Raw genomic sequence first — 69,188 nt, 5'->3', positions numbered from 1 at the left:
CCAGGAGCACTTCTTAAAATGCTAAGTGCTTCTTAAAAACTTAAACTGTGCCATTACTAGGTATATACAATACTTCCTACTTTCCCTGCCCAGCCCAGCATGGCAGAGCCGCTTGCACATCTGAGCCACACACCACCCCACTTCCAGGCACACAGCCAGTCTGCATTGCCACCAAGCAAGCCGCAGCATGCTGCTTACAAACCCCATCCAAATGCTCAGTTTCCCAAAAGAATCAGAGTTCGTGCCAGCAGCATGGCCCATGGCTGGGAAGCTGCCTTTTTTGAAACTGCTTGGCTGTTACTGCTGAATCAGTAAGACCTTTCTTAAAGGAGCCATGCCTCTGCTTGCTTTAGCAAATAGAGCCCACCCAAGAAAATGCTGCTACCTAACCGTGCTTAACTCTGTTCTTTGTGTCTAGGACTACTTTTTAAGCTTTCTTAGGTTTTTATGTGGATGTAGTTACCCACCTTGGTATGCCAATCTGTAGTAAGAAGGTTCCTTGTTAGTTTCCAGCTGCCCAGCTAGCTTAGACCCTAAATAATTGCACAGAAACTTTATTAAGTAAACCATTGCTTGGCCCATTTGCTCTAGCTTCTTATTGGCTAGCTCTTATATTAATTTAACCCATTTCTATTAATCAGTATATTGCCACATGGCTATGGATTACTGGGTAAAGTTCCCAATGTCTGTCTCCAGCGGCTCCATGGCTTCTCTCTGACTCCGCCCTTCTTCCTCTCAGCATTCAGTCCACTCTGCCTTGCCCTGCTATAGGTTCAAAGCAGTTTCTTTATTCATTAATAGTAATCACAACATACAGAGGGAAATCCCATATCACCTCCCCTTTTCTGTTTAAATAAAAAGAAAGGTTTTAACATTAGCATAGTAAAATTACATAAAACAGCTATCAAGCAAGAATTACAGTTATAATATTTATATCTACTTTATCTTTTATCATAACTAAGGAAACCTATAATAATAACTATCTAGTCTTCAACTCCATCAAAGACTCCAGAAGGATATAAAATATTACCTAATTAAGCAGGAAGTGCATTATAAGCAACTTTCAAAACTCGAGAACTGACAGAGACATCTTACTGCCTGGACAGTCACCCAAAGTTCTTCTGTACCATTGGGGCATCCATCTTCAGCTTATTGGCCCATAGTATCCAGCAGAATTTTTCATGAAGAAGGAAATTTCATTCACTTTCTTCTGTATCCTGCCAAATGTCTAGCAGACTCTTTGATGAAGCAGGAGCCCTGAAGATAGTCTTACTTTTAAACAAGTTCAGCAGTCATTTCTCTGTGGGTCCTGCATATCCAATTCATCAGGCAGTCCAGGCAAGAACAGTTTCTTGACCAAATGGCTAACCAACTCCATAAGGAGCCTCTTCAATGACCATCTTCCTCTTGAAGCTATTGGTGATGCCAGGAGCTGATGTGTCTCATTCTCATGAAAAGTTGCAAGTTCTTAAAACATTTTAAATGCTGTATTCTGTAGTCTTTGAAAGGTTTGAAGAATGCCTATCGATCTGAAATATATCTCTGTACATCTAGAAAATCTAACTAACATGATTACAAGCTTGACTATTAAAGATGACTATCTATTAACCTGTATTTCTTAATTATACATTACATTTTTAAATGAGCTACACAATCACAATACCTTAATCAAAAGCAGAAATATACATATAACAAGACTGATCTTAAATTTGTATCAACAAACCAAGATTCATGCCAATGCAAATCTCTATAGCATATCCCCCTTTAAATGTAATCAAACATTTATAGACAATATTTGGTAATATGGGCATATTTTTGTCCTTTCTTCCTACTGTTTGTTGGGCAAAATAATTTTTGAGGGGTGTTCAAGGAGAACTTTCAGGGGGTCTTGGGCCATCAAATCATATTACTCTGGAATAATTCCACAGGTTCTTATTCTCTGTGGAAACAAAAGAAGAACCTCTTTTCCAAAGCAACATATCTTTAGACCCAAATTCTGAAGTCAAGATACCTTTATAATATACATGCTAGTTTAGCTTAGCAGCCCATACAATGAAATGTCTCTCTGTACTAAGCTCTTTCACAGTCAAAAAATTAAAAGAAAACAAATAATATACATAATCCAGACTCTCTGTGAATTTCCTATCTTTGTGTGGCTTATTTTTCTTTACTTCTTTTAATCTATGATTGTCTGTACTGTCTCTTTAAAGGCTTTATCCTTTTTTAACCATTTAGTTCTTTTTATTATTCTCTATACTCTTTTTCTTCTCTCTCCCAAGCCTATGTACATTTATCCAACACTGTGACCCATTTAGAGGTCTTTTATGTCCTAATCTATCCTAGTGTTTTTCTGTAATTCTTTACTATCCAGGAGCACTTCTTAAAATGCTAAGTGCTTCTTAAAAACTTAAACTGTGCCATTACTAGGTATATACAATACTTCCTACTTTCCCTGCCCAGCCCAGCATGGCAGAGCCGCTTGCACATCTGAGCCACACACCNTAGCTGGGCATTCTAAAGTATATTATTCACTGTATTGGACTAGTTTTGGGTCTTTGACTTTATTGTTATTTAGTGCAAAAGGAAGATTCTCTGATGAGGGTTGAGAGATCTCTATTCTGTGGGTATAATAACAAGTCATTAGGAGCAAGTTTAACACTGTGCCCATTTAGTAGAACAATAGTAGCAGTTTCTCTCTTAGGACTATGACCTGTCTAATCACAGGATCTTGGACCTGAAATTAGTGACAGGTATGAATTTCAACTTATGGAGTGGGCCTTAGTTTCATTCAGAAAGTGCTTGGTTATTCCCATGATTTTCTTGCCACCATAGGACCAGTGAGCATGTCTTGCCTGGCCAATTGTTATCATAACTCACGGTGTTCATAGTTGGGGTAGGATTGGTGATTATACTTCTCTAGTAGTGCACAGAGTACCTTCTATCGCATCTGAAATTATCCAGAAGGAGTGGGGCTTCTAGAAAATACCAGCTTGAGTTCTTTGTATTCTGTTACTCTAGTATGTGGTTCTATCAGCAATAGTGTCTGCCACCAAATTCTGGAAGGTAAACAAAAGCATTGTCAATAGCCTGTAATATCTGGGTGTCCAGAAGAATCTCAGAGGCCAACAACTCCAAATATACAAATGGAAAACATGTCAAGAAAGAAATCAGGAAAACAAATCCACTCACAATAGTCTCAAAAATATCTTGGAACAAATCTAACCAAGAAAGTGTAAATATCATACAATGAACATTTAATACACTGAAAAGAGAAACTGAAGAAGCTAGCAGGACATGGAAAGGCTTCTTATGTTCATGAATTGGTGGGATTATTATTGATAAGATAGCCATTTTACCAAAGAAACCATCTATAGATTCATTGCCCTCCATCAAAATTCCTGTCTTTACATAAATTGAAAAACAACCAATCTTCATATGAATTCCCAAAGACCCAGGATAGCCAAAACAATATTGAACAATAAAAGCCCTGTGGGAAGTATCACCCTTCCAGATTTCAAGTTAATAGTCCAGAGCTATAGTAATATGAGCAACGTGGTACTGGCATTAAAACAGATGCACTAACCAATGGAACAGAAGTGAATATGCTGAAATAAGAACATGCATTTAAAGCTATTATATTTTTGACAAAGAAGCCGACGGTATACATGGGCGAAAAGTCAGCACCTTCCTACAGATAATGCTATGCAAACTTAATACCTGCATGTAGCAAATGAAACTAGATTGCTATGTCCCACCCTACACAAAACTCAGCTACAGATGGATCAACATAAGAACGGATTAGTCCACCATTCTAAGATGAGTTTTTCTCACAGTCTCAGAGCACACAGAGTATAACCAAATTCTTCTGATTCTTCCCCCAAAATTACCCACAATGCTTGTCTCACAGTATTGTAAGCCTTCTCTAGCATTCTCTTACAAATTTTCCCATTAGGCAATTCTAAAAGTCCTTCCAACCTTTGAAGAGTAATTATTTCATTCTTCGTAACAGTTTTCCCTCGACATTATCTTCAAGCTGCTATAAGGAAACACAGGAAGCAGTTAACTGATAAAGATGATATTTATACAACCTATACATTTAGGTTCATTTCTTAGTTCCCAGTTAGTAACCAAAGAAACAAAGGTGGGAAACTTAATGGAGTAGCAACACAAAAGGACAGATTACATGTGAATCTAACATCATTGTCATCATCTGAAAAGAAAAAATCATTTTCATTTGGAAAACAAATAGCCCAGTGATTCTTCACTATCCTCATTGTTCTAGTGTCTTCCATGACAATTAATTAAAGGACATTTTGCCTTTAAAAAATATTTTTTATTCTGTGTGTGAGTACCAGCATGTATGTATGTGCACTGTGTGTATGCAGGTGCCTGTGGAGGCCAGAAGAGGGAATCAGATTCCCTGGTACAGGAGTTCAGCTCATGAGCTGTCATATGGTGCTGAGAATCAAACCCAGGTCCTCTACAAGAGCAATAAGTGCATTAGCCACTGAGCCATCTCTCCAGCTTGGGCATTTTGCTTCTTGTCATACTCTGTACACTCATGCTGTGTGTCATTTTTAAAATATGGCCCCTATCTATACCTTCCTGATATTTATGTCCTTCCAGTGTAACTTTGAAACTCTTCCCCTCAAGGTGAGGCATATGTTTGTCCTTGGAGTCCTGACTTGCCTCCGCTGATAAAGGAATTCGTGCTGGTTCCAAGTGGTGCCCCCAGAGCCTCTCATTTATTCTCATTCTCTTGGATCCTGCCACATGGCCATGAGAACTGCCTGAGTGAACTCTGCCACATGGTACCTCAATACCTGTATCTTCTCAGCCCACAGCAAGCCCTTAGCATGAGTGACTCCAGTTACACTTAGAAAGACATGACCCAAATTGTAGACAGCAAATAATTTGTTGTTTGAGGCATTGCAGTTTGAGAATGTTTATTTTAAACCAATTGCTGACACATTTACTTCCGGTTCTAATCCATTAATCATTTGTGTATTGAATCTGAAAATCCCAGAAAGCAAAACCAGGTACTCTTGTATCCAAAATGGGCAATAGAAAAAAAAATATGCATAGCTCAACCTGGTGGCATGTAGTCACCATACATGGAAGTTTTTGACCCAAAACATATGACTTGAGAGATCACTATTTAACGGGCCCCAGACCTTATTAGGCACCAGACCTTAGCACAACTGACTCATTGGAATTACCATCCAGGCTGTAAAACTAAACACATGCACACCACCACCTGCCAAAACTAAAAGAAAGGCCTAATCCATCAAAGTCCATAATTCTGGGAAAGTCTCACAATGTACTAACCTTTCTTTTTGGTTTCTATAGTTCTGCTTTTGGCCATTTTTTTCTTGCTAACTGTAGTATGTCAACCCAGGACATGGTTTTTGTGTTTAAAAGCTCACCCTGAAAAAGGTTCAAGGGCTATTCTGGAATCTTGAGCAACCAGTTTAGTCACCAGCTGACTAATAAACACTTGCTGTTGACTTAATCCCATGTTTGAACAGTCTTCTCTAGTGAATATGCCACAACATTTCTGGAGGCCCCAGCGAGATCCCAGAGACCAGACAGACCTCAAGATCCTGGGTATTAGAGGGTGCTCAATCTGGATATTCCAGGTCCCCAGGACTACCTAATTGCTGCTTAGTGCTTCAGAGTGGTCTAACACCTCCACCCAAGAAGGAAACATATTAGAAAGTTGCCAGGTCTGTCACCTCAGTAGGTAAGTCTGGTTAAGGTGCCTTCTACTTGGACACATAGGAGGGATCAGGCACAGCTACTGATCCAGTGTCCAGAATCCATGTGAGATGTCAATGGATCCTTCTGTCCAGGTGTATGACTGTGTGGTGGCCACCCCTGGTTGTCTTTACTGTGTCTCTGTATGTCTTTCTATAGGTTTCTGTCAGTTCTGTTTTCCTGTATTGACCAGTGGTTTTCTTTGGTGTGAGAAACCTCTGGCTTAAGACCTGTGCCCCATCCCATTGGGGACCAGAATCCTTTTGACTCTGCCAGATCACACAGAGAAACAAAAAAAAAAAAACAAACAAACAAAAAAAAAAAAAGAAAGGAATAAAAAGAAGGAGAAACAAATAAACTAACAAACAACAACAACAAAAACCCTTCACCTGTCCCACTCCAGGAGCAGCAGTGCTTGCTTGTTTTGTTGATTGACTCCTGCTCACATCAGGGCTGGTCCCTGTGTAAAGGTGGGGAGGGGCTGGGCCTTTCATCCAGAGCCCCTACCTCCTCTCCCCTGCTCCTCTATCTAAGCAAAAGCACACAGAGGGAGTGGGAAATTGCTCCCTGGGTGAGCATTTCCTCTGCTCTCTGCCTGCTCTAAGCAGCCCCAGGGAAGGGGAAAAGTTTCCCTAGGCTGAGCCCAAAGGAAAAGAGAACATTCTATTCCTTTCTCTTTCATAATTAACGTCTCATTTTCAGCCAGTGATGTGTAAAACCTACGATTCTCTGAAGAAAAACAAACAAACAAAAACAAATAAACAAAAAAAAACCACCTCTGGGTTATGCAGGGGGATTGCTGTTAGAGGACCAGCTTGGACAGAACAAATTTTCCTTTCTGTTCAGGGAGACTTTAAACAATTTCACTAGGTATTTTTTAGAAAGATTAAACACAGCGGCTAAAAACATTTCTTTTGCCATCCATTTGGCCCAAGATATTAGAAAAAAAAAGGTATAAAAGTTTAAAAAACTTAAAGGTAAAGCAGGTTCCAGTTGCTTGAGGTAGCTTGAAGGGTGTTTAGCAACACAGAACTGATAGGAACAAGACCTTTTGTATAAACTAAAAGCCACCATCCCCTTCTGTAATGATGAGACACGGTTAGATTTACAGATACCCAGCAAAATCTTGGTGTTTTGTCCTCTGTGAGGAGAAACTATCACCCGCACCCCCAGGACTGGCCCATGCCAAGCTCCTATAATTGTTCAACTAACTAGTTCAGCTATTTCTGTCAAATAAACAATACCCATGACCCTGGAAGCAAAAGGGGAAATTGTAGTCCATATTGCCTTGCTTGAAGAGACAGGCATCTGGTGCCCTGCCAGTCACCCTGAAATACACCTCTTCTGTCTGGGAAAGAATCTGTTACCCCTGCTTCTCATGATTCTTCCAAAGAAGCAGGTGTACACTGTCTTGGACACGAAAGATGTGTTTTTCAGCCTCCCATTGGCAGAGGTGAGTTGACCCATTTTTGCTTTTAAATGGACAGAGCCAGTGGGATGTTCTAGCGGGCAACATACTTGGACCAGGTTGCCCCCCAGGATTTAAAGACACTAAATGCAGACTTCCTTCCCTTCTGTCAGAGGCTTCAAGGAAAAACAGATTATAAAGGGGCCACAGAGGGACTTATGCAGGAGGTACAGATCTTGGGCTACAAAATGTCGGCTAAGAAAGCCCAACTTTGTAGAAGGCTACCTATCTCGGCTGCCAGCTGAAGGGAGGCAACAGCAGACTGTCTCAGAGTAGGATTGCTGCCATCCTTCAGATCCCAACTGCAAAGACTAAGAGACAGATGCAAGAGTTCCTAGGTGCAGCTGGATATTGCTGCCTCTGGATATCAGAGTTTGTAAAAACAACAGTGTCTCTATGCACCAGCAAAAAGGAGGACTTGGATCCCCTAGTCTGGACTGAGACTAAACAAAAGGCATTTGAGGCTTTAAAAACATTCCTGACTTCTACTCCAGTCCTAGAATTTCCAGACAAAGGGAGTTTTAACCAAAACTTTGGGGCCATGAAAATGCCCTACGGTGACTGGACTCTGTGCTGGCTGGTTTTGTGCATCAACTTGGCACAAGCTAGAATCATCAGAACCAAAGGAGCCTCAGTTGAGGAAATGCCTCCATGAGATCCAGCTGTAAGGTTTTTTTCAATTAGTGTTCAAAGGAGTAGGGTCTATCCCATGGTGGGTGGTGCCATCCCTGGGCTGGTGGTCCTGGGTCTTATAAAAACGCAGGCTGAGCAAGTCATGGAGAACGAGCCAGTAACCAGATGGCCTTTGCCTCAGCTTCTGCCTCCAGGATTTGGCCCTGTTTGAGTTCCTGTCCTGACTTCCTTTAATAATGAACAGCAATATGGAAGGGTAAGCCAAATAAACCCTTTTCTCCCCAACTGGCTTTATGGTGATGGTATTTCATTGCAGCAACAGAAACCCTAACTAAGACAGACCCTGTAAGGCACAGGACGGCCCACCTGTCTAAGAGCTATGATGGTAACTAATGGTTTAATGAACCCTCTGGCTTAATGACACAGGTGCTCATCCATGACTGTAAGGAGATGAAAGATGAAACCAGGTACATGGGAGCTGCATTCAGTACTTTAACCGAAATGATTTAGGCCCAAACCAGGAACCTCTTCCCAGAGAGCAGAAGTGATCCATCTGACCCAGGTTCTCATGTGCGTGTGGTAGTTTGAATGTAGCTGTTCCACGTTACTATTAGGAGGTGTGGCTTTGCTAGAGTGGATGTGGCCTTGTTAGAGGAAGTGTGTCACTGTGTGGGTGGGCTTTGAAGTCTCATATATGCTCAAACTGCATTGAGTTTTCAGACAACTTTCTGCTGCCTACAGGTCAAGATGTAAGAACTCTCTGCTCCTTCTCTAGCACCACGTCTGCCTGCACGTCACCATGCCCCACCATGATGACAATGGACTAAACCTCTGATCTATAAGCAAGCCACCCCAAATAAATGTTTTCCTTTATAAGAGTTTCCGTGGTCATGGTGTCTCTTCACAGCAATGGAAACCCTAAGACAGTTGCAGGGAAAGGAAAGTCCAACACCATATACACAGACCACCAACTAGCATACTTTTAGTACTGGGCATGTCCACGATTATAGAGCAAGAGGGCTTTTTACCTCTGGAAAAAAGGACATTAAAAAGCCTTGGCCCTCCTGGAGGCTATTAAACTTCCCATACATATTGCTGGCCTCCACTGCTGGGCTGCTGACCTGGCCTTTGACAAATGGCTCTAAGGCCAGTGGGCCCTGTTGACATTCTGATGACATGTGTCCTGGTACTACCTGAGAGTCCATGGTAAAGATGTCATGAACAGCTCAAATCCACAGGTTAATGGAGGACCCCAGAGAGAAAGATCATTCTCCCAGAAGCAACTGGCAGGAATGTTGGTAACTGACCTTCACCAGGCTACTCTGCTGGGGTCCACAAAACTTTCTGAGTTGCTCAGACCAAGGCATGTTAGACCTACACATGGAACAGCCTAACATGGGATGTCTCAGCCAGATGCCAGGTTTGTGCTCAAGTGAATCCAAAACAGAGAACCCTTACCCAGGAAAGGGTCCAAACGAGAGACCAACACCCCAGTGAACTCTGAGAAAAACTGACCTCACCAAGATCCGGCCCACTTCGGGAGGGTCCAGGTGGGTAAAAGTGTTCCCCACCTGAACTAAGACTGCTCAAACAGTGGTTACAAAGCTTCTCCAGGAACTGACTCCTTGATGAACCCTCCCCCTAGCAATGGGGTCCAACAATGCCTGGTTTTCATAGTCAAAACCTCTCAATTAATAGCCAAAGCTTTAAACATAAATTAAAAAACTTCATTGTGCCTATAGGCTTCAGAGTTCTGGCCACATTAAAAGGATAAACAGTGTATATATACATATATAAAACCTTTAACAAAACTCTGTTAGAGTCTATCAAAGGATAGATAGGCCTTGCTTGCTTTGCTCCGGCCCACTGTACCCCCTATAGGGAGGGATTTATCCCTTATGAGATTATATTTAGAAGACATCCTCCACTACTCCCCGGGCTGAGATGAATAGTTGGCAGAACTCTCTCCCCATTTACTTCCCGGGACCCCACAGGCTCTCCAGTCTTCCATAAAGGCGATTCCACTGGACTATTCTAGAGACCCTGCTGACCTCTGAGTCCACCAGCAGCTTCCCCCTTGTTCCAATTCAGTGACCCTGTCTGTGTAAGGCAGGGAGCCAAAGGGGCACTGAAACCAACTTGGAAAGAACTCTACATGGTCATTCTCTTCACTCCTAAGGCAGCAAAAATTGCTGGCATTACACCATGAATCCACCTCACCCAGGTCAAGAAAGAGAAAGCCACAGATGCTGTTGCCAAATGGACTATTTCCAGACTGTTAACCCATGGACATGAAGGCTTCATTGGGCCCCAGCCCCTTCCACTCCCTGCCCCTCTACCTCTTCCTCCTGAGACTTGGTGTAGTAATAGGAGTGGCGGGCTGCGTCCCGCCACCCGGCTAGCTTTATACCCGAAATAATTACACGTAAACTGTATTCTTTTAAACACTGCTTGGCCCATTAGTTTTAACCTCTTATTGGCTAGCTCTTACATATTGATCTAACCCATTTCTAATATTCTGTGTAGCACCACGAGCTGGCTTACCAGGAAAGATCTTAACCTGTGTCTGTCTGGAGTGGGAGAATCATGGCGACTGCCTGACTCGGCTTTCTTTCTCCCAGCATTCTGTTCTGTCTACTCCGCCTACCTAATTTTCTGTCCTATCAGGCCAAGCAGTTTTCTTTATTAGTTAACCAATGAAAGCAACAGATAAGATACAAGACCCACCTCCATACTTGGTTTTGGTATGAATACAGGGTTATGGTCCAACCCCCATGGCCCTCAGGCCCAGATTTGGGAACTGAGGGAGACAAATACAGGAAAGGTATTAGCTAGTGTGACTACAGACCAGCAACCCATCTTGATCTTTACTTAATGATACCTACTTTAAGTGTCTGGTTATATGGAGAAAAGAAAAGATAGGAGAATTTATCTTTTGAGATAGGAACACAGAGTTTACAATTCTATACCTTCCCTGTGACTGGGTCCCCTGGTTGCCAGAAAACAACTGTGTTTCCATTTCAAGAATTGGCTTTATGGCTGGGTGGTGGTGGCGCATGCCTTTAATCCCAGCACTCAGGAGGCAGAGGCAGGCGGATCTCTGTGAGTTCGAGACCAGCCTGGTCTACAAGAGCTAATTCCAGGACAGGGTCCAAAGATACAGAGAAACCTTGTCTCAAAAGACTAAAAAAAAAAAAAAAAGAAAGAAAGAAAGAAAGAAAGAAAGAAAGAAAGAAAAGAATTGGCATTATAAAACTAAGGCTTCCTAAAATATTCTTTTATAAGATTCTGGCCTTTGAGAAACTAGAAGAACCTGGGGAATCAGACTCTGTGCCACAGGAAGGGACCCTGGAGATAGAGAACAGCCAGGACTGCTGAGTATGCATAGACACTCAACCCCCATACCACACAGGATTAGGAACGAACCGGACTGTCAGGCTACTGACTGACAAAACTCAGTGTGACTGGGGGCAGCCCAAATTAACCTTAGGAGATTTCTAAGGGACTAAAACTTGTCTGATATCCAAAACCTTTAACCTAGACACTTCCTCTTATTCCGATGCCTGCCAGTCTGCCTTATGGGTTAATTCATATGGATGACAGCATCACTGGGCTACTTGGTGGGCATATACTAATGGTTTAGCTAAAAGTGCCTCTTCTTATGTTTTCCAAACTAAGTACATAGGTTGATCAGGACCTAGATGTATTAAAAGTTTCAGCTTCTAAGTTAAAACAACAGTTGATTCTCTTGCAGAAAATGGTCCTACAAAATTGGAGAGGCTTAGATTTCTCATGAGATAAAGAATGCTATGGCCAGGTGGTGGTGGCTCACGCCTTTAATCCCAGCACTCACCAGGCAGAGAGAGGTGGATTCAGTGAGTTCCAGGCCAGCCAGAACTGTTACATAAAGAAACCCTGTCCCAAAAAACAAACTAACTAACTAACAAAAGAATACTATGTATGGCTTTGGGGGAAAGATCTGTTGTTTCTATGCTAAATGATCGGAAGTCATTAGAGAAAAGCTTGCCATGGTTGGGGAAATATTTGGTACCAGTCTCTTGGTCCTCTTGGATAACTACTCTTTTATCAGCAGTGGCTGGGCCTTTAATTCCTATTCAGACTGGATTAACAGTGAGGCCCTGCACCTTAAACCAAAACAGGAAGAGTCCATGATTTGACTCGTTCCCTAAGACCAGTGGGAAATGTAACAGGGCCACAGATGGTCTTAGGTCCAGACCTTAGCACAATTGACTCGACTGAAATACCGTTCAGGCTGGCACATACACAGCACCACCCTCCAAAACTAAAACAAAGGCCTAATCCATCAACGTCCATAGTTCTGGGAAGGTCTCAAAATGTACTAAACTTGCTTTTTCGCTTTGATGGTTCCACTTCCGGCTAACTGTTCTTGTTAACTGAAGTATATCAATCCACAACATGGTTTTTGTGCTTCCCTGGGATCCTAAACACCCAGTGTGGTATTGGCTTAATCCCATATCCCATATCGGAGCAGCCTTCTCCGGTTCATACTCCACCACAACGGGAGGTGACGAGAAGGGTAACGAACAATTGTCTTGTTTGTGTTTGTGTTGACGAATGTGTCTTCAAAGACCAGAATGAGGGACAGTGTAGGGATTCTATGTGAAAGATGTGTTTGATGAATATTCTAATGTTTCATGTGTGTGGATACGTGTGTGACCGCATGTACACACCTGTGCACATGTGTGAGCAGGCCAGAAGAGGACACTGGATGTCCTGCTCTGTCACTTTTTACCTTATTTCCTTGAGACAGGGACTCTCACTGAACCTGTTCGAGCTAGGCTGGCCAGCCACCAAACTCCCAGGAGTGACCATCTCCCAATGCTGAAGTTACAAACACACACACAGTCATACCTGGCTTTTTTTTTTTAATGGGTGCTGGGGATCCAAACTAGGGCCCTTATTCTTATGCAGCAAGCACTTCTACTCACTGAACCATCTCTCCAGCCTGGAATTCATTTTTAACCCCTTAAACCTCATGGAGTAGAGTCGGGATGTATGAGGAGTCAGGTGTTCCCTGGTGTTAGAAGTTGGCAAGTACAGGTTCAGGAACTCTCTACTGGTTTGCTTCCTAATGTTATGATAAACATCACGGACAAAAGCCTCTTGGGATGAGAAGAGTTTATTTGGCTTACACATCCTGATCACAGTCAGTTAAGGGAAGCCAAGGTAGGAGCCCAGAGGCAGGAGCTAAAGCAGAGGCCATGGAGGAATGCTGCTTCCTGGCTTGCTCTCGTGGCTTTCTCGGTCTGTTTTTTTTTTTCATATAACCCAGGACCACTTTTCTGGGGGTGGCATTGCCCACAGTGGGCTAGGCCCTCTAACATAATCATTAATCAAGAAATTTCCCCAGCAATGGGAACATGGCTTAAATATTAAGGGCACTGGACAGTCATGAGAACACACCTCCCCACATGGTCTGTGGTCCAGTCACGAGAACACACCTCCCCATATGGTCTGTGGTCCAGTCATGAGAACACACCTCCCCACATGGTCTGTGGTCCAGTCATGAGAACACATCTCCCCACATGGTCTGTGGTCCAGTCATGAGAACATACCTCCTCACCTGACCTGTGTTTCAGCTATGAGAACAACACCTGCTCGCCTAGCCTTGACCAGTCCTACTAGTGAAAAAAAGAGTCCTTTCCCCACAGTCACACCTTTTGCCTCCTTACCAGCTGCCCTGACTGCACCTTTCTATACGGGCTCCACCCCCGTCCCTTGGGTACTCAGTTGAAACCCCCACTAACAACTCCCCTTTCCCAAACAGGCCACCATGCATCAGTGCACACCTCTGGGTACAGAAATATTTAATGGCAACTTGACGTGGAGCTTTGATTTCAGGACAGTGTCCCCAAAGCTCTGGTTGGCGGGGCCCCAGGGAGGCAGTTGGACCTCAAAGTTCCAAGGGTCTGGGATCTAACGGTGATGGTTCTAAAGAAACTTCCTGTCCTCCCATGAGTCCTGTTCCTCATGAGGATTAGCATGGAGGCGCCTAACGCTCTGCAGTGGGCAGCTGGTTCTGTCGTCGCTGGTCATATTTTCATTGGTGCATATTAGACAAAGAGTGGTAATCTTCCTCGGCCAACATTTTTGTTCTACCCAGAAGAGGACTTTGAAACAAGGCCAGTTTTTAGGTTCTGGGAATCCTCTAAAGAGCTATTCTGGGGTGAAGGTTGAGGAACTGGAGCCCGAGGAGGAAGAATATGGGACTTTTTGTCCTTCATTTTGGACAACTGTGCTGTCTTGTCACTGGTTAAGAAATTGTGGGTGTTGAACAGCCCTTGAAGTTAGTGAGCTGTATCCCCTAGAGAAGGGGTCCCTCCCCCTTATTTTCCAAGGATATTAATTGATTTATTGCTGTGTGACCAAGTATAACCCACTTAATGGATTGAAAAAGTACCCACAAATATCTCAGCTTCCATGTATGCAGGAATCTGGGTGGGACTTGCCTAGGTCCACTGCTAATGTCTTAGAGGTTACAGCCAAGCTGTTGGCAAGGCTGCTTTCCTTTTTGGAGTATAAGGGCCTCTTCTCAGTGCATGGGATCATTGTCAGAATCCAGTTCCTCTAGTTGCAGGACTGGTAACCCAAGTTTCATCCTATAGGCAGCATGTATCTCAGCTCTTGCCTTTCAGTGATGACAGAGTATCTTTTCCTAATCTGTGAAGGGTCCCATGCAAATAATGTGACCCTGGAGGTCAAGTACCATCACCTTTGCTAACGATGCAACCAATTCGGGGGGGGGGAGTCCTAAAAACATTGCATCTAATATAACCCAGTCAAGATGGCATATCCTGTTCCCTTTGCTTTATTATGCTGGTTTAAATGGAGCCACAGGTGCTGCCCACATTGAAGGGAGAATTTCATAAAAGCCTATGAACTCCTGGGAGGTGATCTAAGGGAGTATCGCTATGCTGAGTATTTATTTATCTCATCCATCCCGAAGGAGCTTGAGGAGACATGGAAGAAGCAGCCACTGAGCTGAATGAAGATGTGTTGGAGGAAGTAGAGCATCTTCTTGAACCTCTGGAGCCAGAGGATGATGGTAAGGAAGTCGATAACATCACCATGTCCCTGGTCCCTCTTGGCCACTCAACACCGCACCTCCACCATCTTTGTATCAGGTACATTCTACCAAGTCACCAACCTCCTGAACATCATGGACAGTGAATCAACAAAGACAGACACCACAGAGCCAGGCCTGGACATGCGCAAGACCCTGGCTTCAGTCATAATCACAGAGAAGGCTACCACTGATCCCTGTATGGTGATGAATGCTCTCATCCGCTGCCTGTAGGTGCCAGAGGTAAGGACACCCTCCCCATCACATCTCTCCATAGATCAGATGGCTTTAGATGCCTGGGAGCCCGCCTACCCTTCAGCACATCTTTTTGACAACCATGGACACAGTGTTAGGGGCCAGGAAGCAGAGATGGTTGGCAGGAAGCAGAGATAGAGTCATTCCTCAGGGCCAGTTGGGGTTAGGGATTTCATGTTTGGGAGTCATCTCTGTGCTTGGTATGGCTGGGAACACTTGTCTCTGGATTAGCTGGTGTTGTGGCCTGTTGAGGTTTCATGACAGAGGACCATAATCTGTGAGGCTGAAACACCAGAAATGGATTTCCTCTCAGTTCTGCATCCTAGAAGGTGTAGCCAAGGTGCCCTCAGATCAGGCTTCTGCTGTGGCTCTTCCTGGCTTGCTGACTGCTGTCTGACACTATCTTCATGGTTTTTCTTCTATGGAGAGTAGGGGTGCGGGGAGTGAGGAGCACCAGTTTCTCCAAACAGACACCAGTCCATTTGGGTTAGGGCCCCACCCTTCTGATCTCATTAAGTCCCAATTGCCTCCCAAAGACCCTTCTCCAACGGCCATTTAACTTGGGGGTATGATATCAACATTCAGATTTTGAGGGAATTCAAGTCAGTCTATAGCAGATTTGATTTTCTACTTCAAAAGGCATGTACCCAGGCAGCTGGCGACTGTCTCTAGGTGCTGGCTACTGCTGGGAGGGGCAGGCTCTGTAGTATTAGTCATCCCCAGACCTTAGAGCATCAGGCAGCACAAGAAAGAAAACCCAATGATTTGCCAGCTTTTTCAAGCTCTTTATGTAGAAAGTGCAAATTGGACATGGTGCATAAACATTGTACCTTGACTTTCAAAGGTTCATGGACCAGGGACAATTAGGAAAATGTCTCCACAGGCTACTGAAGGGGCAATGATAATTATAAAGCCAAGGACTTGGTCTAGAGCCATGAAACACTTACTGAGCAGTGACCAGGGTCTGACTGTTTCTCTATGTCCAGAGTTCAACGTCTATACTTATAAAGCTGCATGTAAAATCGTCTTAAGAGCGGTTTGTTGTACCTGAGTGAATAGGAGCCATCAAGCTGGCAAGACAGCTCAGGCAGCAAAGTGCTTGCCTTGCAGACACAAAGGCCTAAGTTTAATTCTCAGAACCCCCATAAAAAAGCTGGGCATGGTGGTGTGCCTTTAGAATCCCAGCAATCAGCAGGCAGAGACAGGAAGAGCTCTGGGTCTGGGTGGAGGAGCCAGTCTAGCCTACCTGGCAAACTCTAGTTCAGTGAGAGACACTGTTTAAAAAAGTGAGGTGAACAGCATTTGGGGAATAACATCCAAGGCTGTCTGTCTTCTGGCCTCCATATGTGTGCACACACATAAGCCCTCATGCATGCATGCTCTGCCCCTACATATGCACAATAAGAGTCATTCTCAAATTTAGCTAGCCAAATATGGTCTTGGGCACACAAGCCATCTGTCCAACCCCATCCTAAATAAGGTCTCCTTATCTGGTGCTAAATGCTGCCCACAGAGAAACTGTAGGAGAGCGAGAAATAGATTTTTCTGTCTTGAGTCCTTGGGCAGGACAAAGGGCAGGGGTAGCCTGCCTCTTGGTTGCTCAAGCCTGACAGCATCTGGTGTGTGAAGAACATTGTGTGTTGACCATATGACACCAGCCTGGCTGAATATTGACTGAGACAAGAGAAATAATTTGCAGGTCCTGGGGACAGCTAGTGTTAGATGAGTTGGCAGAACTGGGAAGGACTGGAGATGGAGGAGTGGGAGTTTGAGACATGATGGCTGGAGAGTGGGAGTCCCCTTTCCCTAGGTAGCCGGAAGAAGGGAGGACAGATGGGGAGGGGAGGGGACTGGTGGTGCTGGGTGGAAGGCACCGCCCCTACCGCCGCCCGCCATGTTTGTTCCCAGATTTCTACCCAGCGCAAGGTGAACGTCTACAACATCCTGCAGGAGATCATCCAGCAGGAAGGGGAGATGGAGGAGCGCTGCATACAAAGGCTGGTGGCCATCGCCTCCAAGCAGATGAGGGATATCACAGAGGTAGTGGGGACTGCATTCTACGGGGCCTTCCTTCCGCAGGCCCAGGAGCTGGACTGCGGCTAAGCATGGCCTAGGCTGTCTCATGGGACTGAGGCAGACTGAGCCTAAGGGAGCCAGGAGGGTGGTAGTGGTGTCTTTCTTGTCCCCTTGCAGGTGGAGGACTTCGAGACAGCGGAGGTGGCCAGTGAGACTCTGGTGGCTTTGTCCCGAAACCACTTCAGCTTGGTCATGTATGAACTGCAGCATCATCTCAAGCCACTCAACCTCACTGATGAGTTCGTCATTGTCACCTTGGCCAAGCTGGCCAACGGCAATGGTAAGGATCTGAGATCTCTACCCCAGTTCCTGGCCTGTTTGGGTTGGCCTAGGGCCCCTTCTTGCTCTCCGCTCCTCAGTTTATCTCTGTTTCTGGATCCGCCCCTTCTGTTTCTCTTTCTCCATGACTCCACTCTATGCCTAGTTCTCACCTCAAGATTCCATTTCTGTGTCTCTCATTGTCTTTTTCCTTGTTCTCTTGCTCTCTTCTCCTCCCTTCCCCTTTATGTCTACACACACACTCTTTCCACCTCTCTTTCTTGATATTTTTCTCCATCTTTCCACCTATTCAAACACGCTGAGCTCTTGGCCCAGGTTCTGGGTCCCGGAGATGAGGAAACCACGTGTGGTTCCTGTGTGACCAAGGAAGCCAGAAAACAAACGTTTATGAGATGACAGCTATGAAGAGGACAGCCAAGTTGACCGGTTGAGACCAGCAGAGGGGAGGGCTCTTAGTAAGATAGCCATTGTCTAGCTGAGACTTAAAATGGGAGAAAAGCCCGCGGAGAGAATGATGGAAGAGAACTTGTGCGAACACCATGTGCAAAGGACACGGGGCAGGAAGAACTTGAAGAACGAAGAGGGGTAGAGTGAGGGACACAGCCTGGACCAGGATCCCCAGGACGCTTTCTACGTTGCAGTTGCCAGGTGGAATTCAGGTTCCAGGGAGACAGCTATGACCACTGTGTAGACAGAAAAGGGATGGGAGATACCCAGTGGGAGAGGGCGGTCCTTGGGCTGGGTAGTGGACAACTGTGAGTAGGCCCTGCTTGAGGGGACTTGCTGGTGCTCTGAATGGAGGCATGACAGGATCGGGCAGTGGGGTGTGGAGAATCACTCCCGAGACTGGAAATACAGGGAGTGAGTTTGAGTGTTCAGAGGAAGGATCTGTTTTTTGTTTTGGTTTGTTTTGGTTTTTGGTGTTTCGAGACAGGGTTTCTCTGTAGCTTTGGAGCCTGTCCTAGAACTAGCTCTTGTAGACCAGGCTGGCCTCGAACTCACAGAGATCTTCCTGCCTCTGCCTCCCGAGTGTTGGGATTAAAGGCGTGCGCGACCACGGCTCAGCTCAAGGATCTATTGAGAGCAGTCAACAGAGAGGCCAGGAGAAAATAGGATTTCTGTATGAAGAGGTCAGAGGTCAGGTCTGGCTGTGACCTTTCTATGGCCTTGACTTGCAGATGGGTTTCAAAGTCATCGTCACTCAGAGAAGAAGAAGGACCCAGCCTGGGGAAGCCCCATTGTAGCGGTGTCTTAGGAGGCATCCCAAGAGCACCCCAGGGTGGAATCAGGGACCTGGGAGAAAGCAGTACGGATGCTCCTCAATTTACAATAGCACTGCATTCAGATGGACCCATGGGAAAATGAAAACACACTTTGTTAAGATGCACTGAACCCATTTGATGCACCAACATCCTGGCTTAACCACACAGCGGACTGAGCTTAGTCTTTCTCTATAGGGGTGGGCTGCTCAGGGCTGTGAAAGAGAGGTGTCTGCATCGTGTTAGTATAGCGAAAGGCCCAACCTCAGAGATGGAAACAGGGCCTCTACTGAGGACAGATAGCTTTGCCTCAGTGAAGCCAAACCACTGAAACCAGAGCCACCTGTAGTCCAGAGGAGACCAAGGTGCCACACGTCCAAAGCTTTAGAGGGAACAGTTGAAGAAGGGAGAAACACGGCCTGGCCTGCTGGGGATGGAAGCCTGGCTGGGAGCTGAGGAGTAAAAGAAATTGCAACAGGGTGGCCTAGGGGCACAGGAGGACCTAGGTCTACAGCTACTGACACTGAAAGACCTGGAAAGCGGGACCCAGCCAGGGAGACCAGTAGAGAATTAGTTAACACGATTTTAGTATAGAATCTGAGGAAGCGTGGAAGACTGCTCTATCTTGAGGGAAGGGCCCAGGTTTGGAGGGATGGGTCTAGACTCTGGGGTCCACCATGGGATTCTCTCCATGTCTGTGAGTCCTGTCTGCTCTATTCCTCTGTGGGTCCCCACAACATCTGCTATCATCCACCCAAGAATAGAGAAACTTGCTCTTCATAGTAGACATAGGCCCGTGAGACAGGCATGCTCCCTGGCTAGGGCCCTCCCTTTCTTTCTCTATCTACCTCCCTCTGTGCCATGACTCCCTGTCTCCTCCTCTGTCCCTCCACTCTTCCCTGCTTCTCCTCTCATGCCTTTCCCCTTCTCTTGTTCTAAATTCATTCTCGTTAATCACGACTGCCCTCAGCCTATTTCCTGCCCTCTCAGCCATGGCAGGATTCCTGGTAGACTGTAGAATCTACCGGAAGTAGGTGGCAGGCCACCCTCTGCCTTCTCCCCTCTCACCCTTTCCCTGTGGCTTCTCAATGTCCTACAGTGTTTGAGTTCATGCCGTACATGGGCATCACCTTGGCTACCATATTCACCATGCTGAGACTTGCCAATGAGGCCAAGATGCGCCAGGTCATCTGTAGCGGTGCGTGTCCCCTTTGGACCCGTGGGTCAGAGGGAGAAAGGCGGTGAGGAATGGGAAGAGGCTTTGTTGAATGAGAGGTGTGTTGGTCCCGAACCCAGCAGTTGCTCAGCCTCCTACTTTAGTCAGGGTTTCTGTTGCTATGACGAACACTGTGGCTAAAGGCCCTTTGGGGACAAAAGGGTTTATTTCGGCTTACAGCTTGCTGTCCATTGTGAAGGGAAGTCAGGGCAGGAGGGCAGAGGCAGAAACTGAAGTAGAGGCTGTAGAGGAAGACCACTTATTGGCTTATTTTCCATGAATTGCTCAGACTGCTTTCTTATACAACTAAGGACCACCTGCCCCAGGATAACAGCTCCGACAGTGGGCTGGGCTCTCCCATATCAGTTGTTAATCAAGAAAAAGACACCCCCCCACCACCACCACGCTTGCTTATAGGCCAATCTGATAGAGGCATTTTATCAATTGAGGTACCCTCTTCCCAGATGACTACAGCTTGTGTTAAGTTAATAAAAAACAAAAACAAAAGCTAACCAGGAGAGTCTGTGGGATATCTTGCAGGCAAGTGGCTGAGGCATGTAGGTACACTTTAGAAGACCATGGGTTATATCTGTGACTCTGCGCTTCAGCCCTTCAGAGAAGGGTGAGGTGACAGATGGTTGTAACAGGGAAACATGGCAGGGAGTACGTTCCCTGCTGGGCTTGACTCAGCGAGGTCTTTGGAGGCAGGCTAGATACCTCTGATCATCTGTCCTTGTGATTTGGTTATTTGACACTAGTTTGGGCCCCAACCCCCTGATGCCTGAGAAAAAGAAGGTTCTGTGTGTTTGCCGCTGCTCTTATTGAAATCCCCAGGTTGTGGCCCCATGCAGACTCTTCAGCCTCAAGAGGAAGGGCCTAGATATGCCTCTGTGTTCACATGGACATACGGAGTCAGGAGGCTGTGTAGGGTAAACAGAGCAGAGAGGAGGGGGCTAAGTAAACCAAAGAGGTTCAAAAGGAAGAAGTGGCTCCAACTCCAACCCCTCTGGTCCCACCTGCCTGTCCTACTGCTGGCAGCCATGGAGACATTCTGTGAGACAGTGCAGTTTTACCTGAGGCATCTGGAGGACAGTCTGTACCCCGTGATGACCGAGGACCAGTTTGCTGTGAAGCTCTTCCCGATGTACCGATACTTCGTGACAGTGTGGCTGCGTCACCAGGATGTCGAGGTGAGACTTGCTATGCTCAGAGGTCCCTGCATTTCCGGGTTGCATTCCCCAAAAGGTGCTGCAGGGCTTCTGGGTTCACCCTGGAACTCTGGGGATGCTGGATGGAGTGGACCCCAAAAGATTGCTCTAAGGGCTGGACCGTGGCAACAACCCATAGAGAGCTTTCAGGTGGGGTCTTGAGACTTGAGGGCACTCGCTCCTTTCCAGGTAATCTTAGGTGTCTTGTCTATGAACATTGTGTTCATACCAACTCTAAGAGGTAGGACTATTTACAAACAAGTGAAGTGAGGCACCAAAAGGTTTAGCACCTGCTCAAGAACAATTGGCTTATGAATGGGACTCACATCTTGATAGTCTGGCCCCACTGGGGCTTTAGGGTGAGGCCTGGGCTCTATATGATGCCAGAGAGTATTGAGTGGCTAAGATCCTGGCCTTGTTGCGCCTCACTGACCTCACTTCTATGCAGGTGAAACTGGCAGTCATCAAGTCTCTGAAGCCCATGCTGAGCCTTCTCCTGCCCAACGATGACCTGCGGGAACAGGTGTACGACTACATCCCCCTGCTGCTGGCCGAGTTTCAGGGCAGCCTGGAGGCCCTCTTCATCACACAAGTGAGGGCCAGACTCAAGACCTTTGATCCTCAAGAGTCCACAGCGTACCAGCAGGCCTAATGCCCATGCTCTACATGACACTGGGGAACCTGAGACTATTGAAAATAATCTGTCATTTCAGGTGGAAGAATCTCAAAGGGTCCAGGAAGCCATGGGGGTGGGCATGGCTTCCCTTTAGATTTCTAGGGTTACTGTAACTAAGAACCTTGGCAGTTATACCCAAAGAGACTTTCTTTCTTTCTTTCTTTCTTTCTTTCTTTCTTTCTTTCTTTCTTTCTTTCTTTCTTTCTTTCTCTCTCTCTCTCTTTCTTCCTTCCTTCCTTCCTTCCTTCCTTCCTTTTTTCCTTTCTTTCTTTTTTCTTTTGTTTTTCTTTCAGTTTTTCAAGACAGGGTTTCTCTGTAGCTTTGAGGCCTGTCTTGGAACTAGCTCTTGTAGACCAGGCTGGCCTCAAGCTCACAGAGATCCGCCTGCCTCTGCCTTCTGAGTGCTAGGATTAAAGGCGTGCACCACCACCTCCCAGCGAGACTTTATTTCTAAGTTAAAGGGCTTAAACCTAGAGTTCCAGGTGGGAAGGGTTTTGGAGTCTCCACAGCCTCTGACACATGTGAAGTGGAGATCTTGCAGGTTCTGAGTGGAGGCCTGGTCTGGGCTGATGAATGGGCAGGTCATAGGCCTTTCCTGTAAAAACAAGGAGCAGAAATGAGCAGGAGTGATCTAGGGAACCACTGTATATACCGCTGCAGATGAAGAATAGACTTATATTCGCACATGCACCACAGTAAACAAGAGAGGCTGAAAGAGCCTCGAATGCCTTCTTAGTGGCCCAGCGTGCCCTCTCAATGGTTATTGGGCACAGGAGTCATCCAAGGCTGGTGGAGATGTAGGGTTGGATCCAGTCCATCCGGTAGGAACTAAGTTTCTAAGTCCAGTCATCTGAAGTGGGACTGGGGTGGGACCGGGGAACCTGGACCATAACTCAGTGGCCTGCTGAGTAGCAAACAACCAGAATGGAGCAGTCACTTGAGGCCTTCTGCCCATCCCTTTCGCAGATCTTGAGGCAGATTCTAGAAGCATCAGTTACCACCAACACCCCCATCCCTCCGATGCTGCTACACCCCATTTTCACAGAGTTGCATGTCCAGGTGAGGCCAGTGAGAGCATCCTCCAAGACAGTCAGCAGGAAACTGCCTTGGGATATGGTCCCCCTACACACACACACACACACACACACACACACACACACACACACTGCATTCTGCCCGCATGCAGGTATATCGGGCTGGACTGCCCATGTGGCCCATGCCCTGCAAGTTCCTAACTCTCCCTGCACACCACTCCCTAGGTGTGCACCAAAGCCCCAGTTCAGCAGCAGTTCAGCAGTCAGAACCTGATGGAGATCGTGCACTGCTTCGTAGCCCTGGGTGAGGTCTGCCGGGACCTGGTGCGGCCCAGCCCCTTGCTGAGTGCAGGAATCGAGGCAGAACCTGTCAGCCCTGACCGAGTGCTCCTTCTGCCCCGCAGCCCGCTCCTACCCCAAGGAGTTGATGAAGTTCTTCTTCAGCCAGGTGGAGATGAGCAAGGAAGCCGTCCGCGTGGGGACACTGGCTTTGATCAGGGCGGTGGTGAGCGCAGATGGTGAGCTGGCTGGAGGGGCTGGGCAGGCGTCATGGGCAGAGTGTGGGGGGGGAGGTAGTGGCACTCCTATCTGAGACATTGGCTCACCGCCCTGTTTTGGTAGTCACTGTTGGGTGGGCCAAGTCTCTTGATTGCTTCTTATTTTTTAACCTTGGATTGAACCAGCACTGTGGCCTTTCCATACCTCTGCCTGATTTTCGTATCCTACTATTGACCTCCAGTTCTATTGGAGGGTCAACCTTACAGGCATAACTCCAAGTCCACAGACTTAACTTTTACCCTCAGCATCCTTTTCTGACCTTTGCAGGCACCAGGTATATACCTTGTGCAGACATTCATTCAGGCAAAATGCTCACACACATAAAATAAAAATAAAATAACCAAACAAACCATCATTACACAAATTGGGGGGCTTGGATTTAGCCCGTGAGCTGTTCTTTGCTTGTTGCTAACCAGGAGCCACAAGAAACCAGTTCCTCACACTTCATGGGTGGGTTCAAAATTGCTAAACGATTCTGGATGCTTTGTTGGATAGGGGCCAAATCTTGGGTTTAACAATCTTTTTGGTAATTGTCTCAAGGCAATAATTACCCAAAAATAACTCATTAAAGCATTGCACCAAAGCAATGTACTAAAGTAGCCCAAACAGAGGCTGGGGTGATGACTCCACATATAAGATGTTTGTCATCCAAGGATCAACTACCTGTGTTCAGATCCCCAACACCCCCGTAAAAGGCTGGTTCTAAGAGGTTATGTCTATAATCCACACTGGGGGTGGGGGCCACAAACAAGAGGATCTTTGGAACTCATTAGTCAGCCAGCTTAGCTGAACTGAACTCAAAGTTCAGTGAGAGATGCTTTCTCAGAAACAAGGTGCGGGGGGCGGGGGTGATAGAGGAAGACATAGGGCATGAACCTCTGCCTTCCACCTGGCCGCACATGGGTATGAATGTGGTTTTGGGAGAAAAGGCTGTGCTCAGGGAGAACCTACCAGCGAGGGTCCTAAGGAAGTGACTCTGAGTCTGTAGTCTGTGAGAGGGAATTGAACATGATGCATCAGGGACAGGCCGCCTGGTGTCTTCCTGAGCCATAGCCCCCCAGGCCAGTCTTTCTCTTTCAGACCCCAAAATGAACATTAAGACCATCTACCTGGCCATCCGCGTTGTCAAGAACACCCTTTCGGACACTCGGTCCAAGGTAATAACCCTGTCAGAGTAGCAAGGGCCAAGGGGCAGACACCTCAGATGGAAGAGTCTGGAGTAGAGACGAGGCAAAGATGAGACAGGGAGAGCTGCAGGTCTGTCACCAAGATGCTCCTTCTCTATGACCAGGGATCTCCCAAGCAGTATGCCTGGACTCTGTTTTGCAGGGAGGAAAGGTCCCAAGGCACACAGGGTTTGTCTAGTAGTCTTTACTGCTTGTGAGAAAAGTATGTGCTGAACATGCTTCCCAGTATCCTCTCAGCTAGCTAATGTGGTCCACGGCTAGCTCAGAGTGCTGCTCTCACTGGGAAAGCAGTACCAGGGAGGGAATGGTCACAAAGGCACTAAGGAACACGGGGCAGGGCATGTTGGGACTAGATTGAAACAGAGCTATCTTTGAACTCTGGATGTCTCTCAGACACAAGAAAAACTACTTGTTTTGTACCCCACCCAGAGCAAATAATAGGTTTCCCAACCAAGGCTGCTAAGACTAAGTAACCAATGTGAGTATGGGATAAAGATGTCTACTGTAGGAGCAGCAGGCTGCATTCCTGCCACCCGGCTCCTGGCTGCCTGGCTAGCTTGTGCCCCGAAATAACAACACACAAATTGTATTCATTTAAATACTGTCTGGCCCATTAGTTTCAGTCTCTTCTTGGCTAACTCTCACATCTTGACTAACCCATTTCTAATAATCTGTGTAGCACCACGAGGTGGTGGCTTACTGGGAATGATTCAGCATGTCTGACCTGGCAGCTGGTTCCATGTCTGACCTGGAGAGGAGAGGCGTGGCATCTGCCTAACTTCCCTTCTTCCCAGCATTCTGTTCTGTTTACTCCGCCTACCTAATTTTCTGTTCTATCAAAGGGCCAAGGCAGTTTCTTTATTAACCAATGAAATCAACACAAAACAGAAGACCCTCCCACATCAGTTTATGAAGGGCCCAGCTGAGGCAGGCACTCCCATGAGTGAACTGCAGAAGGATGTTCCAACATGAGGAAAGGGGTGATGGCCAGAATGGCTAGAAGCCATCCATCCCCTGAAATCCCTCCCAGTCACATGCACCCACAGTTCCCAGATGCCTTGTGCCACAAGAATATCTGATGTGGCTCTCCATGCTGAAGCCTGGCCTTCCCCAGCTGTGCCCGCCCTGTCCCTCCTAGGTCCGGATGGCAATTCTACGAATCATTGGCCAGCTGGTCCTGTCAGGCTTCCAGGAAAAGATCAAAGGCTGGGGACTGAAATACGTTTCTGTACAGCTCACCTTATCTACCTACAAGCTGGTGAGTGGCCCCAACCCTCAGCCCCTCGGGACAGCAGCAAATGCTGAGCAAAGAACACCTCGCTGAGGACCTGTTTTGACCTGTGTAGGCTCATAGTTATCCTGCAGGTATGGACCACGGTTGTGCTGTCTCCCAGGAGCGAGGCCCAGGCACAGACCCCAACATCGTAGGACTCAGTGTCTGGACTGGGGAGCCAAGCAGACTACCCCTGAGACCACGCCCCCGACCATGCCCCCACCTGCAGGAATGTCTTGGTTCTGTCTTCTAGACCAACCGCCGGGAATGCTTTTATCAGAAGGACTTGGAAGAGAAGATGGTCCACAAAGTCACCATGGATACCGTGAAGATCATAACTTCGTCTATCAGTGGCATGACCAACGTGAGTTCATGCCCCAGCCAGTGGGCTACCATAGCCATGATGATAGTCCTGGCCACATTTTGAAGGCTGGTAGAAGAACCTAGCTATACTCTATCTCTGAACCCTCAGTGGCTAGCGCAGTGACTGGCACACAGTTGGTCTCAAATAGCACTTGCCTTTTTGCCTGAAGTATGCCCATTGTTTCAAAATGCCTTTGGGAGACATTCTCCAGTTCAGTGAGTTCAGCTAGGAAGACTCGATATGACCTCCTAGGTTACAGGAAAAATAACTGTACCAGATTTTAACTGCAATAGATGAGACACAGCAACACTGCAGGTTGAAAATATGACAGCATCAAGAAAGGAATGCATGATTGTCCATAAAGTAAAGCCATAGGTGGGATGCTTCCTGTCTAGTGATGGCTGGGGGTGTGAGCTAGAGGCTGCAAGCTGGAAGGTATAAGATGGAGGTTGCAAGCTACAGGCTGCAACCTGGGAGGGAGGCTGCAACCTGGAGGGAGGCTGCAACCTGGAGGGAGGCTGCAACCTGGAGGATGCAAGCTGGAGGGTGCAAGCTGGGGGGGGGGGTGCAAGCTGGAAGGGGTGCAAGCCGGAGGGTGCAGGCTGGGGGGTGCAAACTTGGGGGTGCAAGATGAGGGGTACAAGCTGGAGGGAGGGTGCAAGCTGGAGTTGTAGGCAGCAGAGAAAGCTGTCACTTGTGGCAAAACTTCTTTTTCTGAAATGTTCTCTTCAGGCCTTTTGACTGCCTGCATTCAAGGGCAATCAATCTTCTTGATGGATTGTGGACTTTCACAGCTGTGTGACATGTGTACAATCATGATAGACTAGTATTTAGCTTAATAAGTGAGTACATTGCCTAGCCAAGTTGACAAATAAACCTGAATGTCACAACTGGCAAGCACTGCTGGATTACCTGACTAGTTAGCAATTCAGAGCATCTGGGTCCTAGAGGAAGGCCCTGGCCAAAGGATGTACTGCATATAGAATGGGTATGAGGCCACCAGAACTTGGCAGGTGCCATCTGGATGCCTCTTAGAAAGTCCAAGTTTGGGCAGGAAAGTCAGTTGAGGGCTGAGCTTGTGAGTGTTTGGGATAGAGGCCAGGTAAGCTCCAAACCTACCACAGACACCAGGAGGGAGTCTGCAGAGTTTTAACCTGGGTGGAGCCTTGTCAATACCGAGGAGCCATAGGCTATCTCTAATCCTGGCCCCCTCTTCACATCCCTGTCCCAGGAGTTCTGGGTGAGGCTGCTGTGTTACATCATGGAGACCGATTACACAGAGGCCCTGACCCCCATCTGTATCAGTCTCACGAACCTGGCAGAGAACCAGATTCATGGCAAAGACACGGAGGCTGGAATGGCTGGAAAGAGCAAGCATGGTGGGTGGCATCCCTGGGTCAACCAGTCAAAACGGGCAAGTGGATTGACCCCTTGTCTCACAGTGTCTTTATCAGCCAAAGCCCCCTTCTCCAGGAAACATCCAGAAGTCTGCCAAGTCTGGGGAGGGGTTCAAACCTTGTAGACTCCCTCCTGATAGCTCATCCATCATATTCCCAGATCCCCAGCTCTCTCCCTGGGCAGGGGCAAGGAGGGGGCTCCTGAACTTAGCTCTAGCTGTGGCCTTTATGGGACTTTGCCCTACTCGGCTCCTCTGAGTCACCTAGAGTGACTGTAGCATCCCAACCAATTCTTCTGTCAGCTGACCCTACTGTGATCCACTCGGGGCAGGCACTGTCAACACAAGCTCTCAAGGGACCATGCCCATCTACATCATTTCTCTGCTCTCCCCCTTCCCTACTACTTCTGGTCCCAAAGGGACTGCTCTCCTAGCCCTGGGGCTTCACGGGGTCAGGAATGACTGGGGGTAGGGGACTTAGGGGGATCTTTCCTATCAAGGATGACAAAGGGCACGACCTGTTGTCTGAGTTCAAGGTGAGACACTTAAGCGACCCACCCATGTGACTGTGGTCTTTCAACCTTGACTCTCCTAGGTCTCCACACCTGCAGTAGCCCAGCCCTGGCCCCTACCTTTTCCTTCTATCTGTGTGCTGTTGCTCTGTTTTTCAGGGTTCACTGGTTCCTAAGGCTAATAGACTGGATAGGAGGGAGTCAGGGTAGGGATTCAAGTTACTGCTAGTTGGAGGAAGGCCAAGGTGTACAGCAGGAGCTATGACATTGCCCTGACATGTCCATTCAAACATAAGCATTAACAACCTGAAAAGGTATCATCTAGACCCGATCCATGAGCCAAAAGTTCCCTCCTTCTGGAAGGAGCCAATGGTGTCCTTCATAAAAAACCCCCTGGGCAGAGTCAGTCTTCATCTGGGGAGAGTGTAATGGTAAGAATTCTGGGAAATCACCTTCAAAGGTGTCTCCCTAGGGGGGATAGAAAACATGTCTTGACATTGGTCAGGCATCCTCACCGGGGGTTCCTCTTGTTTCTTCAGTGGACCTGCCTGCACCCCAGAAGCTCCTGGCTCGTCTCCTGGTGAGTGGCTGACATGCTTGGGCCTGGTAGATCCATGTGCAGTGACGCCTCTTCCTTGAGCTTATTCTCAGTGCTCCAGTGGGAGGGGGGAACCAGGATGCACTGAGGAAGCTGGATATTAGGCAGAACAGTGTCCCAAGGTCTGCGCTGTCCTTGAGAGGACACTCCAGGATACTCAGATATCTGGGAACCTGGCCGGGATCTGCTCTCAGATTCCTATGCCAAGAACACCACCCATAGCCTGTCTGCCCCCAGATAGACTCAGTCCTGTGGGCGCTAATCAGTGCTCTTTTCAGGGTCAGGGAGGAACCTGGGTCAGGGAGGAACCTGGGTCAGGGAGGAACCTGGGTCAGGGAGGAACCTGGGTCAGGGAGGAACCTGGGTCAGGGAGGAACCTGGGTCAGGGAGGAACCTGGGTCAGGGAGGAACCTGGGTCAGGGAGGAACCTGGGTCTTGCCTCTCATCCCTTTCTCCCCGCAGTGTCCCCTACGGGGTCCTTTCTGTGCTGGAAATCCATGGTCTCCATTAGAAAACCATATACCTTGCTCAGTTTCTTCTTTACAAGAAAGACATTGAACTCCAGACCCCTGCTCCATTGACTTACTGTGGGGCCCTCCAGGTGCTGATGTCATCACCCTACAAAGGAGAAGGTCGTGGCATCGCCATGCTCAACCTCCTGAGGACCCTAAGCCAGAGCATTGCCCCCTCCATGGCTGACATGTGGGAGCAGGAGATCCCGCTGCTGGTCCAGTACCTGGAAGGTGAGGGGCCCACTCTGTGTGCATGCCGGGGCACCCGCTGGACATGTGACTTGAATGACAGGAACCTAGGGGCTGGTGGACCTGAACAGACTTCCTTCCGTGTTAAAAATGGGATGCCTGTCTTGGGTAGGTGGGAAGGGAAACACTGAATGTGATGGAGGGCCTCAGATACCAGGGCCAGGAGGCTTACCCAGGGGGAGCAGGGGAAGAGGACAGCCTGTGAGGCCATGCATACTCTCCTGCAGAACACACTGAGTTCACCTGGAACCAGAAGGCCTGGGAGGATAAGCTAATTCAGGTAAAGGGGCAAGCTGTCTGCTGAGGCCAGGGGAAGAGAGAAGTGAAGGAGCGCGTGGGAGGGCATTTGGTGGGGTTGACATGTGGGCCAGCCTAGGGTCGCATAAAGAACACATGTCCACCTGTCAGAGCTGACTTAGCAAGACAACTAAGGGTAAGGAAGAGAGAACCGAGCGAGCCAAGTGCCTGGAAAGGTAGCAGGGATTCCTGCCCCACCAGTGACCTCTAAAGCCACGGCTGTGCTCCACACGCACGGAATGTTAGTGCTAGGCTGGAGACTCATTGGTCGAATGTTTCAGAGGTTTAGAAACAGTGGCCCAGAAAGAACAAGCTCACGTTCAAGGTCACATAGCATTCCCAGAACCCAGCTGAGAGCAAGGCTGGGGTCACTTGCCTCTGCCCACGGAAGTCTTCCACTTCCCAGTTTCTGAGAAACTCCCTCAAGAAGACCCGTGGGACCAGCTGGAGCCTACGCCTCAGCAAAGAGTTGAACAACCAGCTCGAGACCTTCGACAGCCCCTCTTTGGAAAAGGTTTGTCCTCACCGGGGCCTCCGAGTTCCGGCAGGGAGAGGCCTCCAGGGATGGGGAGGCAGCCTAACCAACAGAAGGAAAGGAAACAATCACAGTCGAGTCCAGTGATTTGTGTTTTCTTATTCCTTAAAAGTTTCTTGTTTGTCTTCCACATTCTGGTCCACGGTCGCATGTGGTTTTTTGTTTTTGTTTTTTTTTTGTTTGTTTGTTTGTTTGTTATTTTGTTTTAGGTTTTTTTAAGTTTTTTTTTTGTGCGTGTGAAATTTTATTCCTTGTTCTTTCTTTGTAAAACTATAAAAACGGTTGAAAGACATCAAAGAGGATCTTAGTAATGAGAAAGCCTGCCATGCTCACAGGTAGAATTAAGATGGTGACTTAATCCCCTTAGTGTGTCTCCAGGCTCAGTATCGCCTCCACCCTGAAGCCACCATCCCCTCATATTGACACATCAAAATAAGGCGATTCCATCTGTTGCCGTTATCTTATGTCGGGAAGTAGCTGGGTTTGTGGGTGGACGTATTTGATTGATGTGTATAGGAAAGGAGTCTGCTTCCACTGTTAAAACGTATAATATGCTTACCCTTACATAATCTGACTTCCCAGAACAAACTGAATATTTATTTTTAAAGGATGTAGAAAATGCATATAAATGTCTGTTTTTAAAAAAATCAGGACTATGGATCAAGTGCCTCCCCCCCCAATAGGGCCTCCTGGATTCCAGGAGTAGAAAGGCCTGAGGTCTTTCCTCCCTCCCACCTCTCTAGGGTTTTCTGTACAGGGCCTTGGGCTTCACCTTAGGCATGGGCCTGGAGGCTGACAGGGTGGAGGTGCTGTTGCTGGAGCTGCTATACAAGACAGACTATAGCAACGACTTCGACCGGGAGGTGAGTATACCCTCAGCCCCTCTTACCTACGATCTTCTGTGATGGGGCGTGGGGGGGGTATGTGGGTTTATGTGTCCATCCTCACCCTGGCTGGGCTTCCCTGCAGGGTGTCATCCTGTGCTTTGGCCTGTGTGCCCGGGGCCAGGTGAAGACAGTGTTGAATGTGCTTCACGACTTCGAAGAGAGGATCCAGGAGTCAGAGCAATCCTGGCAGATTGGTGCCTGGAGGGTAAGGCTCCTGGCTGTGAGGCTGAGTGGCAGGTCTTGAAGGCAGCGCTCCAGGGAAAGAAACCGAGATCTTTCATCTGGGGCAGGCTGCTTGAGTCATTCATGGCTGGGGCCATATCTTTGGGTGTTGGAGCACCTGTGACGTCACGCAGCTTCCCTGAGACATCTGCAGAGCATCCCCCCAATGGTCAGTTCTGGTGTGAGGTTCAACCTGTTGCTTGACTCCCAGCTCTTCTGCTCAAGGCAGTCAATGAAACAAGGTTGAGCCAAACAACTACCAACTAGGGAGTTAAATTGCCCTTCCCCTTGCCGTTCCCTTCTTTATGGCAAATGAAGGAGCACTTAGCACAGAATTTAATGAACTCATTGTCACAGTGGTGATTCTTAGCTGTTCTGGATAGTGTTTGTCTAGTGCCTAGCCAGCTCCCCATGGTGAGATGGCTCCAACTCAGCTGTCTAAGTACGGCATGTGCAGCGAGCCTCTGCTTAGGAGGTCCATACCAGCCTCCTCTCACAGCTAATGGGTGGTCCTAGCATGTGTCCCAGTGCTGAAGCTTCCCAGGGTGGGTAGATCCTGATCGGTCTGGTTCAATCCTTCTTGCCCAGTGCCTGGTAAGTAATTTGTGCCCGATAAAACCGCTGATGTGTAAGTTTTTAAGAAAATGAACGAGGGCTTTAGCACCCAAAATAACAGTTGATTGAAGTCCTTATACAAACTTAACAGCTTCTTCAATCACAGACCATCCCCCACACAGCCAGTACAGTACTTGCACCCTCCTTGTGGTGAACTGAGTACTCCCTGCTCCCTGTTGGTCCTTCTCTTTTTATTTTCCCTGTTTTTCACGTGTGTGTGGTATGAATATGTACATCTGCATATTTGCATGTGTAGAGGCATACATGTGCAGATACACATGTGTGTGCGTGCATGTGGAGACCTTAGCTCCATCCTTAATCACTCTTTTGCTTATTCACCGAAACTGGGTCTCTCAATAAAACTCAGAGCTTGCTGATATGACTAAACCTTGCCAGCCAGCTTGCTCTGGGGATGCCTGCTCCTGCCTTCTGAGGCTAGAATTACAACTGGGTTGTTATATCGGCCCAGCATTTATATATGTTCTGGGAGTCTAAACCCCGGTTCCCACACTTGTGTGACAAGCCTTTTAGCCACTGAGCCATCTCCCCAGTCCCCTTACCCTCTTTCACCCTCACGCAGAAGGACCACCCATGGAGGAGAGAGACTGTGAATAGTGCCCTTATGGTGATGTACAGCTGTGTGTCCTCTTACTGCCACCCCCAAATGCTCCTTACCCACGTGGACAGCCCCATCACTGCCAAGATCATCCACCACTACTCCAGCAGCTGCCAGGTAACCCACATGCATGTCGCTGTGCACAGGATGTGACACTCTGGATCTCTAGGGGCCTGACTTGATCATCCTCTGGGGAATGAATACGTTGCTCACTCTTGAGCTTGGGGTCACACTCGGGACAAGGCAGCAGGCCTCTTCTGAGTGCTGCAGATGACCTTGGCTCCCCAGAAGTACAAAGTGAGCCCTGATTCTCCCCATAGTCTCCTACTCTGCCACAGTTACCTCATATAGGCGGGTAGGGGCTATCTTCAAAGAGTCACAAAAGTATGGGCCACTTTCTTGGAACGGCAAAGCAGATGGAAGTGGAAGAAATTTTTGTTTAGCGCTGTGGTAAAATACACCCAGTGGGAGGTGGGGAGGTGACTTAGTCACTAAAAGTGTTCTCTGCGCAAGTATAAGGGCCTAAGTTCAGATCCCCGGCACCCATGGAAAAGCTAATCATGGTGACTAAGATCTGCAGTCTCAGTGGTGAGGGTGTGGGGATAGGAGGCTCCTTCCAATCTGGCCGAATTGTCAGCTTCCAGGCTTAGTCAGAGACCCTGTGTCAAAAAATAAAATAGAGAGCAATTGAGGAAGATACTCAATACTGATCTCTAGCTTCCACACGCACGCACGCACACACACACACGCACACATACCACGTATGCACATGCACACGAACCATGAAAAGACACACAGAACACAAAAATGACCACTGTGGCCATTTTCCAAACCCAGTTCACTGTGGCTTAGGAGCAGACAGGGGAGGAGGCTGTCACTCAGAGCATCCCTGATGTGGAGGCGGGGAAGGATTCAGGAGAGAGGGGCATGGCTCAGTGCTCTTAGTAAGTCTTTTGCAAACAGGTTCTCGCTCACGTTCTTCCTCTGGCCATAGGACATCAGCCTCAAAATGGCCTTCATGAAGAGTGTTGTGCAGGTCACCAAGGCCATCAAAAGCATCCAGGACCTGGAGGACTTCCAGTTTACCCACAAGTCTGCTCTTACTAGCCTGATTGTTGTAAGTGGGGCAGGGATCCCCCATGGGACAGAGCTCCCCAGTCGCCCTGGTTGAGGTTCTTTGGGGGATATCTGGGACATATCTCTGGGGGCTGTAAAGCCTTCCTGCCTGACTCTCATCTGCCAGACTACAGGCTCTGAGGACGACTTTGGTATATCACAGAGGGTTTCACAGTCACAAAAGAGTGGGAAAACTAGGGCAGGGTTTGTGCCCAATGGTGCCCAGAAGAAGCCAGCTCAGGGATCAGAAGCAGACAGAGTAGTCAGGATGGGTGGGAGCGAGGTGGTGAAGGGCACAGCCTCAGTACTTTTTCACAGGAAGAGACAGACGCCATTGAGAACCAGGACTTAGAGCATCTTTTGCACAGATCTTTGGGGAAGTCTAGAAAGGGTCAACTACCTACAAGATGATAGAACTCGTGCATCAACCAATCCCTGGTCCCCAAATGTCTCCACTCTCTCATAGCTGACCACCTGTACTGGGCCAGAAGCAGTCCTTGGGGAAAGAGAGGTGCAGGAGGAACGGGGAAATGGGTATTCATTGGCTCCCGGTCACTTTACAAAAGCCTGGTGCAAGCTGTTAAAAATGCATCAAGTCTTGTATAGGACAAGGGAACTTGGGCTTGGGAAAGTACATCGTGTGGCCAAGGACACCCATCAAGTCACTGGTGGCCCTGGGGGAGAAGCCTAGGCCCACTGTGTATCCTCCTCCCTCCCCTGCACTTCGCTGCCATATGAACACTAAGAATGTGGGCATGTGGGGTCGAGAGCTCTTTACAAAGGCCCAGGTCCTTCTTAGCCTGGCACCAGATCATGTCATTGCCCTCTGTGCCCTTACCCAGCTTCTGGGTGACCAACAGTTCAAAACCCTTCTTGTGCTGGACAGGCGATCATCAAAGCAGAACCTCCTGAGCACTTGGCTTCTCCAGTGAGGTCAATGGCCATGGATGCCCTCTCACAGCTGAGGTGAGCTGGGGCGGGGCCTGCCGGAGCGCCTACTGCCTCCCGATGACAGGACAAACTTTGTGGCTGCCCTTCAGTGCTACTCCAAGCCTCCCACCTCCTCTTTCTACCTCAGTGTCGGTGGTGTTGGTCAGTAACTCCCCGAGACAATGGACTAGCCCAGTAGGTGGGGTCCATCTAGACTCCTTGAGAGTTTTTCAAGTTGTGTGCTACTTCTGGGATATGGAGGTGATTGGCAGGTATGTGGGCTGTAGTAGCAAAGCCACTGAGGGCAGATTCTGAAGATGTTCCATTCCCCTCGGGGGAGCAGAGATTGTTGCACTCTAGGCATGGGCTGGAAGGACTTGGAGAAAAGACAAAAATGCACACAGAGAGGATTATGGGTAAGAACCGATAGAAGAAGGTGCTTGTAGGAGACTGATGGCCCTCTCTAATTCTAGAGAAGGGACTGCCTTGAAAACGTAATTCGGCTTTTGCACAATAGGTACTTGTCAGAAAGGCTGATGCAGACTGCCATTTGACTTTTGACTTCAGCATAAGCAGGGTGATTAGATCTGTGTGGGAGTTTGACCCCCACAGAGTGAGTGGCGAGTGGCGGAGAGGCAGGAGTTTCTTTCTTTCTTTCTTTCTTTCTTTCTTTCTTTCTTTCTTTCTTTCTTTCTTTCTTTCTTTCTTTTTTTGGTTAAGGCAGGAGTTTCTTAAGGCAGGAAGTCTCAGCTCTGGGGCACAGTGGAAACCCCAGGGCGCTATTAATAGAACTGATGCACTGATCTTGCCCCAACCAAAAGTGTAAGGAGGTCCTAGAGCCTGAAAGTGGTCCTTGGGAATTCTTAAAAGGGTGTCAAGGTGATTCTAATGAGCAACCAGGATTGTGAACTGGAACTTGAGGCAGGTCTAGAAAGAGAATGAGGCAGCAATTAGCTGGCTGCTACCCTGCGTGTACCAGGGCTGGAATGCTCCCACGGGCTTTGATTCCATAGGCTCCCTCCATGTGGAGTCTTAGAGTTTACACTGATGAGCAACTCCAACCTTTTGCTGCTGCTCCAATCATGATACCGAAACCCCAGGCCACAACCAGGCTGTGAGGGCCAACGCTGTGGTTGTGATCTGGAAGGAAGCAGGTTCCTAGGCTCAGAGCAGGCAACGGGAAGTGAAAGAGTGAGCCTTGTGCCTGCAAATCCTGCTTCTATCACAGATACAGTACTGAATGCTGGTGGTCAGGCAGAACAAGGCTCCTAGTCAGGGAAACATGCCTGAGCCCCCATCCAAGATGCTGGGTCCTTCCTCTCATTCTGAGACATGCCTGCCTTGCCCAGTGGGCGGTGGGCTGAATGGGTTTAGCTCCTAGTGGCCACTCCCGCTGCTAACACGTCTTTCCTTAGCACCCTGAAGCCTTTCTACTCTTCAGAGGAGAGCATGGAGCTGATGGATATCAGCATACATGCTATTATTTCTCTCCAACCCCCAGGGGAAGACAACGAGTCTATTAAGGTAGGTTCCTCAGGGAGGCCTCCTTGTTTTCTGGGTCAGAATCCAGAAGTTTAAATTGGCATAGGTAGGCTCCACTTTCCCAAACCACCGACAACACAGCAATTTGGAGCAGCTCTGTTAGTAAGTATGAGCTAATGCTAGCTGCTATAAGAGGTAAAAACTTGAAACCTCAATGGTGTAACTAGATCATCTACGCCAAGCCCAGTGGTCAGTGGGGTGTGTATACGTGAAGATGCATCCTGAATTTGTTGGGGACCCCAGTCTGATAGAGACCTCAGTATTTCCAGTAAATGATTTCAAAGGAATCTGGATATGAGGGATAAGAACATATGCAGAAGATTCATGTACCACTTTGCCTTCCTCCCATGAGCAACAACACATTCCTATAGCATCTCATCTCATCCCCTAAAGACACCTGCAGAGCACTGATAAGTGGCTATAAGAGCCTTTCATGGCTGCACACTTCTCTCTCTCTCTCTCTCTCTCTCTCTCTCTCTCTCTCTCTCTCTCTCTCTCCTCCTTTCTCTCTCAGACCCTGTATGCAAATGCCCTGAGTTCCCTGAAGCAGCTGATGGAAGGCCTCCTGCAGAGGCAGCTGGACCCCAAGGGACTGCAAGAGACCGTGCACGTGAGTTACTTGGCAGAGGGATAAAGAGACAGAGGTGGCGACCACCCTTGCTGGAGAGTGACAGGATAGCCAGACACTGGGGAATGGCTTGGGGTTTCAGAACTTTAAGTCTATGGCTGTCTGCTTCCATTGCTTCAGGTTTGTGGCAAGACACATCATGACAGAAGGGCAAGGTGGAAATCTGTCCACCGTATGGCTCAAAAGTGGCAGAAAGGGAGGATAGAATCCTGCAAGTGAACATCTCTGTTGACTTCACTTCCCACTAAGCTCCATTTCCCAAAGACGTCATCACTTCCCAGCCATACCACGGGCTGGTGGCCAGGCTTCCAACACACAGTCTTGGGGTGGGGGCATTTCATATATAAGCCTTAACAGCAATGTTCACAGCACTGGGGAAAACAAACAAATAAACAGAAAACCAAACACCTGACATTAGAATGTCCTGTGAGCAACACCTGAGCTGAGGGTTGGTCTGTGTTTAGGGCATCTGTGTGGAACTAGGCCCAGCACAAACTTTCAAGTGCTGTTCTTGAGAGGATGCTGGAGATCTCCCACTCTGGCCACAGCTCAACTCCCTTCATGGTAGAGGGTGAGAAGAAAGTGTCTAGAACCACGGAAGTCAGATTCTGAGTGGGAGGGACCATGGCATGAAAGCTGGCTAGGGTGGAGCTGGCTGTCGCCAGGATGTTAACACTGCTCCTATGTCCTGGGATCTCTACACAGCTCCTGGAGAAGTGGATCTTGTCAGAGAAAGAATGGGAGCGGGAGAAAGCCATGACCCTCCATCTCCATCTCATGCAGATCTACGTTCAAAGTATCGGTGTCTGTGTGAGTCCTGGTACACCTGTCCCACTGCTTAATCACTCTAGGATGCTCCCACTGCCTCCCACTCCAGGATGTTCCCACTTCCTGTCACTCTAAGATGCTCCCACTTCCTGTCACTCTAGGATGCTCCCACTGTTGCCACTCTAGGATGCTCCCACTGTTGCCACTCTAGGATGCTCCCACTGTTGCCAGTCTAGGATGCTCCCACTGATGGCCACTCCAGGATGTTCCCACTGCCTGTCACTCTAGGATGCTCCCACTGTTGCCAGTCTAGGATGCTACCACTGCCCGCCACTCTAGGACGCATCCACAGAAAAGTTCCTCATTCTATTCAGAGCAGGGAACACCTCTCAGATAAACCCCGTCCCAGGAGTCCCTTTGGAAGAGACCTGGGCTTTGGAGTGGGTGAAGTGGGAGAGGATGGGATCATAGCACAGCATGGATCCAGGTTTTGTGGTACCCAAGGCACATGCAGTTGTAGTTAGGTGTTTTTTTGGTTTTGTTTTGTTTCTGTTTTTGTTGTTTTTATTCTTTTTACTCTTTGAGGGTCCACCACCCAGCTCCCAAATAGATACACAAATACTTATTTTTGCTTATGAATGCCCGGCTTTAGCTTGGCTTGTTTTTAGCCTGCTTTTCTTAACTTAAATTATCCCATCTATCTTTGGCCTCTGGGATTTAACCTTTCTCTATTTCTGTATATCTTTTCTTTCTTTCTTATTCCATGTCTGGCTGAGTGGCTGTGTGGCTGTGAGATTGTGTGGCTGTGTGACTGTGAGGCTGTGTGGCTGTATGGCTCGGTGGCTGTGAAGCTGTGTGACTGTGTGGCTGTGTGACTGTGTGGCTGTGTGACTGTGACTGTGAGGCTGTGTGACTGTGAGGCTGTGTGACTGTGAGGCTGTGTGGCTGTGTGGCTGTGTGACTGTGTGACTGCATGGTTGCATGGCTGCGTGGCTGGGTGGCTGCGTGGCTGGGTGGCTGGGTGGCTGACCCCTGGCATCCTCTCCTTTATTTGCTCACCCCTTCTCACCTATTTAGTCTCTCTGCCAAGCAGCCCCACCTATACCTTTCCTGCCTAGCTATTGGCCGTTCAGCTCTTTATTAGACCAATCAGGTGTTTTGGGTGGGCAAAGTAACACAGCTTCACAGAGTTAAACAAATTCAACATAAAAGAATGCCACAATCTTTGTATCATTAAACAAATGTTCCACAGCATAAATGAACGTAACACATCTTCAACTAATATCCCACAACATGCAATCGTGATACAACCCTGAACACCACACAGGAAAGATGCCTTCTACCTAGGATGGTAAAATTAATCACTACAGTCATAAAGCAAGCTGAACAAGTATCACCAACATAAGGAGTGTTTTATTGATTAGTGGGCACCCACAGCATGAGATCTTTTTTCTATCTGTGCTGGCTCTGAGCTCTGGCCGTCTTATTCTCAGAGATGGCTGTGGACAGGATAGGAGTATGCCAGGTAGTATATGGTAAGCCACAGAAACACCTAAATGGAGGTGGGGAGGGAGACTCAGCTGAATAACAGAGCCTAGACCCGCGTTACAGGGTATTCAGCATCTTGTACACCCATTATGCCAGCTAGATTCTACCATCAGGGTTTGATAACATTCTCTGAAAAAGGAGGTGGCATAGTTAACTTTACAGACAAGGAACACGAGGGATTGCAGAAGCCCCTTCCAGGTCACTCATTTAGTGAATGGGTTTCGTATTGGAATGTGGAGTCCCATTGTGGGAATCTGGCAGGCGTCTGGAAGACCAGTGCGGTGTATAACAAAGCTGACTGTGGATGATTTCTGAACCACGATTAATTGATTGGCCTCCAAGAGCCCGCTGTGGTACTGAGGCCTCACCCACTCTAGTTCCCCTCTGTGGTGTTCCTGGGTGGCCCTGGCTGTGCATTTGAGGGTGGAGCTCTGAGACCCGTCTCTTGTCTCCCAGATCCCCCTGAAGCTGGGGCAGTTTGGCTTACTAGTTGGGCTCATCGCTCCATGCACCTGTGATGTCCACAGGCGAACCCGCCTGGCCTCAACTGATATCCTGTCCAGCCTGCTAGATCTTCACGGTAGGGAGGAAACAGGGCATGAGGGATGCAGTGGGGTGAAAGCTAGTTTTAGGGGATTGGCCTGCCACAGAGGGAAGCTCATCCCGCTTGCGGGCAGGCAAGAAGACAAGAGTGTGGCCAGCTTAACAAAGGTCATAGACGCTTCCAGAAGAGGCTCTTTGGATGAGGTTGAGTCACAGAGCTGGCAGATACCGAGGGAGGAGCGGTACCGGATAGAACCGGGCTGGAGGGACAGTGGAAACATAGGCTGTGGTGGAAGTGGCGTGTGAGGAAGCCCGTCACGTAGAAACTCAGTGGATGGAGGCCAGAAGGGAAGGGATACGCAGATGCTGGAGGGCAGCTCAGGCTGCTCACTCTCCTGCTGATCACACTCAACCATATTCCCAACAGTGAGCCAGACTTGCTCCTTGTGGGGAGCCACCAAGGAGCAGGAGCTGGAGAAATGTAAGGAGGACCTGCAGGACACAGACATGGACAAGATTTCCAGTGCCTCCTCCAAAATTGCCAAGGTGACGCTGGGCTGTGCCCAGGGTGCCCCACTTCCCTCTGCTGGCTGTGCAGCCAATATTGTCACCCTGGGGGTTCCTTCTCAGCAGCCTTTGGTATGTAAAATAGGACACATCTGTATTGAAATATTTCATAGTGGCTGGGACATTAAGGGCTGACTTCTCCTAGTCCCTAGTGAGTATGGAGAGGACTGTGGGAAAGGTCCAGATTGACCTTTTGCATTGGCAGTCTGGGTTGCTGTTTTATTACTGTGTTTTAATACATGGGCCATGGCTAAGGAAACTCTTATAATAGAAAACATTTCATTGGGAACTTGCTTAGAGTTTCAGAAGCGTAGTCCATTATCATCATGGTGGGGAGCATGGCGGCAGGGGGCACGGCGGCAGACAGATGTGGTGCTGGACAAGTAGCTGAGAGCTAAATCCTGAGCCACAAAAAGAAAAAAAAAAGAGACTGGACCTGGCAAAGGCTTTTGTAAACCCAAAGCCCACCCCCAAAGACATGCTTCCTCCAACAAGGCCACACCTCCTAACCTGTCTAATCCTGTTAAAGAGTTTCACTCCCTGGTGACTAAGAATTCAAATATATGAGGGCCATTCTTATTCAAACCACCATACTGGCATTAGTTCCTGGGCTGCTGGTGGCGCACTGATGGGTAGGAGTGCTCAGAACCATGAAAGCAGGTGTTAAGCCTCGAAGGCATGGGATGTAAAGTCATTTCTGCCTTGGGGGCAAAATCAGCCTTCTTGGTACCAGTGGCCAGAGAGTGCAAGACAGCGCTGTGAAGACAGGAAGGACTTGTATGAGATGCAGGCAGAGTGAGAGGCAGCGATGAGGAGTGAGAGAGGCTGGGTACACTCTGGAAGCCTTGGAAAACTCGTTAGCCTTCTAGGACAAGGGAGTGGAGGGAGGAAGCCTGGAATTCCGTCTGTCTCTGGTCTTAGGTGGTCTGCCCGGAGTTCAACTGCGATGAAGTTGTGACTCTCATCCAGAAGCTCTGTGAGAACATCGGGGCCATGGACCTGCAGCATGACCGGGCCGCTGTCACCTGGATAGGCATCTTCCTCCAGATGCGGGTCAAGGAGCTGGAGGACAAGGTAGCCAAGCCCAGCAGGGGTTGCTTGGGGTTGGGGCGGGGACTGACCAGTGTACACAAGTGTGGGCTGGAGAAGTAGGACCGCTTCCACCCAAACCAGGGGTGCTGAAGAAGATAAAGCAGAGTTCTAGAGTGAGGAAGCTGTTGAATTGCCACTGGCCAGTGAGTAGATGAGGGACCACGGGTGTCAGGATCTTGTTAGAGGGGCATGCAACTGTCGCCGCTGAAGACACCATGAAAATGTAGTAGTAGGAAACTGATGGCTGCTGGAGAAGGTTTGGGGGGTTTCAACTCACCCACCATGCTCCCCAAAAGTGGGGGTGTCCTACAGGGCCCCTGAACTAGTTTTCTTTTCTGTTGCTGAGATAAAGCACACTGACCAAACACAACCTAGGAAAGACATGGGTTAAACTCCTGTACTTCCATTATTCTTACATAGTTCGAGGCACAGCCTAGGAAAGCCACTGCCCTTAGTGGTCTGGGTCTTCCCACCTTGATTAACAATTAAAACACCCCACCACCACACACACAGACCTGCCCATAGTCCAACCTGACCTAGAGAATTCCTTATTAAGATTCTCTTCCCAAGTACCTCTAAGTTGGGTTGATAATTAAAAATAGCCAGCCTCAGTCCCAATACCTCCCTCACCCAGAAGATGCCTATGCCCTCCTCAGGTGGCCGAGATACTGGGTGCCATCCTGGTCCACCTTCCAGTAGTGGACTACCCAGAGGTGAGGCGGCACCTCATTGAAGGCATCCTCCTGCTGGCGCACTACCACCAGGAGATGGTCCTCACGTCGCTCTTGAGGCAGCCGTTGCCCATGGAGAGGTGAGTGCCACGTGTGGAAGGGAGACGTGGCCGTGAGGCTAAAGTCCTGGGCAGTGCCTTGCACTGTGTCTCATGCGGGAAGCACTTGCCTCTGCCAAGCCACTGACCCAGACCCCAGGCTTATCCCATCATCAGGTTGAGCTTGAATCTCATAGATCCTCTCAGGCCCTGGTTGTCCCTTCCAGGACAACATCCACAGAACCTAGGGCATTCTCTCATGACAGCCCTCCTTTGGGGCTCCTCAGATCTGTACCTCTGAGTCTCTGTGACCTTTCAGCCTGTCTCTGTACCTTTCAGAGTGTGTCCCAGGAGGGCAAGGGACTTTTCTAAGTTTCCAAGGGATAGCAGTCCCCTCTTATTTATTTTTATTGTTTGTTTCCGGATATGTGGGTACATACGTCACATGTGTGCGGGTACCCAGAGAGGCCAGAAGACAGTGTCAGAGTCCCTGGAGCTGAAGTTTCAGGTGATTGAGTTCAGGTGAACTGAACTCAGGTCCTCTGCATTCCAGTACCAGCTTCTAAGTGCTTGAGCCAACCTGCCAGGGCCATCTTCCCTCTTTCCCACTTCATCTTTATCGATACTGACAATTCCAGGGTATAGGCAGGGTCTGGCCAGTAAGTTTGCGAAGATACCAGAATTCACTTGGGTGGGGCCCAGAAAGAGGCCACAGTCATTCCCCAGAGCAGCAGGGCTCTGTTGATCGGTGTTGATCAGGGAGATGAGGCTGACTTAGAGTATTTCCCGACAGGCCTCACCTCCACAGCCACAGGGCTGTGTGTGAATCCTCATAGATGTGGTCTGCAGGGTGCACGGGGGAGGGGCGGGCTGTTTGTATTTTGTGATTTTTCTAAAGGTGGTGCTTAGAGGATCAGAGCTGGGTAGGCAGGGCCACCGTACAGTGTACACCTATCAGCTGATACGCCAGTCTTAATGGCTTTCTTGGTGGCAACACCACAGGCTAGCTGTCACTCCCTCCAAATCTGTCTTGGTTAGCTGTCGTGGCTGAACCACAGTGACGCAGAAACTTTTGAGGAACGCAGCAGTTAGCACATGGCTTCCATGGGCCAGAAGCTTGGAAGTGGTTTAGTTGGTCCCCTCATTCTGGGTCACACCAGATGCCACTAAGGTGACACCTTACTGGGTTTCAGATCCCAAAGTCTTGCCAGGGGCATGGTGTGTTGGTAGAATTCAGACAAGTGCTGTAAGCCCTTGTTTTGGACACCTCCATGGCTCTTGTATTTGGTGCTAAGGGGCAGGGTGCGCCCACCTCTGCATCAGCTTCCTAGCGCTATTATCGAGCTACATCACACCCTACCCTGAATTCTCCCGCCCAGGCTCTTGCACCGGCTCTGTGGGTCGGAACACACAGTTTGTCACCTTGTCTGTTTACTGGCTACACTTGTTTGCTTCCACTCTCTAGACTTTTCAAGATTCCTAGGTATCCATGGGTCTCTGTTCCCAGCATGCTGTCAGTCCACAAGGCATTTGCCGACCCAACAGAGCACAGGCTTGGATTTGTGGTCAAGGAGGCTATCTTTTTTCTAATTTAATATTATTTTCATCTTTTAGTTTGTTTGTTTCGATTTGAGACATGTAGCCCAGACTGGCCTCAAACCCTTTATGAAGCTGAAGCTGGCCTTGAACGCCTGATCCTCCTGCCTCTACCTCCCAAGTGAGGGATTACAGGCTTGTGCCACCATGCCTATCTCAAGAAGTCCTTTTTTCAAAGGTAGTTTGGCAGGCCACTTGTCCTCTGGAGCCTTATTCTCCTCTTCTGTGGCATACGGAGAGAAAAAATACCTTCCTGGAATCGGCCCGCAGGTATGAACTGGTGGCCGTGTGTGAGGATTCATTCCCCTCCACTACACCTCTGTCTCTTGTGACCATTCTCCTCCCCAAACTCCTGGAACATATTTTGGGAGGACTATCTGATTAAAAAAAAAATCCCTGCCGGACGGTGGTAGCACACACCTTTAGTCCCAGCACTCGGGAGGCAGAGGCAGGCGGATCTATGTGAGTTCAAGGCCAGCCTGGTCTAGAAAACCTAGTTCCAGGACAGGAACCAAAAGCTACAGAGAAACCCTGTCTCGAAAATAAAAAAAAAAAAAAAAAAAAAAAAATCCCTGCAAACTGCTTGATGCTTCTTTAGGCTCTTAGACATCATTGGCTGTTCCCAGGAAGTCAACAGGTAGGAGGCCTGGTAAAGCCAGGGCCCTGTGAATTTCTCCCTGAAACCCTAGAGAAAGGGAGGGACCAGGCCTGGTTATGCGACCTTTAAAGGCTCTGGTGGTCGCCTAGAATTCAACTGTTTGCACAGGGGTCACCAAGGGGTGGCATAAAGAGTGCTAATCTGTCAGAAGCTCACTACCCTTTTTTCCTTCTTCGGCTAGCCACCTGACAGAGGTGTGGTTGGCCGTGGCAGAGAACGTGCCTTTCGCAAGGACCATGCTCCATGGCTTGCTGGGTCGGCTGCAGTCAAGGTTCACCGCCAGGATAAACGCCACCTCCAAAACCGACATCTGGCGCCTGGCAGCTGTGGACCCTCTGATGGTGAGTGCAGAGGCAGGGGTTGGACTCCCCAGGGAACTCAGGGTAGAATGGACCAGCCCTTCTCCCTGCAGACGCTGTGTACCATACGGCTCCTCATGGAGAAGATGGACCAGGACGACAAGTTCCCAGACCTGTTCCCAGACCTGCTGTACACCTTCCTGTTGCATCTTGGCAGCAGCCATGGACCAGAGGCTGCCTCACCCATCCTGAAGACCTGGAGGCTGGTCCACACAGGGTCCCTGCCCCAGGAGATGACCCTGCAGAGGTGCTGGAGAACAGATGGACTAAAAGGAGGGACCCTGTGCAAGGCAGCAGGCTTGGGCTGAAGCTGCCCTCCAGGTTTTCCCTAGAAGCCAGTGGGCTCCACAAGGCCTTCTGGGAGTGGGTGGGAGTGATTCTACTCACAACCTTTCCCCATGTGTGTCCAGCGTGCTGTAGGCTTCAGAGTGTGGAGACCTCTGTCTCGTGACCCTTCCCCTCAGTTCTCCTCAGCAGCCTTATCCTGGCTCACCTCTCTCCAGGATCACCATCAAATCCATGCAGCTCTTGGTCAAGAGACTCAACAGAGAGCCTCTGGAGCAGGCCTTGGAGGAGCAGTCCGTGTGGTCCCTGTTGGAGAACGGAGGCACCTTCCTAGCGGGAGTGAGCCTGATGGCCAGGTGGGGCCAGGTCTCACCGGGGCTCAAGGGCTCTGCAGAGGCTTAGCCCTGGGCATGGCACGGCTAGGTGTCTCATGCTGATGGATGTCCTGGATTCTGGAGTGGCAGTGGGACTAGGAAATGAGAGACCAGAGAGAGAAGGGCCCCCCAAGGCCACAGGAGATCTCTGAGCATTCTGGTCTGACCATCACAACCCTGAGTATTTAACTGGTACCCTGGCCCCTACCATCAGCTAGCCAGAGATGCTTAAGAGATCTGTCTCAGTTCCCCTTCAAGCTGGCTTCAGGGTAGAGGGTGGGAGCAGGGCCGATAGCCCTCCCCCTGTGCTGTCCTTCTTTTCTCCTCAGGCTGTGCATGCAGAACGCGGAGAGCTACATGCAGAGGCTGGCAGAGCTGATGCTCACGGGCATGGGCTCCGAGGTCCTGAGCTGCTGCGTCAGCAGCACAGCCATCTGTGTGGAAGTGAGGCATCCAGACCTGGGAGGGAGGGAGGGAGGGAGGGAGGGAGGGAGGGAGGGAGGGAGGGAGGGGTGCGAGTGGGTAGTGGGTACTTGTCTCCAGGCTTCCTAGGATGGCACATTATTAGTGTGAAGAGACCATGACCATGGCAATTCTCTTTTGTTGTTGTTGTTGTTGGTTTTTTTTTTTTTTCCAAAACAAGGTTTCTCTGCAGCTTTGGAGCCTGTCCTGGAACTAGCTCTTGTAGACCAGGCTGGCCTCGAACTCACAGAGATCCGAGTGCTGGGATTAAAGGCGTGCACCACCACTGCCCTGCCACGGCAACTCTTATAAACATTCAACTGAGGTGGGGCTTACAGTTTCAGAGGTTCATTCCGTTATCATTATGGCAGCGTGCAGGCAGATGTGTTGCTGGAGGACTAGCTGAGAGTGCTACATCTTGCAGGCAACAGGAAGTCAACTCCAGACTCTAGGCTGTATCCTGAGTATAGGAAACCTCAAAGCCCACCTCCACAGTGACACACTTCCTCCAACAAGGCCCTACCCAGTTCGACAAAGGCACACCTCCTAACAGCGTCCCATGAGGTTATGGGGCCGTTTACATTCAAACTACCACACACATTTCCAGGGCAGGCACCTGGTCTTTGGGGACCTGAGCTTGGGGGACAGATCATGCTCTGTATGGCTCTTCCCTCCTTCACTACACCTGGTCTAATTACATTGTGGGCAAGCAGAGGCTGAGACACAGCCTGTGTCCGCAGGGAACCAGGCAAAAGGAGCTCCTCAGCTTGGACTGAGAGGTGTTTCCCTGGACAGCTAGAGGAGGTGCTCACCTTGCCACAGGAAATCAGGGCTTGTTACTCTATCGTGTGGTGAGAGCATTCATGGAGGCTCAGAGGAGCTGGCCAGGAAACCCTTGGGAGAAGTGTCATTGTATCACATCCAGTCGCCGTAAGAATCAAAGCAGCCCTGGGCAGCAGACAGCAAACCTTGTGTGAGAGGCCTCATAGTTAAGAAGTTTTCCTGACTTGGGGGTCATGGGAGACCTGGTTATTTGTGGGGAGAGAGCCACAGAAAGTATGCACAGTTGGGTTCCCAATAGACACTGACCCTAAAACTAAGCACAATCTCCATGGGTCATTATCCCCTGAGATGTGTCCTCGTACTAAATACGTGAAAATGACCCCAGCTCTGGACTGCGCCCTGGTCACCAAGCTTTTTTGGGCTCATAGATTCCTTCCATGTTTGTGCCTCTGAAAACCATCCAAAATTGTTATGGGAAGAGACGACAGATTGCAGTGGCTGGAAGCTGGGCTAAGGGTCAGGCACTGGGCAGGATGGCAGGAGCAGACACAGAGGCTGAGCCAAAGGGCCTGGTGAGGAGTTTGGATTTTGCCCTGTAGGGTTTGTAACAGGAGGGTGTGGTTATTACTCGCCAACTCTGTTTGCCCTTCCTGGGAGCTCCTCAAGACGTTTAGAGGAACAGAAGAGCTGTGTGGGCTTCAGGGGCCTCAAGGCACTGGACATGGCAGTGAAAACCAGGTTCTGCCCCAGAAGCCACCAACTTGATGTTTAGTTTCCTTTGGGTATCTTTAAAACACTCTCATGAGGCTAGGACACCAGTCTCAGCACCCGATGCACTTATTGTGTAAGCCTGATGACCTGAGTTCAGACCCCAGGACCCCCAGAAAAGCTGAGCATAGAGCTATGACTGAAACCCCAGAGTTGGTGGGGTAAGGGGTGGAGAAGGCACATCCTGGGGATTTACTGGCCAGAGATCCGGGTTCAGGGAGAGACCCTGCAGGCCAGGAGTGGTGGGTGGCACATGCCTTTAATGCCAGCACTCAGAAGTCAGAAGCAGGAGCATGCCTCTGTATGTTCAAGGCCGACCTGATATACAGAGTGAAACCCTGTCTCTAAACAAAACAACAAAAAAATAAGGTGAGGGCAGGAGAGATGGCTCAGTGGTTAAGAGCATTTGGAAGAGCCTGCTCTTCCAAGGGTTCTGAGTTCAATTCCCAGCAACCACATGGTGGCTCACAACCATCTGTAATGAGGTCTGGTGCCCTCTTCTGGCCTGAAGGCATACATACAGATAGACTATTGTATACATAATAAATAAATTTAAAAAAAAAGGTGAAAAGCCACAAATGACGCTACCTTCAGCCTCTGGCCTCTACAGGTGTGTTTGCCTGCAAACTAGTGTGTGCTTGCACACACATAATTAAAAAATACTCAGGTGTTTTTGAGCGTGTGCATGCACATACCACAAATACACACACTTAAAAATACTCAGGTGGCCGGGCGGTGGTGGCTCACGCCTTTAATCCCAGCACTTGGGAGGCAGAGGCAGGCGTATCCCTGTGAGTTCGAGGCCAGCCTGGTCTACAAGAGCTGGTTCTAGGACAGGCTCCAAAGCTACAGAAAAACCTGTCTCAAAACAACAACAACAACAACAAACAAAACACCACAAAATAAACAAAACAATACTCAGGTGTTATTGAGCATGCACACACACATGCATCCCACAGGTTCCCCACTGGCCCAAAGTCTTGACACTCTTAAGTACAGCCCGATGGAGATTCTGTCAACTATCCTTATTCATGCTTCTGCACACTTCTGTTCAGACACCAGTAGGTGAGGGTTTTACCCATGGCAGCTTGGCTGCCATCTTAAGTGAAGAAATTAATTATGAGGTATGCCTGTCTCTACAAGAGGCAGCACTTACCTGTTACTTTCCTACATGGTTCCTTACTGAACGCTACAGCAAGCCTGAGGCAGCTGTACCACCCCCTCTTCTGGATGAGAAGACAGAGGCACTTGGTCCCTCCCTTCCTCTCACAGAGTGGCCATTCTCTGTGTTGCCCCCGACTCCTCTGCCTTGTTGCTGAGTAGCTGGACCTCCACTATGGATAACCGCAACACTCCCTTTTCTAGTTCATGAGCGACCCAGTTCTGCACCAGGAGAAGCTGCTGAGGCCGGTGGTGCTGACGCTGGAGAAGGGTGCAGGGCAGGACAAAGATGAAACCTTGCAGGTGCTCTCTCTGCGTGCCCTGGGCAACATGGCTCTCGGTGCTCCTCGGAAGGTATCAAACGGGCACTGGCTCAGGTGCCAGGGAGGGGCTTGAGGGCTTTGTGGGCACACTCCTCCAGGAAGTGTGGGGTGTAGCTGAGTGATCGGAATTCCTCTAGGTGAAGCAGTATCGAAAACTCCTGCTAGAGAAGTGCCTGGGCTCCCTGCAGGGACAGGCGAGTTGCAGTGTGATGGCTGAAGCCATGGAGGCCCTGACCAAGGTCCTGGCTGAGCTCCGAGAGGGGGACATAGGATCTTCGTTTGAAGCCATCTCTGAACAGTGCAGGGCATTCTTCGACAGCGTGAGTGCAGATAAGAGCTTCCCTCCATATCTGTGTGTCCTCTTGCTTTAAGACAACACCCGAGACTGGAGGATTTATAACGATCTATGCAGCCTGTGGTTCTGGAGTCTGTGGTATCTGAGAGCACGGTGCTTGCTTTTGTTAAGGTGCCTTTTGCTGCGTTGTATTGAGATGGAGTGAGTGCGCTAGCTTGGATCCTTTCTTATTATAAGGCCACCAAGGCCACCGTGAGAGCGCCGCCCTCACAATCTCATGCTGATTCCCTCCAAAGGTCCCACCTACAAACGCCATCTATATATGATTTGGGGGACTAAGCTTCCCACACGTGAACTCTAGGTTGGGGCACATTCAAGTCACAGCACCCTGTTTCACAGCACAAAGAAGAGATGTGTCCGGGGGCAGAACGAGCTGTTTCTCCATGGTGTGGTGTAACGTTCCTTGACTGATCTTGGGGTCCTGTAGCAACCATGCCTTATGCCAAGAGCCAGAGAATCAGCACCTTAGAATTCGAGGGCTCTGGTGCTTCTACCTTACGAGGAAGAGAGCCCAGTCACCCCTTGCAGCTCACATATACTCTCTGGGCTTCTGTGGAGACTGGAGCTGGGCAGGCAACACGGTGCATCCATATTCCATTCGAACCCTCATACACGCCCTTGGGGTGGACCCCCAAGCTAGAGTCATGCCCAGTCTCTTGAGTGCTACATGAGCCCCGAGGAAGGAGGGACTGTCCTGATAAATGGTTCCAGAAAGCTCTGTGGAAACCAAGGCATTGGAAGGGCCCCTGGAGGAAGGCTGGGTTCCTTCCTGGCTTCTTGCCCTCTGCCCACTTGTACCTCTTGGTTTCAGGAGAGCGAGATGATGCGTTTGAAGGCCTTCACCCTCTTCGGGAAGCTGGCGAAGGTGGTTGGGATTTCCAAGAAGCATTTCTTCAAAGGGGAGGTGAAGAGAGGCTGGGTCTCCCTCATGCTGCACTGCCAGGACCCCTGCTCCAGTGTAGCTCAGGTAACACACACCCTCCTCTGTGTCCTATGATCTGGGGCTGCAGTGCCCAAGGGGAAAAGTGCCTTGGTTCTGCTGGCTCAGTGAGCTACTGGATTTTCTCCTCTCACTCCACGTCTGCCCCATCCCTTATGCATGCTGGGATAGAAATCATGCCAGGGACTCCAAAAGGGAGCCTATGAAAGCTAGTGTCTTTATTTCCTTTCCCTCTATTCAGGTACCTGGACTCGGTCCCACTTAAAATTTGTCTTACACTTTCCCTTACAGGTCCCTGTGGGCATCCTCTTTAGGGCTGCTAGGAGTTGAGAGGGCCCAGCTTGGTCTGTCTCATCTTGGGAGTGGGAGGGGGTAGAGTAGGAGGTCTGCCCATCCAAAATGTGCTGTAAGGGTAAAGGTGTTGGCTGGAGGGGCGTGTCAGGGGCACCTGACCTGCAAGGGCTTATCACAGGTCATGAGTGAGCTCCCTGAAGCCTCCAGCCTGGCTTTCCTTTGCTCTAGGGGCCGTCCTGGGGCTGCCTTCTCACTCCGCGGGTGAGATGCTACCCAGCGCCCTGCTTGTTCATGTTTCTCCTGCTGTCTTGTGTCCTGCGTCCCTTCAGGCATGTCTGGCTACCATGTTTCAGTGTGTGCATTTCTGGGGCTGGAAGTCCCTGGAGAGTTCCTTTGGTCACAGCAATGACAGCATCAATGACCAGATGACAGTTTTTCAGACAAACATGTGCTCCGTACTGGTGAGGAGGTCAGGGGGCGGGGGGGCCACAAGGTTGGACTTATGACCCCACATTCACCCAATGGGACAATGCGAGGGTGCCCACATTAACTTTTATAACTGCCACAATCAGAGTAGAGACAAAAGCTAATTTTGACAATAGGATTTATTTAGATCCAGGTAACTAAATTGTGATCAAGCCCAGGAAGTTCCCTGATATTCCCATCGGCCATGCTCCTACGCTCAGGGGCCAAGAGTAGCTGGTATTTTGGACAGCACAGGTTCACAAATACATTCAATAGGCACAACAGAGTCAGATAATGAAACCAAGAGCTAAGGGTCATTACTGGGCCCAGCTACCCTGCTGGGTGGTGCTCTTGCCCGCTATGGCCAAGCACTGACTCATCAGATGGGAGTGTCTGTCCCCATCTCACCCTCGACAATCATGTGGCACTTGTTTTTGCAGGCCCAGAAAAAGCCTGCAATTCTTTGTGGCTTCCTGGTAGAAACAACAATCTTCATGAAGAGCAACTTGTCAAGGATCAGAATCTCTGCCTGTGCCTTGGCAGGTGAGTGGACAGATGTGTTCAGGATAAGGGGAGTCTTGAAGCCCCAGGACTGGATGGAGAGACAAGTGTCTGGGCTGGGCTGAGAACCTAGGTCTGTCTACCTTACAGTACGGGCCTACTAGCTCACAGGGTTCCATGCTTGCTTGAATAAGGGTGCTCACTACCAACTTCAGCCTGACAACACTCGACAGATGTCTTCATAGGTTAACCTGCACCTCTTGCAAGGAGGGAGGCAGAACTGTCTGCTGACCACTCCCTGGTATAAGGAGTACCTCTGTCATTTCAGGAATTATCATGAAGCAGCTGTCTGCCCATTATCTGAAGAAGATGGACCTTGTGGGGCTTCGGAATTGTTAAGTAGCACACTCAGTTATAGAAATTTATGACCGACACTTTGAGACTATGATGGGGAAGAGGGAATAGCTGGACCTTGGGACTGCACGTAGGGAGAGATTCCAGGGCCATTTGGTAGGTGGAGTCCACGCCATCCCCATTCTCAGATACTTCAGCTGCCTCTGCCCCAATCCCACAGCCAAGGTGGTGTCAGAGTACTGACAGGTCTGTGGAGAGTGTGGGAACACTTAGGCCTGTGGTTCCCAGGGGGGTGTCCCTGCTGGTGCCAGCCTGCCTCCCTCTGCAGAGTTCATGTGGTCCTAACCAGGCCTGTTCTTTCCTATTCCCACTCAGCTCTCCAGGACCTACAGCTAGATTCTGATGCTGGGGTCAGGAGGGCGGCCTTGGAGACCCTCAAAGTCCTGGACAACTGCAATCAGCACTGGCTCTTGGCTTCACCCAGAGGACTGCCCTAAGTGGCCCCAATGTAAGGTGTAAACTCTCGTCAGGGTCATGTCTGCCATAGCAAGGCAAATCATTTTGTAGAAAATGATTTCATTTGTAGAAAAAAACAACAACAAAAACCAACTTGATAAAGAATGTGTACCCATCTCTCTTTTCCCTCTGATATTCCTCCATGGCTCTCTGGAGTGCAGGTTCCTGGCTATGTGGACACTGCATCCTAGAGCTGACCTAGGGGCAATGGGGCCTCTTCATCCTTTGTGGGTGTGGTCATGCCACAGTGCTCTCCCACATCTGGGCATGGTGCCAAGCAGCAAGGGAAGGTGAAACTACTGCCCAGCCTGCCCCCAGGGACCTAATTCCTAAAGCAAAAGGCAGATGTATCCATAGCCGATCATGACACCCTGGGGAGCTTCCCTGGGGAAGCAATGTTCAAAGCTTACCCCTGCCTGAGGTGTTCAAGGGATGTTGCTGGAACACAGTTTGGCAGGGAGGAAGAAGGGTAATTAGCCTGTGTTTAGTAGACAGATGGGGAAGAGAGAAAGAAGAAGGACAGATTTTCTAAGTCTTGGGATGGCAACGGAGTGCTCAAGGCTGAGGTTAGGGCAGACAACTGTATTGAAGGCAGCACCACGCAGGGGACTCTCCCAACCCCCACCCCAATCAAGGAGGCAATCACCCAGCCAGAAGCAACTCGCTTGCTGAGACCTCTCACCAAGGGTGATTTTTGTAGCTTCTTATTTTTATTTTTTGGCTCCCCCTGAATAAGCAGTAAAGTATTGATATTAGTAACTCTACAGCCACTTGTGCACCGGCCCAAGATGGGTCATGTAACAAATCTACACACATCTATGCCTTGGGCTCCCCTCCCCACTGTGTGGAACACTTATAGGCTAAAAGGTGACCAGCAGAACTGAGGAAATGTCCCATTTCTGATGTGGATTTTCTTTTACAAAGTAACAGAATTCAGGAGAGTAAAAGGTTTAAGCTCGGCTGGGCGGTGGTGGTGCACACCTTTAATCCCAACACTTGGGAGGCAGAGGCAGGCAGATCACTGTGAGTTCGAGGTCAGCCTGGTCTACAAGAGCTAGTTCTAGGACAGACTCCAAAGCTACAGAGAAACCCTGTCTTGAAAAACAAACAAACAAACAAACAAACAACAACAACAAAAACCCCCACAAAACAATAACAACAAAAGGTTTAAGCTCTTTAGCTACTGTAATTACACATAATATCAGAAAAGTAACAAATCAGAGGAAAAGTTATTTGTGATGTTTGGCACTAGATAGGTTCGTGTGAACCCAGAGTAAGCCCAACTCCAGCAGAGGTGAAGAGAACAGAAGGGCTTTGGGAATCTGTCAGACTCAAGTGGGCAGACTGGAGTGTGAGTCTGTGTCAGCACTCATGAAGCAAGCATGAAGCTTGGGTTCCATCCTTAGCACCTCAAAACAAAACAACTCCCCCGAAACAATAAAAACCCAAGGTGAAGGCCAAGCACAATGTTTGTTCCCATCAGCAGAGCGCACCAGTGGGCACCGAGTCGTAGCTGTTTCCATTGCTGGGCTGGGCATCATTTACAAAGGCTATTGGGCAAGTTGAAGGCAGACTATCTGTAAGTGGCTAAGGTCTCCAAAGACCCTTCCTTCCCCTCAGGATCTTAGGACTCAAACATGAGTACAATCTTACATCACTTCCAGTGTCTGGAGCGGGCCACTGAGACACATGATGGGGGCTGTTTCGCTGAGGAAAGCCAAAGGGGGCCCTGGGGGGTTGAGGCAACTAGGCAAACAACTTACGACCAGCAGCAAAGGGGATTGTGCGGGCACACCCTACCAGGGACACCTGCCACACCAGGCAGCCAGAGACCCAGTTGGTGTGGCACCTAGGACTGGGGTTGCTTCTGGTGTCGTCTGGCCTGATCCTAGGTGGGTCCCTTTCTAGAAGTTCAACCAGGAATATATAGTTCACAAAGTATTTTACCCATGGAAATATTTGGAAAATAAAAATAGTCTCAGGATTTGGGAAACAGAGGCAGGAGGATCAGGAACTCAAGAGCACCTGGACTATACAGTGAGGCTGAGGTCAGCTCACACTTTGCAAGACTGTCTCAAAAACCAAATGAAACAAAAACCCCAAAAAGAAAAAAAAAATCCAGAGCTCCAAAGATCAAGCCAATGGTTGTGTTATGTCCCAAATTCACGGACTTACCCATGTCTACACTATGTCCCATAGAAGCACCTATGGGTACCCAGAGACATTCAGCTACACAGAGGCAGAAGTGAGGATGGATAAGATGTGAGGGAGAGGGGAGTAGAGACAAGGCAGATAATTAAAATTAAGAGAAAGAAAGCCATCGAGAATCCCCCTGAATAGAATTAGGAGACTCAATAATGGGTAAGTTTGGCTAAGTGGCTGGGGAAGCCCAAGGCACCAACTAACACTCCACATGAAAAGACAAAGATGCTGGTGATGTGGAACAGGGGAGGTGGCCGGACAGGGGCTGATGGCTACGGGGAGGGAGCTGCAGTGGTTGACGGTACCATCTCCAGCAAGAGAAACAGAAGTGTCTGCCATAGTGCCTTGTCTCCCCACAGCTACTCACTCCACATAGCTGTCATGCTCAACAGACAGAAACACCTCCTCAGCAGCCCGGCCACACGGGGCTAGTCTGCTCCTATGGCCAGGGCATTGTTTGGTCCACTTCTCCTGCAGAATCCTGAGAGTATGACAACTTGCGCCTCTTTGCTGGAACTGGAGAGTCTCTCTCAGAGGTACGAGCAGTCCGCACAGATATGTGTGCCTCAGCTGGAACTGAGCCCTGCAGGCTTCTGTTCCTGTCAGGTGTTGCCAATTTTGGGGAACACCGGAATCCAGAGTCTGGATTTAATTTTCTTAAATCGGCTGTCTGACAAGGAACAGCTGCACCAGCTTTTTTTGGAGATACTCTAACATATGAGGTCACCTTCACCCGCTGAGGTGACATCAGGCAATACCTCTGATAAAGCTTATCAAATTCTTTTTTAATCTCCTCATAGCGGTCCTCCCCACTGGGCCAAGACCTTCTCCATGGTGCTGAAACAGCCGTCCTGGGTGATGCTGTCTTTCTTCTGATTGGCCCAGAATCAGGTCCTTGAAGAGAAAGGCCTGGGTTTTGTGAGGTGCTGTCCTCTGATGCTAACAGAGCAGGAAGGCAACTCGGGAGGCATCTGTTGGCTTTGACAGATATTTTGCTCAGGTCTTCAAAAGCCTCACTTGACCTCTTTGCCTTTTCTCTGTTGAAAAGTGAACTCAACCTGTGGGTTTTTATGTCCTGGGGGCTGCCCAGGCGTCTAGAAGCACCTCTGTACACATCAACAGCCCAGGACTCAGTGGGGCCAGTCTGGCAAAGCTGTTTCCGAGGAGACAGGCTATACTCCTGAGCAAGTTTGTCAAATTTCATTTCAATTTCCCCAGGTAGCATCCTTTGTCTGGGAACCATTTTACCAGGTGAAATTAGCAACGGGAATGCCTTCGCTCCATTTTCTTGCTCAAGACAGTTTGGTGTGTTGAAGTCCAAACACTTCTGAGGCGTCCCGTGAAGCGCCTTCCAAGCTGGACTGCATTTATGAACTTGGAGTTTGCTTCCTTTGAGAGCTCCCCTTTCCGGTTTTAAGTCTGTCTTGAGGGGAACAATGTGCGGTAAGTTGGTGCAGTTTCTCAGTATCATGGCCTCTTTCCCTGGCTTGGAGCTCCTTCGGGAGGGCTTGCTCCCATAGCAGTATGTCCTATTATAGTGTAGCCCACTCTTACGCGAGAGCCTCCTCCTGAGGTTCCAGTTCTGGTTGATGTAAGTCTTGGTGGAGATTATGCATGAGGGCTGTAGGCTCAGCAGCTGACTCATCGAATGGATCATGCCTTCATACATATCACTGACCGTCACATTGCAAATGTCAACAGCCTCAGGGGACTGGCTGCTTAGACAGTGGCTGCTGGTCTCTAGTAAGGAGAAGCTGTCATTTCTAGGTATAATGGTCATATCAGCTGAAGTCGACTCTTTAGGGCTACTAAAGCTCTCTGTAGAGATACTATCCTGGCATCCTGGGAGAAAAATATACAAAGTCAGGGTAAACCATGGCTCAACTCGCCCATACTTAGAGGTTGGGGAGCTGAAGAGGGATCACAATCACACGGTTTAAAATATCATGAAGTAACCCTGAGAATGTTAAGGATAGATCTCCTTGGGAGGCTTTATTCTAGCAACCAGAATTAGATTTTGACTTTTCACCCCAGTTTTGCAAGAGTAGTCTTCTCCCCATCATACTGGTTATAGACGGCTGTCAATTCAAAGGCCAACACAATACATACATGGATTAAAAACTTTAAAAATGAATTAGAAAGGAAAATTCTATAAACACAAGCATATTCAATCAAAAAAGCCAACACAGGGGCCTGGAGAGATGACTCAGGGTTTAAGAGCACTTGCTGGGCTGGAGAGATGGCTCAGTGGTTAAGAGCATTGCCTGCTCTTCCATAGGTCCTGAGTTCAATTCCCAGCAACCATATGGTGGCTCACAACCATCTGTAGAGAGGTCTGGCGCCCTCTTCTGGCCTTCGGGCATACAGACAGAATATTGTATACATAATAAATAAATAAATAAATATTAAAAAAAAAAAAAAAAAAGAGCACTTGCTGCCCTTCCAGAGTATCAGAGTTCACTTCCCAGCATCTGCAATAGGCAACAGACAAATGCCTGTGGCTCCAGCGCCAGGGGAATCTGGACTCTGGTCTGTAGCACCTCAACACACGCATGCGCATGTAGAACAAAAGCCAGTAAGTGACCTTAAACTCCTGACCTCTATAGAGATGGCTGGGAAGACATGTTCCTGTGCAAGGTGCAGCTTTGACTGCTGTATCACACGACTATTTTATGGATTTTAAAAGGTAAAATCCATCCTATAGAAATGGGAGAAGCCCAGCTGGAGCACTCAAGACAGGTGAAAAGCATGAAAAACAACAGTGGTGGCAACTCATGGGGCTGCTAAATGCAACGGGACCCATCTGAGTGGGTCCACTGTTAAAAGAACAAAAATGGCTACAAAGGACACTGTGGCTCAATTGGTAAAATGGTATCATGCCAATGAGAAGTTTCTGGCACATTCTAAACTTGCTATAGTCATGGAGAATCACCTGGTTCCTGGAAAGAACATGTGAAGCATTTAGGGGTGCTGCAAATATGAGCTAAGTAACTATAGAGTGCTCATGTCCATACATATGTGCCAGGGATGGTCAGTGAAGGAACGACAACCAATGTTACCTGTGACACACAAGATGGACGGCCACTGGTTACCCCTGTGCTGCTAGACTCAAAATGTTCACACCGAGGGCAAAGGGCTATAAAATACCTGGTATCATGACCACAGAGGGAAAACCAGCTCACTATAAGAATTTGCAGGATAGCCTGGGCTACAGTGAGACTCTACTGAAGTAGTCTTTACGTTCTAGGATATGCACACATCACTAAGTTTATGTTGCTGAGACACACCCCACATTGAAGACCCACCATAGGTGGTGCCAAGGGCCCCAAGTCTCCACAGATAAAAAGTTCATGTAATCACTCCCTCATACTCACCAGGTTCTGGTGTGACAGGTGAGGAAGGAACCCAAGGCATGAGTGTGTCTTTTCCGTCTCTCTTCTCGGCGTTCTGAAATCAGGACCAATGATTCTAAGAGTTTGGGATATTAAGACCTTGGGCTTATGGAACTGGGTTCGTCCTAAAAGTACACATGGCAGTGTATCTGTAACATGACAGTGGCCAGAGGGAAGGGGTGTTCCTAAACATCTGAGAACTCTGTCCCCAAGGACACAGCCACAGTTCTGGCAGCACTCTCCGCCCGACCAAGGATGGCACTTCTAGCATTACATGCCTGCCTGCCTGCCACTGTGCTCGACATGAGGATAATGGACTCAACTCCCGAAACTCGAAGCCACCATGTCAATTAAATGTTCCTTTATAAGAGTTGCTGTGGTCATGGTGTCTCTCACAGCAACAGAAACCCTAACTGGGACAACTTGGCTTAGTCAGAATGTCCAGAGGCCACGTAGGTGGTGGGCAGAGGTCAGATAAACTCAGGTCTAATTCCAGCCCTCTCCTCTGACCACATAACAGCCAGGAGGACGTCACCTACTCTGCTAGGTGATAGAGAATTATTGACTTCACGGGAACTTGCAGCCATCAGAGGGGTGCCATTGCTTGTTACCTAACATTTAGGCATCTGACAATAGGGTATTAGGGTGTCCTTTGATTCATGAAAGATGCTCTGGGAAACCAGAGGTGACATCTTTAGGGTAACCTCCAACACCAACTGCCCTAATTAGCATTAGCTATCAACCTGATGTAGCCTATAATCACCTGAAGAAAATCTCAAGCGGGTGAGTCTTTCAGCAGGTAGTTTGTGGGCATGTCTTGATTATTAACTGATGAAGGAGGGCCCAGCCCACTGTGGGTGACATCACCCCATGGCAGGTGGTCCTGGGCTGTGTAAGGCAAAAGCACTGAGAAAGCACTGCTGTCAAGCAGAGGGCACCAGGGCTAGGAGAGAGGCCTGTAGGCTGGGAGCAGGAAGGTGGGGTGGCTATTTCCTCAGCTGTGCAGCTAGCGCTAGAGCTGCACTGGAGTCTGTGCCCACTGGAGCTGAGCAGTCCCCTGCAGGGGACAAGCCACCCCCACATGACTCCCCGAGTCCTTCCAGGTGCTCACTAAGAGAGGCTGACAGTTTGTGAAGAATGTGGACATAATCACCAAACCCCTTCACAGGCTCCGAGGACAGCACATGAAATCCTGACTACTGCACCCCAATTTGTCTTCAATGCCTGGTCAGTCTCACCAACACACACAAATTACCTTAAAATACTCCTCATCTCGAAGCAGGATATGCATCTTGGCCAAGTACTTCCTTCTTAAGTCATTTTTCAGAGGGCTTCCAGGCCCTGAAAGCTGATCAGAAGGAGAAGTCAGGACACTGAGTGAGAATGCCGGTACTTTCAGCCTCGTGAATTCTGGGACATCCAAAAGCTCCTGAATGCTCGACTATTTAAAGGAAGTTTTCAGTCACTCTCCTGCATCAGCCGCTACAAAGTGGCGTGGGCCTTAGAGCTTCCAGACCCACTGTGCGGCTGCAGGGAATTTATCAGGGATCTAAACTAAAACGACCCAGAGCATACAACCCTGAAGATATCTATGACAGCATCACTCAGAAAGAAAGTGGGGAGGTGGAGACAATCTAACACTCTGGCTGCAGACTGAGAAGGGAGCCTTGGCTTTCCCACTCTCGACACCAGAAGGGTCCACCTCCCTTTCTGACATCCAGTGCACATGGCCAGGAAAGTGCTCTACCAGTTAAGCTCCATGCGGGCTGTCACCTTCACTAACCAACCACGGAAGTGAGACCCACAGGGTACAAGGAGGCAGGTCACCTGCACCCTGGGGACACTACAGGAAACAATACATAAGGGCACTCAGCTTTTAGGCTAGTAACCTTGTGACCATACAAATTTATTTTTTATTTGATTTTTTGAGGCAGGGTTTCTCTGTATAAACAACCCTAGCTGTCCTGGAACTCACTCTGTAGACCAGGTTGATCATGAACTCAGAGATCCACCTGTCCCTGTCTCTCAAGTGTTGGAATTAAGACGTGTGCCACCACAGCCCAGATGACCATATAGATTTTTAAACGCTGACCTGGAAGTACTCAGCCATGTCAGTGTCTGAGGTCAAGGCTAGGCTGGGTAACCATAAACCACAACATCAAGGATGAAGGCATGTAGCCACACCTTCCTGAACTAGTCTATGTCAGTCAACAGTGGAGGCGAGCAGAGCACTAGCCTCTGAGGAGTGGGGGCCTCGGGATCTGAAGGGGTGACCAGAGCGGAGGGCAGCAGCAGAGACTTGGGGGATATCTAGACAGGAGGGGTGCTGCCCCAGCTCATATGCTGTCTGAGAGCTGCAGCCACACGATTCTGCCCATTGTCACTAGAAACTTCTCTTACCATCGAGGTGCAAGATAGCTGTTCCTCTTGGTCTGACTGTGTATCTGCACTGCTGCTTTCTGAAAAGCAGAGAACATTTAAAAACATGAGCATCTCATAGGTAGTTTTTGCATCAGTTGAGACATGCCTACAGTAAAGATCCCTGTTGGCTTAAGAATGTTCCTCTAGGGGTGGGAAGATGGCTTAGGGGTTAAGAGTGTGGTGCACGCCTTTGATCCCAGCACTCAGGAGGCAGAGGCAGGCGGATCTCTGTTGAGTTTGAGGCCAGCCTGGTCTACAGAGCAAGTTCCAGGACAGCCAAGGCTACATAGAGAAGCCTTGTCTCAATAAACAAAACAAACAAAACAAAAACAAAACCCGATTACCAGTAGTAGCAGATTCTCCAGCAGTGGTCCAGAGGTCCAGCAGTGACCTCTGATCTGAGACACTCTGACAGTCTCCAAGCAGACCAAACTCCCAGGGTTAATTGAGTCCCCACCTACTGTCCCCGGACAGTGAAATGAGGCTAGTCAGGCCGAGGAGCAGAATTTTTAACTTAGGACTCACTGAAACATTTAAAGGTGCTCATGGCCTCAACACCCAAGGTAGCAAGCAAGCACTCAGGGAACCATTCTGAGTAGCTTCAAGCAGTGGCGGAGGTAGCGGATCTAGGTGTTTGTGGAGCTAGGATCTGAATTAATACCAGTAAATGAGGAACTCCAGCAAGCAGTATCACCACCTTCTCCCTGTTTCCACTTGGAAAATACTACCTTTCTGCAATTTGGCCTCAAAGGGATTGACTGGAGGGAGCTGGGGAGACAGAAAGATCACAGCCTGGAAACCTTAGGAAGGGAGCGAAGTTGAGAAAGGAAAGACAGACATTGGCTGCAGAGGCAGGGGAGGGGTCATGTCTATAGATGCTGATGTTCCAATCACCTTCAAGGGCAACCCCTAAGATTTATTAGATGTTGACACTAATGGGAAAGACATGGGTCCCCACCCAAGGACCAAGGAGGACAAGAAATCTACATAAAACGTTAACAATGAGATACCTCAGCTGTAAACTGCTGTAGGAGACAAGCCAGCCTTGTCCCTAGCCTCCCTTTCTAACAAGGCGACACTCACCAGCTTCCAGAACGTCTGTCCAGAGCTGAAAACGCTCACTGTCCTCCAGAGCTTGCCTATTTATTCTGGTAATCATCTTCACAGAAGGGTCCTTGGGGCATAAAAAAATCAATAAATACAAGCTTGATGAAGTAACAACACATTTCTAGCTATTGTATACCATACATTCACAATCCTAGTGGGACACACCAGGGAAATAAACGTGCTTACTGAAGGCCTCATGACTCCAGAAGACAGTGGGAAGTTCCACTGGTCAAGGAGAGACTACAGTGGTAGTTAGGGACCCACAAGGCTGACCTGGGTTCTACAAGTGGCCACTGCAGTTCCTGCTGGGTGGAGCCACTGAGCACTGTCAAATGGTCACTCCCTCAGAGAGGCCACTTCTGCTCTCTAAGGCCTGTGTTCACCAGGTTCCACGAAGACGGCACCAACAAGTGCCTGTTAGTAAAGCGTCAGCACTCAACATAGGAGGCTGCTTGTATGATTTTAGAAGCCAGCCCAGTGAGCTATGTCCTTTCAGGTGCTAGCTCTATGGGCCCAGGGGACCTGAGATGGTCCATCAGCACCAAACTAAGTGACTCCTGACTCACGGAAGCAGGCAGTTCTCAGCATCCCTACTGCTTGTATGTGTGAGCCCACGACAAACCAGCGCAGGGCAATGGGGAGTCAGTCCATCCTGACTTCCTGCTTCCCACCCAGGGCAATCTCGGAACCAGCACAAACACTTGGTCTTGGGGGGGAGATCAGCAATGATAAACCCAGTAACACTGTGGCGGTCCCCAGCTGTACCTACAGGCCATGCACGCTCACTTTTCTAGTCCTAATAAAGCTCTAGCAATTCTACAGACCCCAGGCAGAGATCTTCTACGTTTTAAACCAAAACCTTAAATAACTTTTGCTACCAGGATGACCATTCTAGCACTGGGCTGTCAGGTGTGTCGCTGCGTTCTGTGGCCCAGGAGGACACAAGGACTCGGACGGGCTGCTCCTCGAGGGCCATGCAATGGGCTTTATAAACCAAGCCATGGAATAGATCAGCTGTGCTCACTTTCACCCCTCTGGTGGCTTCCCTCACACAACCGAGCTGACCAACAATAACACACACATGCCCGGCACATCCCCAAGTACTTACATCTTCACAGACAAAGCATGCAGACCCCGATTCATAACAGAGGAAGGTGCAAGAGCCAAATGCCTTCCTTGGAACTAAAGAGCAATTTCAAACAAACAAAACCCAGCCACCACAGAACATGGCTGTAACACTAGCACTCCAGAGGCCAGAGGAGGGCTGATGAGAGTCTGAGGCCAGCCTGGGCTACATAGTGAGTTCCAGGTTAGTTTGGGCTACGGTGATTTTGTCTCAAAAAGCCAAAAGGCATTTAGAGTATACAAGCTGGTGAAAACAAGGGTTCCCTTACTGGTTAACTGGAAGGGGGTGTGAGGTGCACTTACAGATAGGAACTAAGGTGGCACCGCTGGACACATGGCACCGCAGTCTGCTAACCCAAGAGCTCTAGCCTTCCTGCAGTTATAATAATTAAACAAGGAAGCTTAGTTAATTAGTTACCAGAATGGCTGTTAATGCAGTTTAAGCTTAATTTTGATGTTCTACTCTGGGTAACAGGCTTCCCCAGGAATCATGGCTGCCTGAGATTCAATTAGACTAGACAGTGTTACACTTATAACCAGGGCAAAAGGTCACACCCATTCTCACAGCAGGAAGGTAAACTACTGAGGCCATCCGGGAATCCCTGTCAGATCAGGAGCTGTGTGGCTGAGGAAGAGAAGGGCAGAAGGCTGTGTGAGTCGGCTCTCTGCCTCCTCTCATCTCATCTGCTGCTGCCTGACAAGGAAGGGGGCGCTGTTTTTCCCTCAAAGGAAATGAGATTTGGTCTTCTTTGTAAGGACCCAACAAAGGTGCCCCCAGCTGGTCTCGCACACAGCCTGAAGGTCTCCAAGCTGGTCCAGCATCTGCACACATATGACTGTCATGAGGGCCCTATGGACTATGCTGGAGAAAATGGAGCACACAGGAGCCAGGCAATGGAAGAAACACTTCTCAGTGGGTCCACAGAGGAGAAAAGCGTCCCTGGGGTGGTCCCTCACAGCTCTCGGCACTGGCCTCAGGGCTCACCCACCCAGGGATCAGTCATATCAACACACCACAGCAAAGCATTAAGGCAGCAAACCTGATGGCAGTTACCTGAGTTTGTCCCTTGTTTCTTTCCTTTATCAGCTTTCCTCCCCAAACTCTCAATCCTTAAAAGAGGAAGACGACAATTGAAGTAACCCGAAATCTCAGTTTCTGCTCCAAATGCATGGAGAGAAAGCCAAGCTGAACGGCACAAAAGGTGAATATGAAAGGCAATTCAGATTTTGACAGTGCTGGATAAACATCACTAATGACAATCTCTCCGACCCAGAAAGCAGCAGCTTCCCCACTTTCAACCACCAATCCTAAGAGCTGAGGACAGCTCATATTCCATACACTCTTAAGATGCACATTCACTGGGGAGAGGGCACAAACATTCACAGAGTCAGTGCTTTCCTAGGGCAGTCTAGTGGCATGAAAGAGAAGCCCACGTACAGAGAACGCTGGGGTTCAAGTGCCCCAGCCCTGTCACTCACTAGCAGAACTGTGAATTACACAGTTCCTCTAAATCTCCCGAGAAAATACAAGTTACTTAGAAGAAGGGTGGGTTTTGAGGTTTGATATGACTATATTAAATAGAAGCAGAAAAATAATTTACACAACACCCTCATTGCTCCAGATTTTCCCAAGGAGACATCATTCAGTACCCACAGCCTATCTGCATGTAACTCCTACACCCTTCTAGAAGCCCAAGGGACAGAGGCCATGTTCACCGGCAGTGACTAGCCCAGGTTCTCGCTCATGTAGTGGAGCCAGCATGTGAATTCTGGGAGGTGCTGACAGCAACACAGTCTTTCCAGAGGACAGCGATGCTTGAGTGTACGGGCTCAACCGTTCCACCTGAGGCGTTGCACAGGGAGGGCCAGGAGCATCTTAGGAAATGCCAGGCCAAAAACTCTCTTAGAATAAGTAACAGGATGAGGGACTCGTGGCATGAATACAAGCCACGAGCTTGCTAGGATACAGAGCTATAAACTGACAACCGCAGCCCTAGGAGTCTGTGGGCTGGCCAGTTCTCAGGGAGGGCTCTTATATGCTGACCTGTGACAGTCTCAAACTGTAAAGATACTTCATGATTGTTCTCATATAACCGATATCAGGCTTTCACCAGCAAAAATGAGTGTTATTCAAAAATGTCCAAAACCTTCCAGACATTGCCCACCCCTGCATGAACAATCACATAGAGAAGCCTGGAGACAGGCAGCACCCTTAAGGATTACTGGGTCCTGATCCCATCTGGGGCAAAAGCAACCTGTTGTGGTATTATTTCTGTTTCTGCCTGTGTAAAACTTTCACCCAACGTGTGCCTTGAACAGCCGAAAAAACTAAGGGCAAAGACTGCGCTTGTCAAAGTGGGTCCTGTGGACCCTTGGCAGATTGTGATTTGAAATCAGATTTTATTAGTAAACGAAAACATTAGGGATGTCTTTGGAAGGAACTGACCTCATCAGATTCAAAAACACATCTCAGTTAGAGAATCCAAGACGCTAAAGGCAGTCCATAGCATTAAATAAAATTGCTCCTGAGGGGTAAAATTGCATCCTGATAGATGGACACTCCAAAACAGATGGGTCCGAGTTACACAGCCCAGTCCATGAGAACCGAGCAGTCCCGGGTATTGGCTTGCGCACTCCGGTGAATGTGAACACACTCACACGGAGTACCCACGGTTGTAAACATGCTTTTTATATCCTGTCCCGCTAAGCAATCAGCTCCGGCTTCCGCGCCAGGCATTTTAAAAATCAGGCTGCATCCGTGTCTCCCGGCATTCTCTTTTGAGAAAGAACTAGGAAAAAAAGCAATTCACGGTTGCAAGGTCCCCTGTGAGTGAGGGGGAACGGGTGCTGCATTGCAAATTCTAAACCCCACTTTTCTAGAACACTGCCACGAGGAGGAGGGTTCCGTACCCTGGGGTGTTTCGTAGGTCAGCGTGGCCAACTGCACCAGCGGGTCGTCCTCAAAGGGCTGGTTATACTGCGGAGAAGGAGAGCCGGTCAGACCCCAGGGCGCTGGATTCCCGTCCGTCCGTCCGCCCGCCGGCCGGCTGCACCCTCCCCGCCTCGGCCATCCCAGCTCACCTTCGCTATCAGTAGCTGCATGTACGTCTGGAAACCCCTATGTCTTTCCTTGAGAAGCCGCACCAGCCGGCTAGGCGACGAAACGTCAGGATCCATGGCGCAGGCTGCTCACTGCCTGGGCTCAGCACCGCCGAAGGCCGCGAGCGGTTCAAAAGTTCCGCCCTCGCGCTGATAGGCTCTTTCAAAAGTTTTTACGCGATCGAACCGCCCTCCTCTCCCAGCACTTCCGGCGGAAACGGAGGGTGGTAAGGAGGGAGGGCAGCCGGAGCGGAGGAACATGCGCATTGCTTCCCCATGATGCACTCCCGCGCCCTCTAGAGGCGTCTGGACGAGTTGCCTGGGTGTCCCTGCTGGGTCCCGGAGATGGTCCTTCTTGGGTTGCTTGGGAGGGCTGAGAGAGAGACATCGCCAAATAACTGTCCTGAAAGGAGTCAGGAAAACCAGTTTCCATAAATTCCAACAAAAGACATGTTTAAAAGTGCTGACCGAAAAGATCTCTGATGCAGTTTGACAGCTGAGAGGTTTTGTCAGTTTAAAAGGACAACTTCATCAAACAAATTTCAATAAAATACAAATACAAGACCTGCAAGTTATAAAGGTGAAAAAAAAAAAGAAAAAAGTGCTGACCGATATTATAAATGTGACAAAAATCTACGGTTTTTACCCTAGGGTTTTCATCAACACCCTTTCCAGTTTTTGATTATATACGGTTTCTTGATTGACGTTTATATTGTTCCTTGAGGTGGTAGGTTATTTGGTGTTCATTTTATGAGGGCATTTACAACGATTGACATTTTAGAAAATGTTCAGGTAAGTTTTTTGGAATTTGTCTTATTGAGGGGCTGGGAGATTGAACCGCAGTTTAGGATGGTTTTATTCTGGCTTCTTTTATTCTGGCTTCATAACAGCTGCATTTGTGTGCTGTGTTAGTGTGATTATCACAATATTGGGTGATACTGGAATCATTACTGAGTGCCAAGAAGTTCCTCGAGGGGCCTCCCCACCTGTCAGTCTGCTGAAGCTGGAGAGGAAAGAGGAACTTCTGAGCTCTCGGACTGAGGATGCACACACAATGTATTTGCAACAGCCACAGAAATACGCTAAGTCCCTTTCAAGATGGTTAGCTTAGGGCCATCAGTTGTCAGACTCTCTTGGGGTTGTTTACTGATTGGGAGCTGCACCATCCAGACTGTCCCTACTCCAGCAGGACCCGGCTCTGGGGGGAAATGTGAAGGCTGTGCTGTTTCAGCGCAAAGCGATGTGTGTGTGTGTGTGTGTGTGTGTGTGTGTGTGTGTGTGTCTGTGTGTGTGTGTGTGTGTGTGTGTGTGTGTGAACCAGTTAGCCATTCTGTCTCCTAAGTGCTTCCATGTCTTCCCTGCGGGCTGAATTTCTCCGAACTGAAAGCTAAAATGAAGCTTTCCTTCCTTAACTTGCGTTTTGCCAGGCATTCTTCACAGCAATAAGAAAATATCCAAGACACCGTCATTTTACAGATAATTTTGATTTCAGATAGAGCTTTTACATCCACTGCGTTGGAAAAAAAGCATAAATAGCTCATCAAAGTAAGCTTAGCTTCATAGAAGATGGTTTCAGAGTACTGATCAGTCACTGAGAAAAATCAAGTAAAGAAACTATGTAAATAAAACAGAACAATTTGTCCCAAATAGTATTATGTTAGTGAATATATATATACATATATTGTGTATATATACATACAATTCAAGGATATGCTATATTTTATTAATAAAAATAGTTTAAAATATTTGGTGCTATTTAAAATGCTATTTTGCTAATTACTGAAATAGTTTTCAAATATAGTGATGTGAATTCTAGTCATGAAAGTTAAATATTATGTATATACATACACATATACACTTATTGTTCTGGTCACTCTTCAATTGCTATGAAAAGACATCATGATCAAGGCAACTCTTACAAAAATAAATCATTTAATTAGCTTGCTTACAGTTTCAGAAGTTTAGTTCATTGTCATCATGGTGACAATGGTGGCATGCAGGCAGACATGGTGTTGGAAAAATAGTCAAGAATTCTACATTCTCATCCATAGGGAACAGGAAGAGAGAGAGCTACTGGACCTGGTATCTGGCTTTGAAACCTCAAAGTCCAACCCCAATGACACACTTCCTCCAACAAGACCACACCTACTCTATCTAATGTGGCCATACCTCCTAATCTTTATAATCTTTTCAAATGGTTCCACTCTCTTGTGACTAAGCATTCAAATATTTGAGCCTAAAGGGGCCATTTTTATTCAGACCATATGTACAACTAGTGGCTCACACCTACCATTCAGCTTCCACATAGCCAACAGACCAACTTCTCTGAGTCCTTTTGGGCTCTGATCTCCACTGCTTCTCATCACCTCTAACAGGATACAGAGTGTCAACTCTTCAATCGCTAAAGTCTCAACACCCACGTTTGCATGATGTCCGAGTCACCCCATATTCTAATTAGCACAGAGACATTCTTTGACAAGATAGGAAAACAAGAGTCAAATAATTTGTGCAAATATCAAACATTCTAATTATTCTTCACTTCGACAGTCTACAATATGCCTGAGACTCCGTTTTTTTCCTTCAATTAAATAATTTCTCTTTTCTCTTCATATTTGTAAAAATATAATCTTCCATGGCTTATAGTATTTGCAAATCCTAGTATTCATCAGTACCTTGGATACTTTGTTTGGAATGTTTTCAGATTTTCTTGTTTTGTGGGGTTGGGTTAGGGCAGGATGCAGTGCTGGGGATTGAACCCAGGATCTCACTCATCTTAGTAAAGTGTTCTACTACTGAACCTACATCCTGGCTCCTCTTTCATTATGGTTTTTACAGATTGCAAACTCAGGCATTTATATTACCTACACATACAAGCACTTGCTATCACACAATTAATTATATTTTACTCTTTCATATTGTTAGAATATTTTGCTTACTTATAATCTATCTTATGTATTTGTTTTACTTAGAGACCCTACTCTCTGAAATAACTCTGTTATTCACAGTCATTTCAGTAGATAAAGAAATCAGGAAAGCCACTGTAAGAATTACGCTAATTCCAGCACTTGGCAGACATAGGCAGGCAGATCTCTGTCAGTTCGAGGCCAGCCTGGTCTACAAAGCAAGTGCCAGGATAGCCAGGATTGTTACACAGAGAAACCCTGCCTCGAAATCTCCCCTCCCACCAAATTAATCTAAAGGCAGAGAATATAAAGAAAGAATATAAAAGATAGAGAAATGAAACGTTTAAAAGAAAAAGAGTTTAGTGTGTGTGCATATGTGGTCACTGAGGCCAGAAGTCACATAGGATCCCCTAGAGCTGGAGTTACAGACTTTTTTTTTTTTTTTTTTTTTTTTT

General features: G+C 48.5%; 2 protein-coding genes and 1 long non-coding RNA gene across 3 annotated transcripts; 2 read left to right on the top strand and 1 right to left on the bottom strand.

The window, feature by feature from the left end:
• Positions 1 to 5,319: 5,319 nt before the first annotated feature.
• Positions 5,320 to 8,352, top strand: LOC126514294 (uncharacterized). The gene is made up of 3 exons (XR_007595548.1): positions 5,320 to 5,743; positions 8,040 to 8,114; positions 8,285 to 8,352. It is a non-coding gene; the product is annotated as an uncharacterized lncRNA (long non-coding RNA).
• A 16,257-nt stretch (positions 8,353 to 24,609) lies between these two features.
• On the top strand, positions 24,610 to 52,599 carry Mroh2a (maestro heat like repeat family member 2A). Its single transcript, XM_050163081.1, has 31 exons — positions 24,610 to 24,681; positions 25,850 to 25,969; positions 26,238 to 26,348; positions 27,580 to 27,727; positions 28,796 to 28,836; positions 29,456 to 29,597; positions 29,843 to 29,895; positions 30,319 to 30,426; positions 31,191 to 31,310; positions 31,417 to 31,539; positions 32,752 to 32,904; positions 33,782 to 33,904; positions 34,790 to 34,869; positions 36,249 to 36,357; positions 36,890 to 36,985; positions 37,709 to 37,813; positions 39,776 to 39,899; positions 40,290 to 40,408; positions 41,351 to 41,503; positions 42,178 to 42,332; positions 44,726 to 44,885; positions 44,957 to 45,150; positions 45,407 to 45,544; positions 45,892 to 46,006; positions 48,941 to 49,090; positions 49,197 to 49,379; positions 50,226 to 50,381; positions 50,978 to 51,109; positions 51,554 to 51,656; positions 51,943 to 52,008; positions 52,344 to 52,599. Exons 1-31 carry the CDS (start codon positions 24,613 to 24,615, stop codon positions 52,463 to 52,465), a joined length of 3,771 nt encoding a protein of 1,256 aa, XP_050019038.1. The 5' UTR covers positions 24,610 to 24,612; the 3' UTR covers positions 52,466 to 52,599.
• A 144-nt stretch (positions 52,600 to 52,743) lies between these two features.
• On the bottom strand, positions 52,744 to 65,955 carry Hjurp (Holliday junction recognition protein). Its single transcript, XM_050163082.1, has 8 exons — positions 65,813 to 65,955; positions 65,642 to 65,708; positions 63,786 to 63,841; positions 61,583 to 61,673; positions 60,479 to 60,537; positions 59,334 to 59,426; positions 58,061 to 58,133; positions 52,744 to 56,528 (listed from the first exon to the last, which is right to left on the bottom strand). Exons 1-8 carry the CDS (start codon positions 65,906 to 65,908, stop codon positions 55,126 to 55,128), a joined length of 1,938 nt encoding a protein of 645 aa, XP_050019039.1. The 5' UTR covers positions 65,909 to 65,955; the 3' UTR covers positions 52,744 to 55,125.
• Between the last annotated feature and the right edge of the window lie 3,233 nt (positions 65,956 to 69,188).

This window comes from Alexandromys fortis, unplaced genomic scaffold, assembly GCF_014885135.2.
Source record: "Alexandromys fortis isolate MF-2015 unplaced genomic scaffold, M_Fortis_MF-2015_v1.1 scaffold_139, whole genome shotgun sequence".
In the NCBI taxonomy this organism is placed as follows: domain Eukaryota; kingdom Metazoa; phylum Chordata; class Mammalia; order Rodentia; family Cricetidae; genus Alexandromys; species Alexandromys fortis.
This window is presented reverse-complemented; position numbering and strand designations above follow the sequence as displayed.

Bases quoted from the DNA above. Each gene is read 5' to 3' on its own strand.
- Mroh2a (XM_050163081.1), top strand. From the start codon at position 24,613: ATGAACATTAAGACCATCTACCTGGCCATCCGCGTTGTCAAGAACACC. The intron at 31,311-31,416 runs GTGAGTATACCC...GCTTCCCTGCAG, and splicing joins GCAACGACTTCGACCGGGAG to GGTGTCATCCTGTGCTTTGG. The intron at 34,870-36,248 runs GTGAGCTGGGGC...GTCTTTCCTTAG, and splicing joins GATGCCCTCTCACAGCTGAG to CACCCTGAAGCCTTTCTACT.
- Hjurp (XM_050163082.1), bottom strand. From the start codon at position 65,908: ATGGATCCTGACGTTTCGTCGCCTAGCCGGCTGGTGCGGCTTCTCAAG. The intron at 63,842-65,641 runs GTACGGAACCCT...TCCTCTTTTAAG, and splicing joins GACCTACGAAACACCCCAGG to GATTGAGAGTTTGGGGAGGA. The intron at 56,529-58,060 runs GTGAGTATGAGG...TTTTTCTCCCAG, and splicing joins ACCTGTCACACCAGAACCTG to GATGCCAGGATAGTATCTCT.